The 71,454-nt window shown below is 37.0% G+C and overlaps 1 protein-coding gene across 1 annotated transcript; it reads right to left on the minus strand.

Annotated features, from left to right (window-relative positions):
- Positions 1-3,003: 3,003 nt before the first annotated feature.
- LOC140170891 (ATP-dependent RNA helicase DHX58-like) lies at positions 3,004-50,864 on the minus strand. Its single transcript, XM_072194094.1, is given in 17 exon segments — positions 3,004-6,926; positions 7,452-7,619; positions 8,632-8,842; positions 9,193-9,230; positions 9,546-9,693; positions 10,686-10,840; positions 14,520-14,615; positions 15,789-15,836; positions 15,839-15,950; positions 17,014-17,091; positions 18,877-19,115; positions 20,070-20,303; positions 31,077-31,124; positions 35,540-35,653; positions 36,425-36,775; positions 49,483-49,608; positions 50,729-50,864. Coding segments are annotated over 17 exon segments (2,949 nt in total). The 3' UTR covers positions 3,004-6,279.
- Positions 50,865-71,454: the final 20,590 nt, after the last annotated feature.

The following is a 71,454-nucleotide window of genomic DNA, read 5'->3' on the forward strand; positions in this document are numbered from 1 at the left end:
CGATACGCCACTGAAATAGCTAATAGGCCTACATACGTCTACGTCTGCAAAATTGTTAACTTAAAATGTTACAATAGCATGCCAAGTGTGCACCCTCATCAGCAGTAGAGTCGTGACAATGACAGCAAAGTCCACTGAAGACATTTTATATCCTTTGCATATAAAGTTCGCACAGATGACAATCTCCAAAATGGTCCTCTTATCACCTTTCACACACTTTCTAATGGAAAACAGGCATACGTTGCATGCAGTCCCCCTGTTTCAACTAAAGCTGAATTTATACTCGATCGCTTTTGCAGAAAAGCGATTTTCACGCATGCTCAATCATTACTTACATTTCCAGAGCGTCAAGCCGATCAATCGATTCAAATCGCTGAGGCAAAAACGACATCGCTTTTGCAAGTTGAAGAAATCTCAACTTCCCAGCGATATCGCTTGACACGTGAATGCGTCAACCAATCATATACAACCATCTGGATCTATTATTTTGCTAATTAATTTACGTTTCTCGATTATTAACTTTTTGGGATGAATTAATTCAAAGCAATAATTATTGACAGCAACTGATGTTTTAAAAATGTATTTTGTGGTATTTAGAATATTTTAATTGTCGTCTGCAAGATCGCTATCGCCGTGATTAGTATAAATGCAAAAGCAACGAGCGATACATCGCAAAATCCGGCGATTGCAAATCGCTTTTTCAAAAGCGATTAATCGCATCGCTCGGCGATCGAGTATAAATTCAGCTTTACATCGACAGAATGATGTGCTGTTTCATAAACCAGACTTCAGCAAGCCGACAGAAGAATATATTCCTTTCCTGGAAGAGGTACGACGTATTCTAGATCTCCGTTATTACTGGATAGTAGTACATTAGGCCTAATTGCATAAGATATGCCTGGTTCGCAATTTCCTGTCTTTGAAGGCATAAATATGGACTGTAAGCACATGAAGTAGCCCACAACAACACTGTAATAATCTGTGCCAAAAATCATGTAGGCCTACCCTTTCTTATACCATAACATGAAAAATATCCCTTCATTCACAATATATGACGAAATATGTAAATTCCCAAGCCTAAATTATAAACATTAACCTTTGACATTACAACACTTCCAGGGGGATTTCCAATATGACGTCATCAATTTACATTCTCGGGGATTCCCCATCCATAAATAGTCCTGACTTTGTTTACTTGAAAAAAAGAGGATTCCCAAATTTTAAACAAGGATAAATGATCAAATTAAATAACTCAGGGCACATCACAATACCAAGTATGTCATCCGCACCCTCATCAGCAGTAGATAGCATACCAAGTATTTCATCCACGCTCTCATCAGTAGTAGATAGCATACTAAGTATGTCATCCACACCCTCATCAGCAATAGATAGCATACCAAGTATTTCATCCACACCCTCATCAGCAGTATAGCATACTAAGTATGTCATCCACACCCTCATCAGCAATAGATAGCATACTAAGTATGCCATCCACACCCTCATCAGCAGTAGATAGCATACCAAGTATTTCATCCACACCCTCATCAGCAGTAGATAGCATACTAAGTATGTCATCCATACCCTCATCAGCAATAGATAGCATACCAAGTATTTCATCCACACCCTCATCAGCAGTATAGCATACTAAGTATGTCATCCACACCCTCATCAGCAGTAGACAGCATACTAAGTATGTCATCCACACCCTCATCAGCAGTAGATAGCATACCAAGTACATCATCCACGGCCACACCCTCATCAGCAGTAGATAGCATACCAAGTATGTCATCCACACCCTCATCAGCAGTAGATAGCATACCAAGTATGTCATCCACACCCTCATCAGCAGTAGATAGCATACCAAGTATGTCATCCACACCCTCATCAGCAGTAGATAGCATACCAAGTATGTCATCCACACCCTCATCAGCAGTAGATAGCATACCAAGTATGTCATCCACACCCTCATCAGCAGTAGATAGCATACTAAGTATTTCATCCATCTCCTGGGTATTTTGACATTATAGTGATTTTATGGATAAATATCATGTCAGTAGTTGTAACTTTATGGAGTATTTTTCATTATTCTTTGCCCATCATATGGAAATAGATTCTACTCCTGTTAACAGGACCAACTGTATCAATGCTCACAAGTCCTACGGGAATACATACCATACTGCACTATCAGATCTTCTTGCTCAATTTTGTGACTTTAAAAAAGTGTGTAAAACTATTCATCATAATGTGTGTCATGTAAATATTTAAAATGCCTCTATCTGATGTTTACAAATGGGCAGTTCGTATGAATAATGCTGATCTCAATTGGGATTAAATTATTAATAAACAAGCTTGCCGTCCTGGGACGTACCAATGGCGAAAAACCTAGTTTTTTGTAATAGTAGCTTCAATTTGGGGTGAAATTGAAGTTGGATAGAGAGTGGAAAAAGTTGAGAAATAATTTGCCATGCAAGATCCGCCATAATGCCCCCCCCCCATGGGCTTCTAAAATTTAATCGGTACTGCATTTGGTTCTGATAAATGGCGACATTAAATCTTTAATCTGGTTGAAGCACAATACAAAAAGAGAGAAAGCAATCACTCTGGGTTTTTTTTCAGGGGTACACATTTGAAAAAAAAGGATCATGGTCTGTGTTTTTGAATCGTTTTTTACGTACTTTTTTTTATTGCTAAAAAGCACTTATTATACTTCAATTTGCACTCCAAAATGCCTTTGATTTCTTTCAATACTTTTTTATTATGATAAAGTAAATCCTCCCAGCCCTTGATATTTGAAATACTTGGGTAACAGATTACACATAATACTGTACACAAAAACAATAAGTACCCTTAACAGTGATATTTGAAAAATTGGGAGTAACAGATTACACCTATTAGTGACTACATTTATCATAGTAAGTATATTGCCTCAATTATTAACATATAAAATAGACCCACGCAACAACAACAACACAAATAAAGTGCAATACATTTTACTTTGCATTTTATAATTCTTTTATTATAGATATTCAAAGAGTCTGTTGTAAATAATTACATGGTGGTTTCATGTACAGTATTAATCTTCATCAAAATATACTTTATAATAAGTATTTTGTCGCATAAGGCTGCGATCACATAGAAGTATACGGTATACGGTATTCGCTATACGTCCGTCCCTCTGTCCGCGCGCTATCGCGTTCGCGTCTGCGCGTTTCGCGTTCACGCGGTGCACTATCGCGTACACGCGGTGCGCAATCGCGGCGTATGAACCGTTTATGCGTTCACGTTTCTCGATTTCATTACTTTAGTACCGGTAACGGCCTACCCAGCAAACACAAAACGTTTTCGACATCATTCGCAAAAGGTTATAAAAGGTTCTCAGAAAACGTTTAAATGTCGGGTTATATAAAAGGAATATTATTAAAAGAGTATAAAATGGTTTCATAACCTTAAAAAACATTTTTTGGTAATCTACTGCTCAGCAAACAAAAATGTTTTACAGAAAACGTTTAGGGCCTAAATGTCGGGTTATATAAAGGGTATAAAAACGTTTTGATAACATTCCAAAAACATTCTTGAAAACTTGATACAAAACATTCTAAACAGAATTTTATTTTGGGAAAAATGTTTCCCCAAAATATTTGCAATTACGTTTTAAAAACGTTTTCATGACCTTCATGTAACCCGACATTTAAATAACGTTTTAAAAACGTTTTCATGACCTTCATGTAACCCGACATTTAAATGTTATTAAAATGGTTTTTTCAACAAGAACATTTCTGTGTTTGCTGGGTTCCAATATTTTAACATAATGTTATTTAAGTATTGACAAAATATTTGGCAAAAATGTTTGCAAAAATAGTTTACAATAACATTTTTTGAAAACATTTAAAAATATTGTTGTAGTGTGTTTTCATACAAAACGTTTTAAAATGTTATCATGACCTTTATATAACCTGACATTTTAATGTTATTAAAACGTTTTCACTTAAACCAAAAGCCAAAATATAACTTATTTAAAACAATTTTAAAACGTTTTTGTGTTTGCTGGGTATATCCACGTCCAGATACTAATTTCGGTTTCTCTAAATGTGGTAACAGGGCAGGGCAGATTATGGGTAGGCCTACCGAACTACCGAAGTAAGCATCACACCTATAAAACAAACAGTGTGTTAAGTTGGGTCTCGATCATTGAGAGACGCATTTCATAGTAGTTTAAAAAGTCAGGGCAGGTATATATGGGTAACGGGGTTGGGTAATTAGAAATAGGCCTATCACGAGAAGCGCCCGACCCGAGAACCGCGAAATCTAGTTGTTTATAATTGTGATAATATATGAATATTATATTTTATACCTGTATTGATATTGACCAATATCAATTTAGCAGTAATTTTGATTAATTGGTTGTTAGTCCATTAATGACAAGCATTAAAGCAGCATTGACGGTCGATTCAAAGATCAAACAAATTTGGTTCTGGTGCCTAATGATACTAATTACTGATAGTAGTTTATATCTACTTTCAATATGAGTAAGCCAATCTGTCATCTCTTTAACTAAAATAGGAGCAAATGAACATCTCAAATATATGGACAGAATGAGAAGGACTGACATCCAACAAAATGAGCAGCAGAAGGAGCAACAAAATAAGCAGGATGAGCAGCAATATGAGCAGAAAGAGTAACAAAAGGTCGCTGATCCCTCACTTGGGTTGTATTGGGCTATTCCAGTTAAAATCCACACTACCCCTGTGGAAGATTTTGGAAATACCTTCCACAGGGGGAATATGTTTTTCAAATGTAATTGGTCAGGGTTAATCATTTTGAAACCCACACTCCCCCTGTATTATGGCTTTACCTGTATCTTCCACAGCTGGAGTGAGTATTTCAAATGGAAGTTATCCAACTGTTTATTCAATTCAAAACTCATACTCCCTCTGTGGAAGACTTAAGCTAATTCTTCCACAGGGGGAGTGTGGATTTCAATTGGAATAGCCCACTGCCAGTCTTCCTGATGAAGGTCAAAGTTGTGACCAAACATTTGATGTACATCTTAATTTTGTGCTGAGATCATAAGTTATATACTGCCTTTTTACCAAGTAGGCCAGAACTCTAGCACATTCATCATGTAACACTCTTCTAGCTAAGTTTTGTTTTTATTTATGATACACTAATTACAGACCTGAAACTGACCATTTGTAGAAAAAGCAGAAAATGCTTTAAAAAAAGAAAAAAATAGCGCAAAATCATGCTAAAAAAGCTCAAATTGGGCTGAAAAAACAAACAATGAATGCATAAATTTCAGGAATGAAAAAAGAGGAAATCAGGTAAAAAGTAAAAGTTTCAGGTCTGTAATTCTAACTTTCCTGGATTCATTTAACATTGCATGAAAAAATCAAGCAAATTAATTGCACAGTTTCTTGGTATTGCAAGTCATTTTAAAGTCAAATATATAAAGTTTCTTCTACTTTGTTTACTACGTATACTCCTACAAGTCTGTTATAAACCACACTATACTTCGATCAGCTCGTAATTGGCGGGAATTTACCACTACGCCGAAAAGTAGGCAGCCGTTAAAAGTGATATAGTTTACCTGAATGGTCTATATTTTGTCTGTTAAAGAAAGTAGGCGAAGTATTATGATTTCAATGAGTAACTTGTGATGCTTCTGGCAAGATGCCACAAGACAATCCTCAAAATAAAACATATTTATATTAATCCGCGATGTTATAAGGCCCACCGATTACGAGCTGATCAAAGTATAGTCTATAATAATTCTCTGTTTAATTCATTTATAAATTACATTTTAAATAGAAGTCTGGTGCATATAACACTTTTCAATACAAATCTTACATTTCTGATATATTTGATATCACATTCTGTTCATACATTTTCACACAAAGGCCTAAAAATTGTAGGTCTGTTGGGAGAAAAATGATGATATCTTATCTACAATCGGTATATCTCTCACTGATGACGTCATATGATTGACAGGAAGACGTCATAGGATGTTACGAAGTAGCGCCACAATCCTGGGAAAAAAGGCACACTTGCTCAAAAACGTAAAGGCACATGCAACAGGTGTAGCACAATTTTGAATTATCTTCTATCCCACCCTCCCCTGCCCCTCATCTTTCAATGCTAGAGGATCTCATGAACATGCTGACAACATGGCTTTGTTCAACATTGAATTGGAGGAATGGTGAGGGGGGGAGGCAGATTCATCAAAGAACAGCCAAAGTGTGATAATATGTTTCTAGGATTGTAGGTTGACTTCATTCTTACTTAGAAATCAGGTACATTCATTTTCTTCAGGGTTTGCAGATCTTCTCTTTTCAAGACACTCACATTGAATATCTTCCTTGCATTGCTCCACTTCTCTTCCACATACTTCAATTTCTCCCCATTGTCATTTTCCTTTTCAATAATAAAGGAACTGATCTTGATAATGGGCAATTTTTGTTGACAGATAATAGCAAGAATACCCCAATCATGATTGCATTCTTTGCAATGAACCTTTCCAATTTTACTGAACTCGTGATCAATCTTTTTTGGCTTTGGATGCGGTGTCAATTTGGCTCTTTGGATCAGGAACTGTTCATCAAGAACGACGTGCTGGGTGTCCTTGAAGGCCCCGATATCAAGAGTGGAGCAAGCAAACTTCCGACAACCTCCGCCGAGAAGCTCAAACTCTCCCGCGTATCTTGGTCGAGCATTACCAGCAGATTGCTCCTCAAGCTTGTGTTGGTTGAAGTCTTCCCTTTGTCTTCGTAGCATACGAGCCTTGAGTTCACGGGTAGGTAAGCTTCTTAGACTCGCCACTGCCCTTTCGCTCATGCCTGATCTGGCTTTGTTGGCGTATTCCCAGGCGGCATGGTTACATTCTGATGAAGCAATTAGGTAGCTTTTGCTGTTTTCAGCTCTTCCTCTTCCTGCATGTGAGAAAAAGAAATGATGATCAATCTTAATATTGATTGTACAGTTTTTATGATATTGCAAGTCATTTTCAAATTCAAATATATCAATTTTCTTCTACTTGGTTACTTGTTACTCCTACAGCTCTTGAAAATCTGGTATAAACCACACTATTCTTTGGTTCACCTCATGTTTGGTAGGGATGTCATTGCTTTTTCGCGGTTGCACTGCAAGAGTGGCAACAATCTACCCTTGTACATGTGCGTGTATCCCGGGCGTGTATGTTCTGTGCGATTAACATTATGTGTGCGATCTGATACTGCGACCAACGAAATATGCACCTATGTCACTACCGCACTTGAGCCCACACCAATGTATAGTCTTTGATGATGAACCTTTAAAATTAGATGAGATCACCAGAGTGCATGTAGTGCATTACGACATTACCGTACATGGTCATGCCTTCTTTACATTACTCCAGACTCCAGCACTTCAATTGCATTGTTGTATTTGTATTTGTGGTACGGGTCCTTGTTACTTGCCTTTTAGTTGCGTATGGCCGGTGTCACTAGGAACATAGTTGAGACGCATTACCAGATTACAAGCTGCAACATCAATACCTTCCTCAAGAACATTGGTAGCCACTAGTAGTTTATGCTTGCCTTCTTGAAATCTGTCCAGAATCTCCTTATGTTGAGCTGATGTCATAGCTATGAAAATAAGAAAGAAGAGACTCATTTGCAAGTGAAGTCCATTAGCGCTAAAACTGTGTCTCTTGTGGTAATTTGTGGAAATTTTATGCTGACATAACAATTCGTTGGCTGCATTCCATGGTGGCGTGAAGTGATTGTTGCTCATTTTTTTGAAAATTGGAACACATGTTTTTTATGACATTACGTTTTGTTACCTGGAGAGATTTGATCATGTCTCACCTCCTTTTTCATCCAAATCGAGGGTAATAATCCTTGTAGTGAGGGATGAACATTTAACCACAAATTGCCTCAGGCAAAACTCACTTCCTGGGAACTAAATACCACACAAGGTCATTTTTATGTAACTCATACGACAGATACAAACCTCAGGAGGGAATTCAATTTTTGATCAATTCTCTCCAGGTAGTGAAACGTAATGATGTTCTCTTTCATTTTGCAAAGTCTCAGCAGTCAAAATGAGCTAATTAGTTACTAACTGATAAATTAAATTTGGCGAATCATTACAAAGTGAAATTTTGTGTTTTCCATAGAGGCGTATTGCCCATACACCACTTTTTTTTGTACATATTTTATAATAGTAAACAAACTAAGAAATATGGGCAAAAATTAAAAATATTGCATATCATAGTGGCGTACACCTCGCTATATTCCATAGTGTCGTATCGGACCAATACGCCACTATGGAATGAAGCTAACGAAAAGTAATGCCACTATAAAGTTAAGGGTGCATCACACTATATTGGTGGTTGACTATTACATAAACCACATATAGCTTTCTGTGTGTAATTATTTACACAGGTCAAATTTCATTCATTTTGGACAGTTCCAGTTGTAATCTATACACTCTCTGTGGAAGACATTACCTTAATCTTCCACACAGGGAATGTAAATTTCAAATGGAGTCACTCATTCAGGTAGCCTCATTTGAACTCCCTGTGTGGAAGATTAAGATCATGTCTTCCATAGGGGCATAAAGATTTCAACTGGAATTGCCCATTGAATCACTCACTTTTGCCTCCAACCATTCTATTAGGAATTAAAAACCTCAGGGAGTCTGTCTCTTCTATCCAGGTCTTAAGAGCTTTAGTTGCTTCAACAGTTTGGCAAAACAAAAGAGCTCTGGACTTTGGTGTTTGGTTGAATTCTCTCAGAATGATGTCTTTCAGTGTCTTCAGTAGTGGGTTTCCGTATTTTGGATTCTTGCTAACGCTCCAAACATCCTACGCTTTTCCTGAAACACAAAAAGAATCAAGCAACTTAACTTAATAAATTATAGTACAGGGTAACCTGCAAGCACTGAAAACTTTCAAAATATCAAGTTAAACAATGAACAATAGGTACATATATAGTGGCAACACCAGAAATTCTTTTCCAGGGGGTGGGGCAAAGTGAATTTCAGACAGGTCAAATATCATAAAATTTCTGCAAAAATTGCACAAAATGGTAAATGTGTGATTTGTTTCCTTTTTATTGGGGCAAGATCTCCGACTGGGATGATATTTCCCCCATGCCCCTCCTTCTCCCCTGTAGCACTGCCAGTGCACATACACACCCCCACACAGAGTCAAACCTGCATGTAACCAACAGCAAATGTGGCCTGTGAAACCACTTTGAGCATTTTAGAAATCCAACTGTGGACTCATTATACTTGAATTCCCATCCTGCTTTTAATTTAGTAACACTGTCAGGCTCCATGTCCCAGGGGAAATTGCCCAAAGTTTACATATAATTCTATCAAAATTGTCGTAAGTGACACAAATTTCGCACAAATGTGCTAAATTGTGCTAAACTGTGCAAAGTTGTCATTCAACTTTGTCAAATTTTTTGCAAATTTTTTGCAACTTTCCATATCCCTCAAGTAACTGACAATATCTCGTCTACTCTTAACAAACACGCCAACTGTTTAATTCAAACCTAACTTACTCATAAACTTTTGCAGCAGGCTAAAGTCTGTTTCATTGAATGCCTCCATCTGATCCGGATCACTCATTTCTTTGTACTTCAAGTTCAAGTAATCATAGGCATCTTTAGTTCTTACTTCTGCATTGATTCCCAATGATATATGGTAATCCTATCAAAACAAAGCAGAACATATACAAATAAATAATTCATAATGTGATGTGATCAAGCAAAATCAGTCGGAAGTTAGAGATGTTGATATTGAGATATAGCCAAACAAAGGAAGCATTTTCTTTTGTTTCCTATTGTTTTGGAAACTGTTTAACTGCTCATATCTTTTGAACTAGTTGCAAAATACAATGGGATTTTCTGCAAAATGTAGCTTTCCTGTGCTATCCTGTACGAAACTGAAAATTGTGTATGTCTGCCTTAAGACTCATTATGCTTGATCACCACATATGAGAAAGTTTCTATTTTAAATTATTGTGACATGATCAAGGGGAATGAGTCAAATGTCGGCAATTTTCAATTAGAAGTTTTTTTTACATAATTTTCTTGCAGTTTACGAATACTTCATTTTGATGCAAACCCCATCAGAATCAGACATCTCGTTACTGAGTTACAAGCATTTCATCAATGGCTGAAAACAATATAAAACAAAAGAACTTGAACACTGTTTTGCCAATATCTCAAAAACAATATCAGCAACATCCGACTCATTCCCCTTGATCAAACTTAAATGAAGATTTACAAAAACATTACATAATTATTTTACACAAGTATGGCAGTAATATAATTCTGTGTCATTTTTTGACAGAGCACAGCCTAGCTCCTCTTCTGATGTTCATTGATGTATGTAGAGTGTGACCTTCAACACAAAAAATTCAGAAGGCTTTTTAGCATAACAAAATGTTAGTTCCCGATAGATGCACACAGAATGGTCGACTGCAGATCCGTCGGAAATGAACTTTGCTGCTTGGATGATGTCACGATGAGATTAGCATTTATACCCTTTAAGAGTGTTCCGACGGATCTGCACTCGACCGGCCTCCACAAGTTCTGTTGGACATGGATATGTTACTTGCACAGTAAATAAAATATAAATTCCCTTTCTGGCACATTTGTGTATAAGTGATATGTCATGGAGCTCCTGTTATTACTGACCTGCAGATGCCTGACACATGTTCGTACGATACGCAACATGTCCCCATCTTCTAGTACTTTGCCACTCTCCTTATCCACTCTACTAAGCCACTGCATATAGGACGGACTTTTCTTATCTCTTGGTACGCTTCTAAGATCTCTTAACACAGATTCAGCTATGATACAAAGTAAATGAACAAAGAAACACAAATCTTCAAACAGACATTAAGAACTTGAGTTATAAAACTTGGTATGTACGCTTGGAGTCCTCTAAGATCTGGAGAAAGGCGCTTTATAAATCCAAAATTTATTTTATTATTTTTTTTAAATTTTAAACATGGCAGTATGTTGCCAAGTCAGGCAGCATGGTATCCCATAATGCAATGCTCTATTTCAAATAGAGCATCTTTAAATATACCGTTATTTCTTGGTTTAGAGTTAAGAAGTAGGTAAAATATATAAAATTATCAATGGATGCACAATTAGTAGTATTTTTTCATCAATTTTAGTTAAAATAAAGTTAATTTCCATATTTAAATCAAATTTTTTAAAAACTGTTAGAAATTGTTTTGTTATTTAAATTATTTTCCCCAGTGGAATTTTTTTTCGCCAATTTAGTCCTTAGTCTGTCAAATTCGGAAGGGTTACTAAAGCCTGTGTTGCCTGACTCGGCAACATGCTGCTTGATTCGGCAGTACTTCCTGATCAGGCAGTCGGACCGGACTGATCAAATAATACCCCTGCAGTACATGAATAGTTTGAAGCATTTGCAATATGGCTTTTTCAGATACTTGTGGAGCAGATTCTGAACAACTTTAGAATTGTGGTCATTCCTGCAATTATAATCCTAGTTCTAATCCTAACTCTTCTCTCAATATTTTTAACAGTTTGTAATATTGACAACATCTTGTAATAAAAGTTGGTAAAAATAATCTGCTTTGCATCTGGTTAACCTGACAATCAAACTTCCCACAGCCTGTTAAAGTGTTATTAAATGAAATATAGATGAATTATTGGCTAACATCTCATAACTTGATTCTACATGCAAATAAAATCTTTTTTCTATATGGTAAGTCTTCCTCAAGTTAATTTCTGGTTATGTCCCAGAATTTGATCAAGTTCCTTGTAATGTGGGAGCGGCAATTTGAGCCACAAATGTGACAAATTTAACCTCCACGGCGATTATATAGTGATTAAGGCGTACTACACCCATATATTGGTTTGATTGGTCTAAATAAATATTTTTTCATTTATAGCTAGGCGATATATGCACGGATCATGTGAAATATAAAAAAATATGAAAAAAGAAGAAAAAAAAGTGCTTTTAAACAATTGTAGTAAGTCATTTTAGCCCTATATATATTTTGTTTACTGTATCCTAGTTACTCAGATGCGTGTTTCATAACAAACCATGATTTATTCTATTCAACATGTTCAAGTAGGGTACATGAATAGAATACATTAAATCCTTTGTTATACTCTCTATAGAAAATCTAGTGGTGCATGCAAAATATAAACACTTACACAATGGATACATAGTCATTAGTCAATAATAGTATAATGTGTTGTTAGGAGAAGAAAAGGCTATTAGGTCACCGTATGTCAGGTTATAGGTCAATTGGTTCAGGTCAAATTTAAGCATCAATTTTGAATACACATGTGAGAGTTTGTGATATCATAATGAGGAATAATGTTGATATTCTGTCTTTAACTGGATATATATCGAGAAGTGCAAGGTGGATATACTAATATACCTTGGGATGTAAATGGTGAGTACAATTTAGAATGCCTAGTTGAGATGGATTTCACAAATAAATATAAAATAGTTACCAAAATCACAAAAGTTAAGCTTACGGAAAACTACCCAATATGGTGGTACAGGTGACAAGAAATACAATTTTTTTCAACATTACTGTAGTATGGTTGTGGTAACCTGTTACCTGTGGCTTAATTAAGTTTCAGTGAAATAATGTCGCAAGTTAAAAATACAAAATATAGCTCAACATTGAAAATAGAAGCATTTTAACCAGTTCCTTTTTGATAGTTGTGGAGCACCAAGTTCATGAAGTCATAAAATAAATCAGGAACCACTTATTCCCATTTTACATATCAACTTTATTTCCCTAACGTGTTAGCAACACATATCCAAAATGTTAACGAAATCCGTTGATAGTAAGCTTTCCAAAATGAAGTGAATTTAAATCATCAGTGATGTACCACCTTTTGGCTTCTACTTTTAAAAGCATGTAAGCTACGTTGATACCGATGCCACCAATAAAACGAGATGATTTGGCCCTTCATTTTGCATACCACTTTGTCCAATTTTTTTTGTAATTTCTTCACAAAATGCAAAAAATGCAAAAAAATCAATGGGTGTAGTACCCCTTAACTCGACTCAAAGTGCTAGAAGTTACTTGACCCAACCATGAAATGACTTGAATCGTTACAACTCTGAAGTCAACTATAACACCGTAGACCATGGAATACCGTAGACTGGTGGCCTCCGTCATCAACATTCTGAGTTGATGACTGAGAAAATTACATGTTCATTTTGTGTTGTTCTTGTTGTCCAAGACTCCCAGGTACCAAGTCCCAAGTACCAACAACCAAGTTCAAAAGTAGATGCCTATGGATACTCATTTTATCCACGGACGGTCTGAATCTGGAACAGACTCCCATCAGTTGCAGTCAATGCTCCATCCATCCAGACGTTCCGGTCGGCAGCACTCCCAGTTCTTAGGGAGATGCGCCCACCACCCAGCCTCAGAAGTGTCTAATTAGCAGCACAGCATCCGCACCAGCACGCTTTTCCTGTATTATACACCTGTTTGATGGCACCCGTCTCCTGAGTTTCTTTATTCTGCACCTTGAGTTGACACTGCACCGGCCGAGAGGTCATCTGCAAGTTTCCTCCTAGTTTAGCCTTCAAGGCTGCTATTTTGGAGTACCGACTGAAGACTGAAGACTCTGGGTGAACTGATTCTACACAGATGTGTCCAAGATAAACTTTTGATGTCTGTTTTTGATACAAATTTTTAGGACATTCAGTGCACAATTCTGACATAATGTCATGGTAAGACACAGCATGGATGGACACAGGAGTCTTGAAAGTCGAGCTATTGCAGATGAGGCTACTTGCACTGATGTCCCATTTTGAAGAATGAAGCAGTCAATATGCGTGGGGGTCTTCGAAAAAGTTTTTACGGGGATTTGCCACACAGAATTTTGGATGCAGACTTTCTCTATACCTACTTTTTGTTATATTTGCCACCCATCAGTATAGGCTCTATATCAATCTTTTGCAAAAAGCACAGAATTTGCATTAATTGGACACTTTTAGGGGCACTTTTGCCCAAATACGCCCAATTGGGGGCATTGGTCTCATGGCACATCCAAATATACTTTAACCAGGGTTAACATCCTGAAACTAATAAATGTGTTTGAATCTACATTAATATTGTATGTAGCATCACAATGTGGACCTATGCATCTATATCTTTTTCCACTTATTATACTCTGCATCATAGAGGCACATCAAAAATGGCTCAATCAGGCTCAGTGCGACCCCCTTGAATGAATCACACTATACTTTGATTAGCTCGTAATCGACTGGCCTTAAAACATCACAGATTAATATCTTGTGACATCTCACCAGAAGCATCACAAATTATTAATTTCAAGTCCTATACTTTGTCTACTTTTTTTAACACACAGAATATAGACCAGACATGTCAAGTAATAGCACTGTTAATGTGGATTTACTTTTTGCCGTAGTGGCATTTTCCGCCTATTATGAGCTGATCAAACTTTACACCACTGATTGTACAATTATTTTCATCACACAAGCCCACTTACCTGCATCCTTCATGATATTTTCTATCTCACACATAATCTTGCAGACTTCAGTCTTGAAGGGATCTTCCTCTCTTGGGTCAACACAGATGGGACTTACTAGAGTTTGAAAGGAAATAAATAATTGTATACAAATTGAGCATTGAAAGAAAATGTCCATGCCTTACATTTGTAGTAAATATAAACATAAAATGTGACAAGAACTGTATTTTCCAAAGAGTAAGTATGTAGTTTGCAACTATAGATAGCACTGTGTTGTCTCTGGTAGGTATACACCTATCCGACTCGCCATTACTGCGGTGTCCCCGATGTAAAACTGCGGTGTCCCGAGGGCGGGGGTTCCATCCATTATTTAGTGTGCTATACAGAATTGTACCCGGGAATTGTACACAACAGTGATATTCATTACACAATCATGAGTATTGAATTACGAATTAAATCTCCCGCTCTGGTACATCTGTGTTGCCGTCAATAGAGGACCAAATACAGTAAACGCTTCTCGGATTGGTCTATACCATAGAATTCTGTCTACAGGCATAATGCTTCAACTAAATGAGTGTTTTTGTGACAAATGAGACATAAGGCAGACACCCTCCACATGGTCTTACAACAATACATGTTTGTACAGCCAGTAATAATACTAATTGCTCAAACTCTTAGTATTAATGTTTGTTTGGGTATTTGTTTTTGTTTTTTGAGGTGGATGGCTATCAAAATACAGGCTTCAGGTACAAAAATGGGTACACTTCTGGTTTTCCCTCGCACCTTGTGTTTTCAGTACAATTCTGATTTTCCCTCAGTGCGCACCCTGTTTTTTAGGATTAGGGTTAGGGTTAGGAATTAGGGTTAGGTTTAGGGTTAGGATTATACTTGTGCAGGGTATACCAGAATTATTGCCGCTGAGAATTTGAAAGTGCATCCATCAATATACCAAATTTCAAGAAATTTGGACACATTGATATACCAAGTCAAAATTTTCATCTGAATTTTACCCAAATTGTCTTAGCTTTTACAAATTTTCCCAAAAATTTTGGCTAGATTGAGGCAAATTTTTCTGAAAAAAATGAGAAAATTTGGTAAAAAGGACCCATTCATATACAAAAATTGGCCTAGAAAAGGGGTCATTGATATACCAAAAGGCTGAAAATGCTACCCATGTTTGCAGCACGTCCCTGTATGGTCATTTGTACTGAGTGCTCCCTACCCAAAGCCCCCGGTAACAATCTGAAGAATTTGTTCCAAATAATAAAAGAAATAGCTGTCAAAACCAACCTTCTTCTGACACATTGATTCTTTCCTGCAGTATATTTTGATTACGCCCACTACAGAGATGTACGATGTATCAAGATTACATATCAGTTGGAATACATGCTCTTCGGCAGCAATTTGAGATTTTGCTTTCCCAGTACCCGTTGTGGCTGTCAACCCCACGATCTAATGGTGACAAGAAAATGAAGAAAATACAGCTAGTTGTATAATGAAATGGATATAAATGAGGCTGTGCATTGTACAGTGATTGAATAAATTATGAGTATATTAACTCATCGAAACTAACATAATAAATTGAGAGGGCAAAATTGAAATTTTAGCCAGACTATGACATACATAAAACAATTCCAGGAGTGTGAAAAGTTTTACCAGTTTACCCACAATGAGTTTAAAGAGAGATTCAATGCACAGATTTTAGTAAATTAAAAGTTTTTTAGCGGGATAGTGGGGCCCCAATGTTTGCCCCTCCTCGGAAAAACCCAAAATTATGAAAGTTTCTACATTTTCTGCAATTTGCGTAAAAATTATGATTTTGCCCCCCCCCCTCCGAAATTCACTTTGCTCGCCATTCCCCCGCCCCGGAAAAAATTCCTGGCACCACCTTAACTGAAGACTGCCCCTTGTTAATAGAAAACAAGTAGACCTCACCTATCTGCTAATGTTTTGGAGTAAAATTTATGCTAAAGTAAACGTTTTGGTGTAAAACCACCAGATAGACAAGGTCTGCATGTTTTCTGTTGAAAAGGGCGGTATTCAGTGAACAGCTCTTTTCAGAGCCATCAGTAGGTAATTGGCAGCCTACATGTTTCATTCTTAGATACTTTGTCCTGAAGAAGCCAAAGCTACTCCTGACGAAAGCATGACAGTTCCAAACTTGTCCGAAGATGAACCTGCCAACAGACTTACAACCTGTTATGAACTGAACTCCCATTGTAAAAGCCTATCCGACAATTAGGTTTTAGTCGATTTTATATTATTATTATGAGTTGCCCCACCCCTTAGTACACACACATATGCTCAAACTATAATATTGTTATATGTGGCAATGACATCAACGCCTTGAGGCAGCTATTTTGCACTAACATGTATGCAGTGTCTTTAAGCATATGTGTGCATACGCCAGTACTTTGAGCGTCCACTACCTAATTGAAGCTGCACCTAATGAAATGTGCACTGACGTCACTGCCACATCAGGGTGAAAAATGAAAAATAGTATAGTAACACATACCTGAGGCAGTTTTGTGTCTGGATACTCAAACTTCTCATACCTGTATCGCTTCATAATACCATTGTAAACATGGTCTTTCTGATAAGGGAAAAAGAGAAAACAAAAATAAAATGAAATTTCTCTTTTTACAAGCATTATATGTCATATCATCAGTATTATGTCACAAGTCTGCATGCTACATATGTGCAGAGCAGCCAGAGCTCAAGCCTAAGGCATGATAAAAGGGGCACTTCCCAAATGCTGTATGAAAACTGTACATCATGAAATTCTATTATTTGCATGACAAATATAATTTAAACATATTCATTGTTGGTAGAACAAGCACAAACATTGTACTCAAAGATTACTGACTCAAAATTGAACCAATTCTTGGAATTCACAATACCATGGTGGTTAGAATGATGATATCAACCCTATAGGTTAAATACCACTAATAGGCCTGGACGATACATTGAAATACGATGAGTAACTATTTGTTTTCATGGCATTCGAAAAGACGGCATTAAAATCGCTGAAATTGATCAAGTTATATAGCCAAAAAAATACTTTTTAGAGGTTGATGCTTCAAAATGGTACATTTTCTCTCATTATAAACTGCTCCAAAAAAGAAACTTACCAGGTAAGAAATTTGTCTGTCAAATTCAAACGACAAATTGTGTTACACTAAATGGGATATGAGTGGAAGCAGTGTTAATTTACGCGAATTTTGACACCTCATTTGTTGCAAACGGATGAGTATTTTTGAAGTTATGCTTATTTAACCGAACCTATCCACTGGAATGAAAGTTGCACTCATACCACTTGAGATGGTTGGCAGTATACAGGTGTAATCAGTGCTCTCCTCTTCTTCTTTGCATGACTAACTTTCAAAAGTTTTGATCTGTTTATTGTGTGAATTTATTGGGGCGGACCTGCAACTTTCAAATTTGATAGTAGGCTTGTTCAAATGAGCATAACTTCAAAAGTTTTGATCTGTTTATGCACAAATGAGGTGTCAAACTCACGTAAATGTACACCGCTTCCACTCATATGCTATTCAGTATAATACGATTTGTCGTTTGAACTTGACAGACGAATTTCTTACCTGGTAAGTTACTTTTTGGGACCAGTTTATGACATTTTTGATGTAATAGTACCAAAATTCATACGCACGGCTTCGGTTTTTAGTAAATAGTTGCCCTATCATATTGTAACTTTCAGCTTTGAGGGCGCACTGTCATTTTAAGGTGTTTACGGTTCAGTGCGTTAAAACAAGAAAAGTCTCAGGTCAACCTATGTTGAATTTTTGATCATTTGGCATCTAAATCATATAGTTTCGCCTGATATTGGTGGCATTGGAACTGTGAGAGTTCTGAATATGAGAAAATTCCACCCGAAATTAGGCATTTTCCCATTGAAACCTGTGTATTACATAATTAGTGGTATTTAACCTGAAGGTCAAACTGGTGAACTGACAAGAGCAATGTGAATACCGAGAATTGTGTGCTATGGAAAAGCCGCCTTCTTGGATTGAAGCTCATGGAGGTCAATCAATGTACCGCCAGCATTTGTCAACAAGAGCCCAAAATGGAACAATAATTTGTGTCTTTAAGCTTGAGTGGGTCAAAGTTTTTGCATGTAGTGCTAAGTGCATATACTTGGCATAACGCATTGCACACAGAATGCAAAAAACGGTTCCCATGCGTATAGCGATATAATCCGCAGGTACATTGAGTGGCCTCCACGAGCAACACACAAACATGGCAAAGTAGGTTCTTTTTGATTCTACCTCACTGAATAAGCATAATGACCACCTCAGAATAAAAGTGCACCCCTGGTCTTTGTGAAAAATAAATAATCTCCTACATTATCACTACTTCTTACCATACAATGGTGACATTCATCAAATATAAGCAACGCCAATGATTCCAGCTCCACAAGATGATCCCCATCCCGGAGTGCATTATCCAGTATAGCTGCAGTCAAGACAATTACATTGTGAGATTCAAGCATTGCTTTCAGTGGAATCTTCATTGTGTCTCCTTTCAAGCCTGTGATGCGAAGTTGCGTGATGGACGCAAACACTGTTCCAATCTCTCTTGCTGCTGTTTGACGAGTGGTCCCTAATTTAAATTAAATAGAAACAACATATGTAGGCAAAATAAATTGAATAAACAAGTCAAATGTCAAAAAACACATCATTTGAATTCTTTGAACTAGGCTAGTTTAGTTAGGGGCGGCTTCACAACTTGACTACCGGTTGACTAGTGGTTGAACAGTGTTCCACTATTTAGAACAATAGAAACTGGCTCCAAACAGACAGAACCGGTGGGCAACCAACGGTCGGGTTTTGAAGCTGTCCCTTATTGTTTTAAGGTTACATTTAGGGTGTGCAATGTTTTAAGGTTATATTTAGGGTGTGCAATTTTAAACTTTAGAGGAACTGTTGGTACTCCAAAAGATTAAGATTAGGATTATGTTTTAGGATTAGGATTTGATTTACTCCAACCTCAGGGATGTAAGTGGCCCAGACAAAAGTCTGGAAAATCTGAGAGTGCAGAATTCAGAAGACTTACATGTCAATGATTGACAGTTCACCATCACGTACAGCTACTGTACAGTGCAGTGCTAAGCCTACCTTGCCAACTATTATCTGTTCCAAATCCACTGGCACTACAGCTCTGTTATACTGATTATTCAAAGTAAAATGCTAATACCTATTGCAATGTATCCCATCAAGATCCAGTGAAATTAATGAGGTTTCACTGGAGCTGAATGGATAATGGTTGTTACCTTGTACCAACTAGCTAATTCACTACCTTAGTGCACATTAGTAAGTGTTGGTTACTGGTTCAAGCCTGGGCTCATACACATGTTCTGAATTATGATATGCCATAGGCTTTGTGTTGTGATCATTTCGATCAGTGGTTCGTAACAAAGAAAGCGTGAGCCAGTTGACCTAGCAACGGTCATATCCTAATGTGCACTACACCAGCAAATTGTTACCTTGTACCAATTAGCCTATGCATGAATCTAACCTTAACCAAATAGTTATTTATATATTATGTTTGACAAACTTACAGTGGGGACCATAAAGATGACTTTGCATTTCATTTTGTTATCAGAATCATTGATAACTTTCTCTATGACACTTGCAGCTACCACTGTCTTTCCAGCTCCGGTAGGCATCAAGATCAATGTATTCCTGCCTTCTATTGCAGGAAGCGCTACTTCTAGCTGGTCTTCATACAGTTCTGTAGGTTTCTCATTGGTAGAGGCTGGGGTGTCATTAGTGAGTTGCTTTTCAGAACCTATTAAGATGAAATTGAATATTAATTGTTATATCTCTGTGTAAAAAGTCATCTTTATGCAATTGGTGTTGAAATTGAGTATGGACAAGTGGATCAGAATCAGAATTGGTGTGGATGAAGTAGCTATCTACCACTGATATTGGTGTTGATGAAGTAGCTATTTGCTACTGATACTGGTGTTGATGAAGAAGCTATCTACTTCTGATACTGGTGTTGATGAAGAAGCTATCTACTGTTAATATTGGTGTTGATGGAGTAACTTTTTACTGCCAATATTGCTGTTGATGAAGTAGCGATCTACTACTGATATTGGTGTTGATGAAGTAGCTATCTACTGCTGATACTAGTGATGATGAAGAAGCTATCTACTGTTGATATTGGTGTTGATGAAGTATCTATCAACTTCTGATGCTGGTGTTGATGAAGAAGCTATCTACTGCTGATATTGGTGTTGATGAAGTAGCTAACTACTGCTGATACTGTTGTTGATGATGAAGCCATCTACTTCTGATATTGGTGTTGATGACGTAGCTATCTGATACTGATATTGGTGTTGATGAAGTAGCCATCTACTGCTGATATTGGTGTTGATGAAATAGCCATCTACTACTGAAATTGGTGTTGATGAAGTAGCTATCTACTGCTGATACTGGTGATGATGAAGAAGCTATCTACTGCTGATATTGGTGTTGATGAAGAAGCTATCTACTGCTGATATTGGTGTTGATGAAATAGCCATCTACTACTGAAATTGGTGTTGATGAAGTAGCTATCTACTGCTGATATTGGTGTTGATGAAGTAGCTATCTGCTACTGATACTGGTGTTGATGAAGTAGCCATCTACTTCTGATATTGGTGTTGATGAAGTAGCTATCTGCTACTGATATTGGTGTTGATGAAGTAGCCATCTACTACTGATATTGGTGTTGATGAAGTAGCTATCTACTTCTGATACTGGTGTTGATGAAGAAGCTATCTACCGCTGATATTGGTGTTGATGAAGTAGCCACCTACTACTGATATTGGTGTTGATGAAGTAGCCATCTACTTCTGATATTGGTGTTGATGAAGTAGCTATCTACTTCTGATACTGGTGTTGATGAAGAAGCTATCTACTGCTGATATTGGTGTTGATGAAGTAGCCACCTACTACTGATATTGGTGTTGATGAAGTAGCCATCTACTTCTGATATTGGTGTTGATGAAGTAGCCATCTACTGCTGATATTGGTGTTGATGAAATAGCCATCTACTACTGAAATTGGTGTTGATAAAGTAGCTATCTACTGCTGATACTGGTGATGATGAAGAAGCTATCTACTGCTGATATTGGTGTGGATGAAGTAGCTATCTATTGCAGATATTGGTGTTGATGAAGTAGCTATCTACTTCTGATACTGGTGTTGATGAAGAAGCTATCTACCGCTGATATTGGTGTTGATGAAGTAGCCACCTACTACTGATATTGGTGTTGATGAAGTAGCCATCTACTTCTGATATTGGTGTTGATGAAGTAGCTATCTACTTCTGATTCTGATATGAAGAAGGATGTTGATGAAGAAGCTATCTACTGCTGATATTGGTGTTGATGAAGTAGCCACCTATATTGGTGTTGATGAAGTAGCCATCTACTATGATATTGGTGTTGATGAAGTAGCCATCTACTGCTGATATTGGCAGTAGATAGAAGTAGCCATCTACTGCTGATATTGGTGTTGATGAAGTAGCTATCATCTACTATCTACTGAATGGTGTTGATGAAGTAGCTATCTACTTCATCATACAGGTGATCAGAAGTAGATAGCTATCTCACTGCCAATGAACATGCTTCTTCATCAGTATCAGCAGTAGATAGCTCATCACCAATATCAGCAGTAGATTCATCAACACCAATATCAGCAGTAGATAGCTACTTCATCAACACCAATATCAGCATAAGATATCCACCTCATCAACACCCAATATCAGCAGTAGATAGCTACTTCATCAACACCAATATCAGCAGTAGATAGCTACTTCATCAACACCAATATCAGCAGTAGATAGCTTCTTCATCATCAACCAGTATCAGCAGTAGATAGCTACTTCATCAACACCACTCAGTAGTTAGCTACTTCATCAACACCAATATCAGCAGTAGATAGCTACTTCATCAATTATCAGCAGTAGATAGCTACTTCATCAACACCCATAGTAGTAGATAGCTACTTCATCAACACCAATATCTGCAGCAGATAGCTTCTTCATCAACACCAGTATCAGCAGTAGTTAGCTACTTCATCAACACCAATATCAACAGTAGATAGCTTCTTCATCATCACCAGTATCAGCAGGTGTTGATGAAGAAGCTATCTACTGCTGATATTGGTGTTGATGAAGTAGCTAACTACTGCTGATACTGGTGTTGATGAAGAAGCTATCTACTGCAGATATTGGTGTTGATGAAGTAGCTATCTACTTTTGATACTGGTGTTGATGAGGAAGCTATCTGCTGCTGATATTGGTGTTGATGAAGTAGCTACCTACTACTGATATTGGTGTTGATGAAGTAGCCATCTACTTCTGATATTGGTGTTGATGAAGTAGCTATCTATTGCTGATACTGGTGTTGATGAAGTAGCTATCTACTTCTAATACTAGTGTTGATGAAGAAGCCATCTACTACTGATACTGGTGTTGATGAAGTAGCTATATGATACTGATCCTGGTGTTGATGAAGGATCTATATACTGCTGATGATATGGTGTTGATGAAGAAGCTATCTACTGCGTCTAACTGCGGTACTGGTATTGATGAAGTAGCAATATACTACTGATACTATTTTGATGAAGCAGCTATCTACTGCTGATTCTGGTGTTGATGAAAAAGCTATCTATTGCTGATACTGGGGTTGATGAAGTAGCTATCTGATACTGATCCTGGTGTTGATGAAGAATCTATATACTGCTGATATGGTGTTGATGAAGAAACTATCTACTGCGGTACTGGTATTGATGAAGTAGCTATATACTATTGATATTATGTTGATGACGCAGCTATCTACTGCTGATACTGGTGTTGATGAAGAAACTATCTATAAGTGCTGATATTGGTGTTGATGAAGAAGCTATATTGATACTGTTGTTGATGAAGCTATCTACTGCTGATACTGGATATTGATAAAGTAGCTATGTACTACTGATATTATGTTGATGAAGAAGCTATCTACTGCTGATACTGGAGTTGATGAAGTAGCTATCTACTGCTGATTCTGGTGTTGATGAAAAAGCTATCTATTGCTGATACTGGGGTTGAAGAAGTAGCTATCTGATACTGATCCTGGTGTTGATGAAGAATCTATATACTGCTGATATGGTGTTGATGAAGAAACTATCTACTGCGGTACTGGTATTGATGAAGTAGCTATATACTATTGATATTATGTTGATGACGCGGCTATTACTGCTGATACTGGTGTTGATGAAGAAACTATCTATAAGTGCTGATATTGGTGTTGATGAAGAAGCTATATTGATACTGTTGTTGATGAAGCTATCTACTGCTGATACTGGATATTGATAAAGTAGCTATGTACTACTGATATTATGTTGATGAAGAAGCTATCTACTGCTGATACAGATGTTGATAAAGAAGCTATCTACTGGCCAAAATTATATACTGAGATTGTTTAATACGAATTTGGCTAATTTCTTTCAAACCTGATTTTTGACATATATGTAATGTTTACACATCCCAACTAACACCCAATCATTGTGGTTATAGAACAACAGAGCAATTTTAAAATAATGTCCAAATTAAGACGTTAAATTCCTCATAGAATACCACAGTGGATAGCTACTTCATCAACACCAATATCAGCAGTAGATAGCTTCTTCATCAACACCAGTATCAGAAGTAGATAGCTACTTCATCAACACCAATATCTGCAGTAGATAGCTACTTCATCAACACCAATATCAACAGTAGATAGCTTCTTCATCATCACCAGTATCAGCAGTAGATAGCTACTTCATCAACACCAATTTCAGTAGTAGATGGCTATTTCATCAAAACCAATATCAGCAGTAGATAGCTTCTTCATCAACACCAGTACCAGCAGTAGTTAGCTACTTCATCAACACCAATATCAGCAGTAGATAGCTTCTTCATCAACACCAGTATCAGAAGTAGATAGCTACTTCATCAACACCAATATCTGCAGTAGATAGCTTCTTCATCAACACCAGTATCAGTAGATAGCTACTTCATCAACACCAATATCAACAGTAGATAGCTTCTTCATCATCACCAGTATCAGCAGTAGATAGCTACTTCATCAACACCAATTTCAGTAGTAGATGGCTATTTCATCAACACCAATATCAGCAGTAGATAGCTTCTTCATCAACACCAGTATCAGCAGTAGTTAGCTACTTCATCAACACCAATATCAGCAGTAGATAGCTTCTGCATCAACACCAGTATCAGAAGTAGATAGCTACTTCATCAACACCAATATCTGCTGTAGATAGCTTCTTCATCAACACCAGTATCAGTAGATAGCTACTTCATCAACACCAATATCAACAGTAGATAGCTTCTTCATCATCACCAGTATCAGCAGTAGATAGCTACTTCATCAACACCAATTTCAGTAGTAGATAGCTATTTCATCAAAACCAATATCAGCAGTAGATAGCTACTTCATCAACACCAATATCAGTAGATAGCTACTTCATCAACACCAATATCAACAGTAGATAGCTTCTTCATCATCACCAGTATCAGCAGTAGATAGCTACTTCATCAACACCAATTTCAGTAGTAGATGGCTATTTCATCAAAACCAATATCAGCAGTAGATAGCTTCTTCATCAACACCAGTATCAGCAGTAGTTAGCTACTTCATCAACACCAATATCAGCAGTAGATAGCTTCTTCATCAACACCAGTATCAGAAGTAGATAGCTACTTCATCAACACCAATATCAGCAGTAGATAGCTTCTTCATCAACACCAGTATCAGAAGTAGATAGCTACTTCATCAACACCAATATCTGCAGCAGATAGCTTCTTCATCAACACCAGTATCAGTAGATAGCTACTTCATCAACACCAATATCAACAGTAGATAGCTTCTTCATCATCACCAGTATCAGCAGTAGATAGCTACTTCATCAACATCAATTTCAGTAGTAGATAGCTACTTCATCAACACCAGTATCAGCAGTAGTTAGCTACTTCATCAACACCAATATCAGCAGTAGATAGCTTCTTCATCAACACCAATATCAGCAGTAGATAGCTACTTCATCAACACCAGTATCAGTAGATAGCTACTTCATCAACACCAATATCAACAGTAGATAGCTTCTTCATCATCACCAGTATCAGAAGTAGATAGCTACTTCATCAACACCAATATCAGCAGTAGATAGCTACTTCATCAACACCAGTATCAGTAGATAGCTACTTCATCAACACCAATATCAGCAGTAGATAGCTTCTTCATCAACACCAGTATCAGAAGTAGATAGCTACTTCATCAACACCAATATCTGCAGCAGATAGCTTCTTCATCAACACCAGTATCAGTAGATAGCTACTTCATCAACACCAATATCAACAGTAGATAGCTTCTTCATCATCACCAGTATCAGCAGTAGATAGCTACTTCATCAACACCAATTTCAGTAGTAGATAGCTACTTCATCAACACCAGTATCAGCAGTAGTTAGCTACTTCATCAACACCAATATCAGCAGTAGATAGCTTCTTCATCAACACCAATATCAGCAGTAGATAGCTACTTCATCAACACCAGTATCAGTAGATAGCTTCTTCATCAACACCAATATCAACAGTAGATAGCTACTTCATCAACACCAGTATCAGTAGATAGCTACTTCATCAACACCAATATCAACAGTAGATAGCTTCTTCATCAACACCAGTATCAGCAGTAGATAGCTACTTCATCAACACCAATATCAACAGTAGATAGCTTCTTCATCAACACCAGTATCAGCAGTAGATAGCTACTTCATCAACACCAATATCAACAGTAGATAGCTTCTTCATCAACACCAGTATCAGTAGATAGCTACTTCATCAACACCAATATCAACAGTAGATAGCTTCTTCATCATCACCAGTATCAGCAGTAGATAGCTACTTCATCAACACCAATATCAACAGTAGATAGCTTCTTCATCATCACCAGTATCAGAAGTAGATAGCTACTTCATCAACACCAATATCAGCAGTAGATAGCTACTTCATCAACACCAATATCAGCAGTAGATAGCTTCTTCATCAACACCAGTATCAGCAGTAGATAGCTACTTCATCAACACCAATATCAGCAGTAGATAGCTTCTTCATCAACACCAGTATCAGCAGTAGATAGCTACTTCATCAACACCAATATCAGCAGTAGATAGCTTCTTCATCAACACCAGTATCAGAAGTAGATAGCTACTTCATCAACACCAATATCAGCAGTAGATAGCTTCTTCATCAACACCAGTATCAGCAGTAGATAGCTACTTCATCAACACCAATATCAGCAGTAGATAGCTTCTTCATCAACACCAGTATCAGCAGTAGATAGCTACTTCATCAACACCAGTATCAGCAGTAGATAGCTTCTTCATCAACACCAGTATCAGCAGTAGATAGCTACTTCATCAACACCAATATCAGCAGTAGATAGCTTCTTCATCAACACCAGTATCAGCAGTAGATAGCTTCTTCATCAACACCAGTATCAGCAGTCGATAGCTACTTCATCAACACCAATATCAGCAGTAGATAGCTTCTTCATCAACACCAGTATCAGCAGTAGATAGCTACTTCATCAACACCAATATCAGCAGTAGATAGCTTCTTCATCAACACCAGTATCAGCAGTAGATAGCTACTTCATCAACACCAATATCAACAGTAGATAGCTTCTTCATCAACACCAGTATCAACAGTAGATAGCTTCTTCATCAACACCAATATCAGCAGTAGATAGCTTCTTCATCAACACCAATATCAGCAGTAGATAGCTTCTTCATCAACACCAATATCAGCAGTAGATAGCTTTTTCATCAACACCAATATCAGCAGTAGATAGCTTCTTCATCAGCAGTAGATAGCTTCTTCATCAATACCAATATCAGCAGTAGATAGCTTCTTCATCAACACCAATATCAGCAGTAGATAGCTTCTTCATCAACACCAGTATCAGCAGTAGATAGCTACTTCATCAACACCAATATCAACAGTAGATAGCTTCTTCATCAACACCAGTATCAACAGTAGATAGCTTCTTCATCAATACCAATATCAGCAGTAGATAGCTTCTTCATCAACACCAATATCAGCAGTAGATAGCTTCTTCATCAACACCAATATCAGCAGTAGATAGCTTCTTCATCAACACCAATATCAGCAGTAGATAGCTTCTTCATCAACACCAATATCAGCAGTAGATAGCTTCTTCATCAACACCAATATCAGCAGTAGATAGCTTCTTCATCAACACCAATATCAGCAGTAGATAGCTTCTTCATCAACACCAATATCAGCAGTAGATAGCTTCTTCATCAACACCAATATCAGCAGTAGATAGCTTCTTCATCAACACCAATATCAGCAGTAGATAGCTTCTTCATCAACACCAATATCAGCAGTAGATAGCTTCTTCATCAACACCAATATCAGCAGTAGATAGCTTCTTCATCAACACACGGTTGTTTGATGTATATAGAATCGGCTTCATTATTAACTAAATGCAAACTATAGATGGCGCTATTTATCCTAAATTATATTTCTTTATTTGCAAGGGGTAGGTGATTAATACTGCCATTAAAACACCTAGAATAGGTGAAACAAGCAACAAGGAAATTTTATAAACACATTTTATCAAACAATAAAAGGAATTATTTGTATTAAAAGCTTGAAAGAGTAATTTCCAGTAACTAAATAGCGCCACCAATTTTGTCATTAATAGATACATTTTATCCCGGCATTTTATATCCGAAAAAGCTTTAAAAATGCTATAAAAGTGAATAATTTTGTAAAAGAGGGGAAATTAAAGTTGAGAATGACTCAAAAGCATCTGTATACATTAGCATGATGTCACTTTTAGCTGTTTAAGCCTAAATTTTGGTTGTACATGATGTTTTGTTTGAAAACTAATAAATAATCCCATCAAACAACCGTGAACACCAATATCAGCAGTAGATAGCTTCTTCATCAACACCAATATCAGCAGTAGATAGCTTCTTCATCAACACCAATATCAGCAGTAGATAGCTTCTTCATCAACACCAATATCAGCAGTAGATAGCTTCTTCATCAACACCAATATCAGCAGTAGATAGCTTCTTCATCAACACCAATATCAGCAGTAGATAGCTTCTTCATCAACACCAATATCAGCAGTAGATAGCTTCTTCATCAACACCAATATCAGCAGTAGATAGCTTCTTCATCAACACCAATATCAGCAGTAGATAGCTTCTTCATCAACACCAATATCAGCAGTAGATAGCTTCTTCATCAACACCAATATCAGCAGTAGATAGCTTCTTCATCAACACCAATATCAGCAGTAGATAGCTTCTTCATCAACACCAATATCAGCAGTAGATAGCTTCTTCATCAACACCAATATCAGCAGTAGATAGCTTCTCCATCAACACCAATATCAGCAGTAGATAGCTTCTTCATCAACACCAATATCTGCAGCAGATAGCTTCTTCATCAACACCAATATCTGCAGCAGATAGCTTCTTCATCAACACCAATATCTGCAGCAGATAGCTTCTTCATCAACACCAATATCTGCAGCAGATAGCTTCTTCATCAACACCAATATCTGCAGCAGATAGCTTCTTCATCAACACCAATATCTGCAGCAGATAGCTTCTTCATCAACACCAATATCTGCAGCAGATAGCTTCTTCATCAACACCAATATCTGCACCAGATAGCTTCTTCATCAACACCAATATCAACAGTAGATAGCTTCTTCATCAACACCAATATCAGCAGTAGATAGCTTCTTCATCAACACCAATATCAGCAGTAGATAGCTTCTTCATCAACACCAATATCAGCAGTAGATAGCTTCTTCATCAACACCAATATCAGCAGTAGATAGCTTCTTCATCAACACCAGTATCAGCAGTAGATAGCTTCTTCATCAACACCAATATCAGCAGTAGATAGCTTCTTCATCAACACCAATATCAGCAGTAGATAGCTTCTTCATCAACACCAATATCTGCAGCAGATAGCTTCTTCATCAACACCAATATCTGCAGCAGATAGCTTCTTCATCAACACCAATATCTGCAGCAGATAGCTTCTTCATCAACACCAATATCTGCAGCAGATAGCTTCTTCATCAACACCAATATCTGCAGCAGATAGCTTCTTCATCAACACCAATATCAACAGTAGATAGCTTCTTCATCAACACCAATATCAGCAGTAGATAGCTTCTTCATCAACACCAATATCAGCAGTAGATAGCTTCTTCATCAACACCAATATCAGCAGTAGATAGCTTCTTCATCAACACCAATATCAGCAGTAGATAGCTTCTTCATCAACACCAATATCAGCAGTAGATAGCTTCTTCATCAACACCAATATCAGCAGTAGATAGCTTCTTCATCAACACCAATATCAGCAGTAGATAGCTTCTTCATCAACACCAATATCAGCAGAGATAGCTTCTTCATCAACACCAATATCAGCAGTAGATAGCTTCTTCATCAACACCAATATCAGCAGTAGATAGCTTCTTCATCAACACCAATATCTGCAGCAGATAGCTTCTTCATCAACACCAATATCTGCAGCAGATAGCTTCTTCATCAACACCAATATCTGCAGCAGATAGCTTCTTCATCAACACCAATATCTGCAGCAGATAGCTTCTTCATCAACACCAATATCTGCAGCAGATAGCTTCTTCATCAACACCAATATCTGCAGCAGATAGCTTCTTCATCAACACCAATATCTGCAGCAGATAGCTTCTTCATCAACACCAATATCTGCAGCAGATAGCTTCTTCATCAACACCAATATCTGCAGCAGATAGCTTCTTCATCAACACCAATATCTGCAGCAGATAGCTTCTTCATCAACACCAATATCTGCAGCAGATAGCTTCTTCATCAACACCAATATCTGCAGCAGATAGCTTCTTCATCAACACCAATATCTGCAGCAGATAGCTTCTTCATCAACACCAATATCTGCAGCAGATAGCTTCTTCATCAACACCAATATCTGCAGCAGATAGCTTCTTCATCAACACCAATATCTGCAGCAGATAGCTTCTTCATCAACACCAATATCTGCAGCAGATAGCTTCATCAACTTCTTCATCAACACCAATATCTGCAGCAGATAGCTTCTTCATCAACACCAATATCTGCAGCAGATAGCTTCTTCATCAACACCAATATCTGCAGCAGATAGCTTCTTCATCAACACCAATATCTGCAGCAGATAGGTTCTTCATCAACACCAATATCTGCAGCAGATAGCTTCTTCATCAACACCAATATCTGCAGCAGATAGCTTCTTCATCAACACCAATATCAGCAGCAGATAGCTTCTTCATCAACACCAATATCAGAAGTTGATAGATAGTAAGTGTGTTTGCTTTCATTTTTTTCATTGTAACTAAATATTACTTCATGATTTTTGGCAAAGATAACAAAATTAAAATTTGATCAAAATCATATATTGTGGCTTTAAAAGAGTAACAAGTGTCTTTACCTTCTTCTTCCTGTTTTTCTGCCTCCATCTCCTTCCTTTTTTGTTCACCTGAAAGAGTAAGAATTCAAGATTTGTGAACAAGATGAAATAGAGATGTGATTGAATTTACCCTTAATATGCTTAAGCGATGAAAAAACCTGAGTGAGTAGTGACTAATGCTTCCGTCAATTGCAAGCCCGGCTACCAGGGACCCGGGCACAGCGGGGGCGAAGCGGGGAGATTACCAAAGGCAATTGTAATAATCCCGCTATGCCCCGGTATTGTCCCGGGGCACAAATTGTGGGTGAAACCCCGGTACTGTCCCCCCATGTCAGCCGGGTTTCAAAGTGCTGTATTAATTTTCAATGTTTTTAATCAGCAAATCCAAAATTTAAGTATTTTCATGGCCCCGCTACGGGGCGACTGATTGTACATTCGGTACAGTCCTGGGTACAGTCCGAGGTACCGAGGGCGTACTTTCTGGTAATTTCAGGGTGACAGTCCCGGTATTGTGTCTACAGTGCCCGGGTCCCTGGTAGCCGGGCTTGCAATTGACGGAAGCATAAGGCAAAGTGTAAAAAAATAAAATGCCTTTCAATTAGGCGTAAAAAATTGTAATTGCCCTTAGAACTCCAAAGTCAGATATGCTTGGTTGGTTACTTTTTTTTTGCCTTTTTTTGGCCACATACAAAATCAAGAAATGCAAATTCACCGCAAATACCGTACCATAGTAAATAATGAATTATAAGGTTTCTTCGACTTGTTTTTTTTTATATTTCAGAGTTGTGCAGTATGAATTACAAACACGCAAAACATTTTCACAACATTTTTGTGTATTTTATACCAAATATGAAAATTCAAATATGAAAAAAAAGCCTGACCTGATTTTTTTTTTCAGATTTTAGAGTCGGTCAAAAATGGCAATATAAATCTTTTTTCAGGCCTTATACAGAGGGTTTTTAGTTTGGATGCTATTCAACAAAATTCCATGATCATAGAGATAACATGCAGGGGTGCATATTGTGATTTCTTCCTCAGGAGCAAGGTTTTTAGGCTCAAGATTTCCTCAATCATACCATGCATAAAATAGCTTTATTCTGCATTTCATTAATTCAAAAGATGAGAATGTTAACATAGCGTGTATTCTTAGAGCGACTCTGTGTTAAGTCTTCAAGCTTCTCAAAAAGGCTTTGCGAGGACAAATTGTGCGCGCGCCGACCGCAAAAATTTGGTATTTTACACTAGTTTGGGGTCCATTTTGGTAGGACAGAGGCTCCTTTCTTCTTTTATTTTCCTTTACCCCCATTTCCTCTTTCATATTTTGTCAGAGGAACACAACTTGTTCAGTGCTTTATGGTTCTTCTTTTTAAATTTCCTCAATTTTTTCCCAGGGGGCGGCCAAGATTGACTGAATTTTGGCGTCGTCATTGGTTTTACGTTAACACAAAAATGTCTCAAATAATTCCAAAAGTGTATGCATGTTATCAAGCACTATTTTATCAGTCTAAATCCATCGAGGTTAGCCAGTGAACCTCATTGTAAATACTGTTTATTTGAATTTTTTGTATGAATAACGCACGATAGCCTATGTTACAATATATACTGAAAATTCCCCCACGTGTAAACAATGCGACTACGTGGTGTAATGGTTAAGAGTCTCGCCTCCCACGCAGAGGGTCCCGGGATCGATTCCCACCTCAGGCAATGGTTGAAAATTTTTTCTTCTTCTTTTTTCTTTGAATCTAAAATTATTTATTTTCATGTGAAAATGTATACATTGCACTGGGAAATATATTTTGTGCATTTTTTTTCTGTAATGGGACCAATAGAGCTAAAAACGCATCTTGACTCGGGAAAAAATAATTGCGTCCAACGTGCAGGCAGTGTTGCCGTCATAGTGTCTGTTTTGTTTACGCTTTTGGCTGTTACCACATTGAATAAAATCGTCCACCATCGTCTGTTTTTTCCAGTCCTCTTGTCAGTGGCATTAGTATTGATACACTGAATTCCTTCATGACTTTTGTTCCCATAAAATTGCTGCCTCTCTATACATTTCCTTACATATGATTGTCGCCTCTCTGTAAATTTCCTCAGATATGTGCCCTGTTTCCACCTGCCTTCATCCAACTTCTTTTTTTTCCTGTTAAATTATATTGAATACCTCCTATGGTGATGAATTGTAAATTTCCTTATATTTGCATATTCTATACACCAACACCTTCCTCTTTTTTGCTCTTATTTCTTGAACAATAATGTGAATTCCTCCAAATTTTGCACAACCAATGTCTTTTAAGATTTTCTCTCTTCCATTATAGCTTCAATGCCTCAAAGCCCTCCCCTATTATCTTGTACCTCACTCCTCTTTTTTTCTTTCCTCTTTTCACCCTTCCTCTCCCCTTTTATTTTCTTCTGTTCCCTCCCTTTTCCTCTCTTTCTTTGTTCTTCCGATGGCATTATTTCCTCAATTTTGACTCTCATTTCCTAGGGCGGTGCTCCCAGCTCCCTTACAATTTGCATCCCTGGAGATATGTAGCAGTACCACAGAGATTATACCATCAGAGTATACTACTGACTCAAAATTGAACCCTACAAAAAGCTATCATAATTTCATAAATCTGTCATCTTGGTTTGCTGCTCAAATAATTTTGATTTTGCAAAATTCACGATATAATACAAGTTTATGGCAAATTATTAAAAATTGATATTTTGATATTTAACAATCCTCAAAGTAAAATTTGTAAATCTAATGATATGTACTGTAAATGTATGTTCTGGTTCTGGTTCTGGTTGGATACTGCCTAACGCCCTGAAAGGTCAAACAAGCAGTTGGTGCTAGGCTGCTGTTCTTAGTTGTTGGTTGCTTTTCTTGTGTAATACTGTAGAGCTGTTTCTTTAAACTTTTTCTTGTCCGGTTGATGTTATAGTTGAAGGTAAATTATTCCAGTCGACAGTGGTACGTGGTATAAATGAGTACTTTAGGCAGTTCTTTGATGTTTGAAATTGGATAAATTTGCTGTGTCTGGATGAGCGTCGGACTGGGTGCACGATGTTTTCCAGTGGAATGGCGAGGTGACCTGTTAGCGCTTGGTGGTAGATGGTGACTCTTGTAGCTTTCCTGCGAGTTTCTAACAGGTCCCAGTCTAGGCTTTGTTTCATGGATGTTACGCTACTCAGCCTTCCGTAGTCGCTACATACAAATCTTGCACTTCTGTTCTGCACTGCTTCTATCTTTTGTGTGAGTTCTTTAGTGTGTGTATCCCAGACTGACCCACAATACTCTAGACGTGGTCGTACTAGAAGCTGGAAGGAAAAGCCGTATATCATTTGAAAATTTTGTCATTGCGTATTGAAAGATATACATTTTTCCCCCAATTACCTACAAATGTTAGGTCTTTTGGGGAATATATCTTCAATATGTTAAGGTCAACATTTTCAAATGATGGACAGCTTTTCCTCCCAGCTATTTTATAAAATATAAAATATACTTTAAGTACACATCTTCAGATTTATAAAGTTTACTTTGAAGATTGTTAAATGTCAAAAATATCAATTTTTAATAATTTGCCATAAAATTTGCATTATATCACAAATTTCAAACTAGAATTACGCGGTTCGTAATTAAGGTGCCCACCCCCATAACAAAGGTTTGTAAATAATTATAAAGAATACTATCACAAGACCAAGTTTGATATAAAATTGGATGGATTGAGCGTGATACCTGAATTTATCGGTCGAGCTAGAGTTTTCAAATATCACACGAGGCGAAGTCGAGCGTGATATTGAAAACTCTAGCTTAGATCGATAAATCAGGTATCTTCTAAAAATATCTGTCAATTTTATCATTATTATGTCTTCAGAATCTTTTTTGGGTCAAAAACATGATTTTTAGTAAAACACCTGATTTTTGGTCAAAACCTGATTTTGCTTAAAAATGTGATTTCTTTTCAGAAATGTGTTTGGTCAAATGTGTGAATTTGGGTCAAAAATGTAATTTTGGGTCAAAAAAGTGATTTTTGGTCAAAATTGTGATTTTGATCAAAAATGTGCTTTTTGGTCAAAAAAAAAAAAAAAAAATCACACCTAAATAGACATACATGGTGATTTCTGCATATCAAGTATATGAACTGTGCACTCTATGAAGAGGTTACAGACCGATACACAAAAACCCTGTAGCTCAGGGGACCGATACACAAATTTATCAGACAGCCAGGTTATGTACAAAGTATAGGAGCCAAGATTCTGAAGACATAATAATGAAGTTGATCGGTGATTGCGTTTTGTGGGGGCAAAAAATCCTTATTTGATATCAGAAGGACATTCCTCGTATTCAGAATGCAATTTTGATGTGTCTGATGTACTCTCATGTTCAACAAAAAATACTGTGTAAAACATTGCTATCCGATCCCTTAATACTATTATTATATCTCATATTAGGGACAAAGGACCCATTTAGCTTGATTACATAACAATTTCAAGACACATACCTGTTTGTTGATATGGTGACTTTAAACCGTCTTTCTCTTCCTCATCCAAACTATTCAGATTCCGTGAGATATCAGTGTCATCTTGTGATGGGGACCTCCTTCGGTGACATCTCCCTCATCACCAGAGGATTCATAGGTGTCCTCATGAGTCTGGACATCTTCTGACTCCATCTCTAGTGCCTTCTCTTTACTGATACTTGATGATGCTCCTAATGGGTCTGTTTTGGAAAACAATTATGAGAGGTAGGATGGAATAAGTGATGCATCATAGCACTGCACCTTGTTTGTTTTGTTGGCATTCACATCAAAAATATATATAAAATAGAAGTTTGGAAATATAGAATGCAAGTTTAGCCAAACATGTTTTTAAAAATGTTAAAAACATGTATAAACTTATGTTATGGCAATTTTTTACCTTTTTTTGACCGAAAAAGCATAAAAAACTTTTTTTTTTGCTCGTTACACTCCCAAAGTGGACTTTTTGGCCTTGAACGTCCTCATTTGCTGGATGTCCTGATTGTCCTCGTTATTATGGTATTTTTCAGGTTTGCATCCCTTGTTTGCCGGTCTTAACAAATGCACGCTCACACCCCCTAACCCTATTCACACAAAAACAAACACCTGGGCCCGTACACCCATCCCCCTCAAAATGTACAAAAGTATATATAAGAAAAGTAAAAGAAATCCCAATTTGTAAGTGTAGCGAGCAAAATAAAATCAGGTTTTTTATACTGTTTTGGTTAAATAAAGTAGATATTTTGGGAAGAAGGTCAACTTGTCATAAAATTACCCCTTCCTCAGTGTCCGTACCCCCACCCCAAATAAATCCCGGGTACGGGCCCAAAAACACCTTTGACTACTTCTTAGATTGATAAAGTAGCCTACCTTTTTTGCCTTGAAAAGCTTCAGCCAGTTTATCAGCAAGGTTCCCCTGATTAGAATCTCTCAATGCCTTCAAAAAGTTTGCATGCCAATAATCTCCTGGACATCTGGACAACTCAAGCACCAAATACAGGGCTCCTATTCGGTTGCCTTTCATTTCACAGATGGCCACTATTCTTTCTCTGTCAGCCTCACTGAGTTGGGTATACGGAAGAATATCAAGAGGAGCTATTTCCATCAAATCTGGTGAATATAGCCTTATTACTTCCCGAAAAATTTCTGCATTTTCCTCACTCTCTGATGACACTATAAGACCCTGTATGTCAGCAGCTAGTAATTTACAATTTTCATCATCTGAAATAAAATCGTACAAGGAAAAACATGGGTTATATTATGAAGTCAACTGTTCAACAGGAATATTGCAAAATATGTACAAATTATTTTATCAAGGTTATTCAATAACTTATGGATAGTGATAACAGGTAGTTGGACACTTTCCAATTCAAATGTCTCAGGAAAAAAAGAAAAAAATGTTTCAAAGCCATCGCGCATGTTCTTTTTTCTGGGGTCTCTCCGTCAGTCCGAAACACTGTCACTCCAAACCACCGCTAATACGAATATTTAGGGTTATGGTTAGGGTAAGGGTTAGGTTTAGGATTAGGCCAGGGGATTGGGTTAGGGTTAGGTTTAGGGTTAGGTTTAGAGTTAGGTTTACGGTTAGTGTTAGGTAAGCTTAAAACTCGGACTAGCAGTGGTTCGGACTGACGGGGTTTCGGACTGACAGGGTGTACTCCTTTTTTCTTAAGCGTCTATGTCAGCTGTAACGGCTAAGTTTTTTGCTGTAATATCATGGAATTCTGAGACATATTTGGAAGAAAATACTCGCAATGTTTATGTATAATAAAACAGTTGATATTTGTACTTCAAATGTGTAAATCAACCACAATTTTATGCTCCATATTATTTTGAACACTCAAAAAGGATATCTTAATTCAAAATTACGTTTAAAAAAATCTAAAAACAAAACAAAAAACTTTAAAAAAACAGCATTCCTCATTCGTTTGTGAAACTGCCATGGGCTTCAAGACACAATTTATTTTTTTTAGTCTTAGATATGACCATAATGCCGTATCAAACAAATGCCTACTAAAGAAAACCAAAATGAACAGGACAAGTGAAGAAGTAAAAAGAAGGATATGGAAATGGATTGGTCATGTGTACTATTGGATGAGGCTCCAGATAGCCTTGTTGAATTGAACAGTCCATATTTCACCCCGGCCCCCAACTCAACACAAGCGTTGACAACCATGAGAGTTACCAAATTGCGCGGAAAAGGGGTCATTTTTTACCAGTAGCAAGGACTGCGAAATTGGCAAAATAGGGGGTATTTAATTTGAACTGCTCATGAAATTTGACAGTGAAATCAGCAAAATAGGGGTATTTAATTTGCACTGTCCACAAAATTTGGATAAAAGGGATTCTTGAGAAAATCCAAATATTTTATGTCAATATTTAGTGTCATTGATAAGGGGTGTTTGAAATTCTAATCATTGAAAAGGGGTGTTTGAAATTCTGGCAATTAAAAACTACAAAAAAGGGGTTGTTTTTGACCAAATTTTTTCCTCGATTTTGCATGAAAAAGGGGGTAAATTTGATGAAAAATCATTGCAAAGGGGGTCTTTGAAAGATTTGGTAACTCTCATGGTTGTCAACTTTTATGTTGAGCTGGGGGGGGGGGATTTCACCTCATGAAAATATTCTTACCATTGAACTCATATAAACATTCAATTCTAGTTCAATGTACATTTTATACAGGCTGTATAAAAATGAAATCCAGATTTTTTGTTTTGGCCTTTTTAATAGCATGCTTCTTCCAAACCCAATAGTCACAAACTTTTGCAGATACAATGTCTACATGTGATGTGGAAGTGGGGATCGGTATGTACGTGTGTTCCAGTAACCTTAATAAATCACTACTGGCAATCACAATGGCAAAAACTAATGCAGCGTTACATATGACCTCAACCAGGTTAACAAAAGATTATATGTGACATTGATCAAGGGGAATGAGTCACATGTCGGCAATTTTCAATTCAAAGTGTTTTACATCATTTTCTGGCAGTTTATGAATGCCACATTTTGATGCAAATCCCATCAAAATCGGACATCTGGTTACCAAGTTATGAGCAATTTATCAATGGCTGAAAACAATATAAAACAAAAGAATTTAAACACTTTCTTTGCCAATATCTCAAAATCAATATTAGCGACATCCGACTCATTTCCCTTGATCGTGTCACAAATAACTTTGATATAAATTTGTGGCACAATCATGGAATGTGTCAGACAGTTGTTTGTTTACTGCAAAGGAAGTGTTGCCCCCCCCCCTTGTTGTTTTCACCCACTTTTTTATTGTCTTTGCAACATGAAATTTTAATTTATTTGTCTGAATCCCTACGACCAAATTATTGAAGTGATTTTTGACAACCTACAGTATACAATAATTTTTTTTTTTTTTTTAATTGTGTGCCACAAAAAAAAATTTACGTTTGATCGTTGTGCATTGAGGTGATACAAACAAATATTGTGACCCTTAAAACACAAATAATCCATTATTAAAAAGGTTGGCAACTGATTCAAGCAATTACTCAGTGTATTACTATAGTTTATATCCACAATCAAGTTCATGCTCTGCCTTCTGATACTTCAAAACAGTGGCGTGACATCAGACATCATGGGGCACATAAAAGGTTGTTGCTGACAGCCCCACATCATTCCATAAACCAAAACAACAAGTCAGGGACTTTGAAGCTTCAAGAGCGCACACCCTAAACATTCCACAAACTGACCTTCGCAACCAGGATCAGCTCCCCAAGTTTTATACGGGTCACATGAGACAATAAAGTGCTAGTTCCTTGTCCAGGGAATTTCAAGCTAACTCAATTTTCCCCGAGAGCATACAAAGCCACCGCCAGAGATCGAACCTGGTTGACTGCAGATGCACATGCCCCCAAATCAATATAAAAATTAAGAAAATCACATAGAAAATTGCTGAAAATGGCTTGCACCTTCCCACACGATCAGGCCCAGTGAGTGCCCCCATCATGGTTGATCCCCCCCTCACCTAGTATGACTCACAATATGTCACTGCTTCTAAAAAATAAAATTATATTTCAAACAAATTACCTACAGTGTTTAAAACCTATCATTATTTTCAATTAGATTCATTTGTCACAAAGCAAATATGTGACATGATCTGGTCCATGGGGGCCAAATGCGGCAAATTTGAAACTGAGATAAATTTAGGTAAAAATATGGAGAAAATAGACATCAAAAAACTTCATAACTTTAGAACCAATATATGCTAGGTCTTTGGTGTTTCAGTAAATGATGGCCTTTTGTATGCATAATGTAATAATTACAATAACCCATTTTTCAAAAATACTTCCTTTGGTCCCATGGACCAGATCTTGTCACATTATTTTGAAATCGTCAAAACAAGTTTATGATCAGTAATACAAATCATCAAATGGCAGCACATAGACATACCTGGTTTTGCAATAAAACTTATTTTATTTACAAGTTGGTAACCAACCATGCATGCTCAGCAAATATTCAATTTCTATTCAGATGAAGTCACTTCCTGGTGGCTAACCTTGAACCTGTATAGAAACTATGTGTAGAAGTTCTTTTCAACCGAAATATCGTTTTTTGTGTAGTTAAAAAGGGGTGTGATATATCACATGACTGGCAATCATTTGTATCTACATGCAACTCGCAATATTGACTTTCTCTGAATATTTTGATATTTTGTTTCTCATAAATGCAAATAAGTCTGCGCTTCTTCTTCAAAATGGCTCAGATATCATTATTGAAGTTCATCTTTTTATTTCTGTTGTATCATGCACTGACTTCAGCATGCACTGTAAAGCATAAGCCAATGTTATGTACCAACCCACCAGGAAATATTGTGTGCAAAGTATGGAACTACACAAATCTGGATTGTGCCAACAGGGAGCTAATTTGTATGCCGCCTTTACCATATCATACTTCAGCAATGGTGTTTCTCGACTTATCTCATAATCAGCTTCTTGATATTCCGGATTTCACCCCGTTCAGTAGCCTACTACGATTAGACATGTCCTCAAATATCATATCTGCTGTGAATTATGGAGCTTTCGATGGACTAAGCAACCTACTACATCTGGATTTATCTTCAAATGATATATACCAAATAGAAGATGAGGCGTTTGACGGATTAAGCGAATTACAAACGCTCAAGCTTATTGGTAATCCCATATCTGCTTTGAATGCTACAGCCTTCGTTGGACTTAAACACCTACTGGATTTCACTATTAGCTTTGGCGATTTATTCAGAGTCGCCACTGCCCCATTAGCTCGTCTCACTTCTTTACTTCACCTGGAAGTCAACCTAGCTAACCTTTATGACTGTGATATGGTAGAGAGTCTATTCAATGGACTAACTGATCTACAGCACCTGAAAGTATGGGGTTCAAACCATTCAGAATGTCCAAGTTATGACTTCTGTTACGCTAAGAGCGCTGACAACTTTGGAACTGTACCGTAGCAACACCGATATCAGCGATGAATGTTTCTTGGACATTCCTCTTCAATCGCTTAAGCTATTCTCGCGGTCCTTTCACATACAACCAAAGCCACATACCAGATATTTCATATGAGCTACTTGGGAATCTCACAAGCCTATATACAGATATTTATTCCGATGCAGATAGCGCTGTGCAAGCTTTAAACTATTCAAATTTGCCACTCCAGAATTTGTCACTGACTTTGTCATCTACGTTTAAGCCATTAGCCAAGCAAAATATATCGCTGTATGTACTTGAACTTGAATATATCGAGCATTCATACGATTATAAAATTGACATTTATGATTCACCATTCCAATGGTTTCCAACACTTCAGGTATTATGTTTACGTGGGAATTGGTATAATGATTATTATATTGGAGAAGACTCCTTCAGAGGTCTTTACAATTTGCAAGAGTTGCATATAACATTTTTTGATAATATGCATGGAACTTTAAATGTATCAGAAAGCAATTCATTGAAAGTGATGAACCTTTCTCACAGTTCCCCACGGTCAGATTATTTTAGCAGTGACATATGTTCATTGTACTCTCTTCAAACATTAGACGTAACATCAATAAATGCCCATGATTTATACATGCCAAGTACATGTATGCTGCCAAATTTGAAACAATTACACATGAGCAACTTTGTTGATCCTCATCATATCTATTATGAATGGTATCATAATATCACAACATTGTGTCAGAAGTTCCCTAATCTTACAATGTTGGATGCTAGTATGATCTATGGAGATTACGAAGGCATTGCTTTGGTAACCGCTGAGAATGTTGAATGTCCTCATCTTGTGACACTGAATCTTTCATTCAGTAATACCGATTTTGACACAGGATTTCAGCAATTCCATGCACCTAACTTGGAACATCTGTATCTGAAACGCCTTTATACGCGTTATGGACGGTGACTAGTTTCAACACGCCCCAGCTAAAGATTCTGGATATTAGTTCCAACAACTTGCCACATATCACTGATGACATGATCAAATTCATGAATAGCTTGACTTTTCTGTCATATCTTGATGTAAGTGACAATCAATTATCAGATACATATTTACCTCCATTTTCACAGTTGTTGTGGGGCATATCTCTAAATAATCTGATATTTCTTAACTACAGTAACAATTGCGGATCTATATCCACGGAATGGACCAATTTGACAAAGTTTCCTCGCTTAGAGGTTTTGGATTTCAGTTACGTGCACGCCGGGTATGTTGGAACATTCTCAAAAACGTTTCTGTGGCATCCTAGCTTGCGTATACTAAATCTAACACACACATACAATGTACTATATTGTGATTGTACTAACGAAGCATTTTCCAAATGGATTCATGAAGACCAATTAGTATATCTTCAAAATTATGCTGAAAGTTACCTCTGTGAAGGGTATGACGGGTTAAGCATTACTGATGTACATTTGGACTGCACTAGTACTGGTAATCATTGGATTATAATCACTGTGATGGTTACTTCTTTTACTTTATTTTTCGTCATATTTCTATCTATAATATGTCATCAGTACAAAAAGTATAGAAGACGGGATGAGAATTATCTCATCAACGATGCTGATACTAATGAGAGCAATGAGGAGATCCCTCCCCAATCTGTGCCCCAATATGACGCATATGTAGCCTACCATGAAGAAGACCAAAACTGGATAGATGGTGAGCTTCTCCCCAATATTGCAGAGCGTTATCGGCTTTCCCTTGAGTCAGAGATGTACTTAGCGAAATGCAGAGTTTTCCCACGTCATTCAAAACAGTCGTAAAATTCTTGTGATTCTCTCGCTTCATTTTGTCGCGGATAGATGGTGTCATCACGAATTGAATGCCATAAGCATAGCGACAAAGGTCCGGAGACATTAACAGCAGCTTGATCTTTGTATTCCTGGAGGATATCCCACATGATAAGCGCCCCCCTTTGATACAACAGCTGGTCAGCGATGGACAGTGTATGACGTGGAGTGCTGATGCATATGAACAATATTTGTTTTGGCCTCGTCTTAGAAGGAACTTTAGGAACTAATGTAGTGCTGTCTTAGGTCTAGAAGAAAAAGGGTTGTCTCGCAAACTCACACACATAGCTATGTGAAATTGGTTTTTGTGCGTAGGTCTATGAGACCAGCCAATTGTGGGCTTTTTATTTCAAAACACAATAATAAAACACAATATTATAAGATATCCTCCATTTTACATTGGGTTTTTTTTTACTAAAAAAAACCATAGCACATAGTATTCTTGCCAAAGAGACAAACCTTTTTATTTTTCTTGGCTTTATGTGGACACTACACCAACTTTTCCAAAAGAAAATGGATCAAATATGAAAAAGTGAAATTATGAGTATGTTTTTATGTTATTTAAAATTGGTAAGGATTCTAATCATAAAATCACTATAATTTGGACCATGCAATGTCATTTTAATACAATTAAAATAATTAAAATTAAATAAAATTGTTTTTGCTTACATGTTCTCATAGCTTTATGAAGAGAAAAATATGAAAATTGCACCTTTCTGAGTTGTAGGGTTTAGGGCATAGGATAGAATTAGGGTAGCAATAAAGTTAGGGTTAGTGTTATGGTTAGGGTTGGGCTACGGTTAGGGTCACAGAACTAGGATTAGAGTCAGAGTTATGTTTAGGGCCTGGTTTAGGGTTAAGATTAGGGCTTAGGTTACAGGTTAGGGTGAAGTTTAGGGTTATGGTTTAGGAATATCATGCTGTATTATGAGAGGGAACATTCAACAAAAGTGTACACATATGTTAAGGACAAAAGGGGTTTACTTTGTATTTTAAACTTTTAAAAAGTTACACTCTACAACATTTTTATTTTATCCAATGTTTATCATTGTTGTATTGTATGTTAAATATAGCTTCAATTTGTTTGTCAATTGTAATATAATTATTTGATTTAGTGTGTGTACATATGTATTTTTGCTTGGGCTTGGGTTCCATATTGGGCTATTGGAATTCCAGTTGCCAATGTTACTGGAAAAAGCTTGGAAATCCAATTAAATGCAGGAAAAATCACGGAAATGTTGAAAATGAGCTGTTTAATTGCGGATTTCTGATTTTGAACTATTTTTCTGGCGGATTTTTTTGCCTTTGGGCACTCTAAAAGTCTGGATTTCCAACAGTCATGACTGGACAAAAAGTCCGGATATCCGGACTCCTCTATAGGGGGTGTGCATTTATTTTCTGGAATAGCCCATTATGCTATTACAGTACTTGAAATGTGTAATTTATATTAATGTATTTTAACTATTCTATATTTTGCTGTAATCAGTGACAATGGCAGGAATTTTGTTCTGAAGGAAGTGGGGTGTGAAAAAGTTTTTTTGGCAGGGGCAAAAATCACACAAATTTATATTTATTGTTTTATTGTGACCAGGCAAGTAAGTTACATGACATGTTAAGGACATGAAAAATGCTATTTCAAAAAAGGCAGTTTTAACAGAGTTTTGTGCCACAAAGTATGGTTTCGGTCACATTTTAAAGCCTTAATGTACAATCTTATAATATGGAATTGGCTAATTTTTTTCAAACCTGATTTTTTGGCATATTTTGTAATGTTTACACATGTCCCAACTTGCCCCAAAATAGAACCAGCCAAATTTGTTGTGTTTGTAGGTCAACAAAGCAAACTATGACATAAAGTCACATTATGACTTTCTGTCCTCCCATAGAACTGCATATATTAAATGGCCAATAAATAAATAGTGGGGTCTCTTTTAATACCTTGTTATTTCAGCTTAAAATGGACAGAAACCCTTCCCGACAGTTATTACTAGTATTATTTCAGCATTTTGAGTATAGAATAACAAATTTAAAATTTGAAGGAAATTGTACATATGACTTTGTTATTCTTTACCAAAAAAAAAACCATTTTGTACATGTACACTATTAGTAACAACTGTCAGGGATTAAATGAAATAATGAGGTAAAATGAAAGAAAACCATTTAGCAGCTTAACTGTGGAGATTTATGGGGAATTGGTCAATAAAACCAGGGATATCCGGTTTTATTATAAAACTCTAAATGTTCCTGTAATTAAAACACTTCAGACTTAGTCTTTTACATGGTATTTTAGTACACCATTGTGCAATTGTGCAATTATGCAAAAATGGTATGGTGAAACATGGAGCATAATCAGCATATAAACATCTCAAAAAAAGTAACTGACCCCCCTTAAATAATGACCATTATTTAAAAGCAGGTGATTATTTACAAATCTGTAAAATCGTTGGAAGCAGAATTTATTTCTGCACATTTTGACACCTCATTTGTAGCAATTGACTAAATATTGAGCGTCTGGCGTACATTTAAATCAATATAGCCCAAGATTTGAAAGTTGCAGTAAATTCCATTGATTTTGCATTCAGTGTAATGGAAGGAAATCCGTGTAATGATTTCTGAGTGTTTTTGTATTGTAACTTTAAAATCTGGACCTCACTACGTTAAATTGACCGGTGTTTTATTGTTTTCTAGGCTGTCAGTATCAAATGAGGTGTCAAAATACACAGAAATAAATTCTGCTTCCAACGCATTTTACAGATTTGAAACACAATAACCCCTTTTGAATAATGGCCATTATTTAAGGGGATTAATTACTTTTTTCGAGATGTTATAATCATATCATTCAAGTAATCTTAGATACAAAGTTTTGAAAGAATGAAAATGTTCATGTTTTACCAATATCATGAAAGAAGTCTTTTTGAATCACTGGATCTACTAAAACAGGTTTTCTAAAGAATATTCTAAACTAAAAATATACATCAAATTCTATTCAATTTTGGTTAAGTTTCCAAATAAGATCTACAACATTGGGTACCATTTATTGTGGTTTTAAATGGATTGCTGACCCCAGCAAATTTAAGTAAAAAGGTATATAGAAATGACATTTAGAAATATGTTTCTGTTGTAGAAGATGTGAAATCATGTTAGGCAATAGAAACAAATTAGTTAGATCTTCGATCGACCATCGATGCTTGGTGATCCTTATAATATTTGAAATCAATTAATTTACTATTGTTAATTGTGATAAAATAGTAATTTTTGCCTGTAGGGATATTGACCAATATAAATTAAGTGCTAATTTTAATTAATTAGTTGATATTTCATTAATAACAAACTTCGAAGCAGCATCGACGGTCGATCCAAAGATCGAACATATTTGTTTCTGGTGCCTTACCATTCCATATCATGCACTTCAATTTTGTATATCATTTCTTTGGAGACAGAGAAAATGTTTGGCTTAGTGCCCGTGATCACATATACTTGTAGCAAATTCAGCATGGGTGATTCAGACTGCATGTAGTTCAATTCCATGACAATTAATGGACCCGTTGGACCGAGGAATCCAGGGTTACTTTTGATACTTTTGATATTGAAGTAACAATATAGGTGTTGTGTAGGCCTATATATTGGTGTTGCCAGTGCTGTACGGTGCAACCATTTTAGTTGCATTGACGACTAGATTTTTTCTGATGCAACTAAACATACAATCCCTGGTGCCTATGGCGACCAACTGTTGAAACTTTTAATCGCCAGCAAATATGATAGGTTAGGTCAAAAGTTTTGATTAATAAAGTACCCAAGATGATATGTTAAAGTCATAAAGAACCTTGAACTTGATGAACTTTTTGGGACCAGGGAGAAGGAGGATAAAACAATAAAATCAGTGAATCCAACACCCGATCCAACAGCTGTATGAAAGGTATACTGGAAATGGAAGCAAGGCATTGTGACAGAATGACTTTGAGCAGTTGGCATACGATGAGTTGGCGCCTCAGTTTTTTTTTACTTGGTAGCAAAATTTGGGCACCTAAATTTATCAAGTTAGGAGCCATTGACTCCTCAATCAGTTTTTGCACCGTACAGCACTGGATGTTGCAATATACTCCAGGGAATACATTCACTGTACACAAATGACAAAAAATTACAATGTGTTACAAGGTGTTTTTTTTAGATGCAAGTGACTCATTTAGGGGCTGTGCAATTTTTATGTGCACCCTGGCAAATTCTCTGCCAAAAAATGCTTCCTTCCCCCTTTGCTGTGCCGAAAAAATCTTTACCACCCCCCCTTTTAATGTGCCAAAAAAACCTTTGCCCCCCACCCTTTTGACATGCCAAAAAATGTTTGCATATCTTTTGCATATTTGAACATGTTCCTAATGTTTTCATACACCTTTCAGGGTGTTATATAGAAAAAGTGCCTAAACATCTGTGCCAAAAATTGCTCACCCCCTCTTTTTCCAACCTGACAAAAATCACTCCCCCTTCGACCTGCTAAGAAATGCTTGCCCCCTCCCCTTGGCCTACAAAAAAATCTCTTTTCACCTCTATAATTCACCAGGGGCAACACTCCTCATCAGACCTGGGTCATTATTCCTATTTTGGGTCCTTTTCATATCTCGAAATGCCTAGAAGGTATGAATCCCCCCCCCTCTGAGTGGTGTCAAAAACCAGGGGGTAACACTCCTCATAAGACCTGGATCAATATTCAATTTGTGGGTCCTTTTTATATCTTGAAATGCCAAAATGGTACCCCCCCCCCCCGGGTGATGTCAAATGAAAGAGAAAAAAAGTAAATAATAATAATAACAAAATATTTCCCCAACAGAGCAACACTCCTCAATAAGGCTTGTTAATATTCCTATTTTGGGTCTATATCTCAAATCCCAAGTACATGTATATAACCCCTGAGGGACAGTGGTGTACCGCAATAAACTGCTGCAGCCCCATGGTTTAGCTATGGTGTGGTATCCGCTCTAGTTCACTGATATATTGAATTGGACAATGAAAATCAATTTTTTTTGGCTGCTTTGACGAAGTTTGACCAACAATACCTCATCTACACTTAAATAAACGTCATATGGAGATTTTGCATTTCTGAAAAAAATGCATGTAACCTGAAATTAAAGAAATGAATTTAAAGCCAGATGAGGATCCAGGGGGGACTACCTGGAAACTCTTGGGGTTTTATGTATTTAGAGCACAACATAGTGCCAAAAAGGCATTTACGTTCAATAAAAACACCTTATCCCAGCAAAAAAATAAAAATAAAAAAATAAAATCTGGGTGAAAATATATACTGTTTTTTAAAACTATGGAAATATTGGAAAATCTTAAAAATGTAGGAAATATGGGGCAACTTGAAGCCCTGTATACCCAGGGGGCCACTCAAGTATAATAGTGTACAGTACACATGCGTAACCAATTTTTGAAACACCCCTTAAACAAGTTTTACCCTACCAGCAAATTTAACCTCTTAAAGGTAATTTAAAATAGAATTTACCCCAAATGAGGTTTTGGCTAGTAAAATGTTTGTTTAAGTACCCGTTTTGGACTCATAATTTAACAAAAATTTGAAAAAGTACCCTAAGGGGCCGGTAGAATGCAGATCTGTCGGAACACGCTTTCAATACTGAATAAATGCTAACCCCATCGTGACATCATCCAAACAGCAAAGTTCATTTCCCATTGAAAAAGCGACATCCGACGGATCTGCAGTAGACCATTCTGCTAATTTAGTGCTAAGCAAGTTGATCAGTTTCAGAAAACTACCCTTATTCTTGGAAATCAGTGTTTTTTAGACCCTAAATGCTTCACGCGAGTAACTTACCTTGCCTAAAAACACCCCTTTTTACTTCTTTTTTTTAGTCACACATGCGTACAGACCATTTATGTGAGTGCCCCCCGTCCTGTATATAACCTGTATTATATTTATTGACCTGGTGTTTACTATAAAAAAAATACCTAAAATACTCCTGCAAAGTGCATTTAGTGGAATTTCCAGAATCTAGCACAAATGAGCCTGAAGTGTGCATTAAGTTCCATTTTATGCTAATGAGCCAAAAATTATTTCAGTCAGATCAAATAGCTTCAAATCCTGGACTTCAAATGGAAGATGCACATTGCATAGATGTGGTTAATTTTAATAAACAGGTTTTTAATTTGTCAAAACCAGTGAAGAAACTTACTATTTTCTTGCTGACAGTTTCGTCAGTGAACCACTGACTTTATCGAAGCTTGTTGATGTTGTGATCCAACAGCTGATGACTGGCGGGAAGTTATGTCACTTCCAGTTGTGATGTTAGTCCTACTTGCAGTCTCCAAAAGTGGATCATAAACATGACTCAGATTGTAGACCCCCTCGTCTCTGTTCATCACTCCTCGCCCCCTCCTCCTGATCTGAATTGATTCTTTTATCCATCATGCTTTTCTGTCACTCTCTCTCTAAGATTTTAGACTCCCCCCAATTGATAATATGATTAGCCCTGGCTACATGGTCACTAATAGCTGAGTTCTTAAAATTGTAAGATGGTTAATTTTGTCCAGGTATTTCGAGCCAAAGCCAACAGGGCAAATTTTCCACCATACCCAGCGTGGGTTAAATTGACACTGGGGCATTCAGATTTACCATTATCAACCTTTACTTACCCGAGCCAACCAATGCATCCACAAATCTACGATAAACAAGTTGTTCAGGAGATGCTTCAATCTTCTTTAGAAGAACCTGGATACCAGCTGTTGGTCCAGATGCGGCAAGAATTTCATTAAAATCATCTGAAACATTAATATTAAAATCAATTTTAAACCCCAAATCAATTAAATTCAATATGCAGGTACATCAGGCCTCGAAATAAGCCAGAATTTCTGAGGGCTATTTGGGCCATTGATCTTAAATGTTTGAGGGCTCTCACAAATTTTTTTGGGCCATTGGATTTAACCTATGAACCCCACAAAAAAGTGAGCAAATTGCCACAAATTTTTTGTCTTTTGTGGGCCCTCACTGATTTTCAGGGGTCCGAGGGCCCTCCTTATGTCGAGCCCTGAGGTACATGCACTATACTTATAAGCACAGGCGCACAGCTAGTGTAGTACATAGCATGGGGTAGATGTGCATGATGTACATACAAATCACTGGTGAGCAAATGATTTGGTCATTGATAAAATGACAGAGCAACTTGAGTGATTTAGGGATTCATTCATGTTTCACCGTTGTTCATCATCATTTAACAATGATGCATCCACACTGTGTGGTTTTTAAAATTCATGAGGGCATGCAGCTTTATTAGGACAACGATCATGAAAATACAACATGTAGGCAAAAATAGCACAAAAAAACAATTAGAAGTTGGTATTGTCAAAGCTCATAATTATTTTTTTTTTTTTTTTTTTTTTTTGGGGGGGCATTGAGGGGGCAAAGTGAATTTTGGAGGGCCAAAATCAACCAATTTTGTGCAAAATTGCTGCAAAAGTAATTTTGAGTTTTTACTGGGACAACTGGGGGGGCAAGAGTTCTGACTGGGGAATTTCCCCCCTCAAGTGATTCGTGTGGTTCATGAGTACATGTAGAGTCCTTAATTGCTGGGGGTACTTAATATGTGACACGATCAAGGGGAATGAGTCGGATGTCGCTAATATTGATTTTGAGATATTGGTAAAGAAAGTGTTCAAATTCTTTTGTTGTATATTGTTTTCAGCGACTGATAAATTGATGTAACTTTCCAAAGAAAAGTGGTATCAACATGGGGTTTTCAGTTTCAGAAAGCTCTAAATGTCCTCATTAGAAACATATATATGTAAAACTCATTTTTGACCAGGGTCGACATGTGACTCACAGCCATTCCCCTTGATCATGTCACAATATAAGTCCGACAAATTTGTACAGAAGTAATCTTACCAGCTGTAATTAGTCCATCTTGCAGCATGTTAACAACAGCTTTGTGTGTAGGATTTAGGTGGCTTACAATTTTATCTCGAAACACTTCCGTTATTAATCGCTTTTGACATTCTGCATCCATGTCGTTATAATCCATGGTTGTCTTCTGTATTCATCTATTAAAGTTAAAATTAATGAAGCATAGATTTTAAATACAGGTGTATAACCAATAACAAATGAATAATGAGAGTGAATCATTCCTTGTGAACTTGTGTTTCAGAGTCCCGGCTCCTGCACTCTGTGCATCCAGCTGAGTATTCATGCTCGTCGAAAATTTCACGAAAATAAGGGGTGTTTTTAGATGAAGAAACGCGATTCGCGAAACACAAGAAAAAGGGGTGTTTTTTCAAACCATGTGTTCGCGAAATTGAAAAAAAAAAGGTATTTTTTATCGAAATATCACTTCTCTTGCTTTTACCAAAGAAGCGGTAATATTTTATTATATCTTCTGTGGTTTTACAAAAATATTGCAGTTTCACAATTTTTCGTTTGGCGCATACATTTAGCCTCTGCATTTAGCCATGGGCCTGTGAGAAAACCCTTCGCTGGCCGGGTTCAGAGTTCAGTGGTGTAGGTAGTCTTTGTCAAAGACTACTTGTGATTGAAGGGAGACGACTGTTAAAGCCACAACATCAAGCTGCTTCTCTCTCTATGGGTATACACAGTCTGTAGCACAGACTAGTACATATTAGGTGGTTTTTTTGTGGGGAGTTTGGCAAGAAACCTTTCAACAAGGCTTTGCCTGCATGGCGCTCTGGAGTGGGAGCACCCTCTCTTTATTGTACTGTGCGCTCACTGTCACAGCATCATGCATGGCTCACCCAAGCGAGGTGCGTCTTTGCCAAAAACATGGGGGCAAATCCAGCTGCATGGTTCTCAGTTTAAAGGCCTTATACTAAAAAGTTCTCTGTGAAGGCATTTCAGTTACTAAGTAACAACTCGACCAAATAAGGAACAGCATGCATGCCCAAAATGCAAAAAAAAAGCATAGATGTTATAAATTGCATCAGTTAGTACACGTATGAGAATTATTGATAACCTGTTCTCTTTGTCTTTAATACGGATTGCTGAATTGGTCAATTTGGTGCCCCCCTCAAGGTGCTGCCCAGGACACGTGCCCCCCTTTGCCCCCCCAGATCATGGGTTCGAGTCCCGGCAGGACCGGAAGTGGCTCGAGAAGGTGCAGGATACTTCTTTGAGTGGTTTGTGACAGAAATGGTGGCAGTGGTGGTCCCTGGTGTTTCTTAATACCAGGCGGTTCCACCCATTCAAAACGGTTAGGCATTCATATGTATAATGGCTGGCTGAGTATTCCTTGTACAAGCCTTACAAGCTAGGGGGAGTATAGAGGCCGTCAGCGTGACGTCAGCGTGACGTCATAGACCGCGACTATGCGTGAAAAAAGTACCCTTTCCCGGGGATTTCTGCTCGGTGATGACAACACATAATAATGTATAATTGAGTGCCCCCCCCCCGGTAAATTAGTAGCTAACCTTAAGGGCAAAATAAACCTTAACTGAGGACTGCCAAAAAAAACCCTAAAGGCAAAAAGTGAGGATTGCCATGTTATTGCTATAACTGAGCAAATTTGTCAAAATTACTGCAGAGCCAGCCATGGGGGGAGGCCAGAGACTAATTATTTGTGACAGAGTTTAAGGGTTGTGTAAAGCTATATCAGGTGGGTAGGGGTAAAAATAAGATTATTGCCATTATGACCAAAACACGTACGCATTTATGATTTGCCAAACAGAAACTAACAGAATAACACCTAAAAGTATCATTTTTGATCATTTTGCATAAATCGACTTTCCACGATTTACAAAATGTTTGTACCGGGTGTGCCTGTTGTCAAGTCGATGACAGACACGCATACCAACCTTGAATAATTATACTGAATTGTGATGTAACATTCCGTACAGAGGGTATTCAATACGGCGTGACAGAGCCATTATCATTCAAATAAAAGTCTGGCCTCCATAAGGTAACAATAAAACAGGTAATAGAATACGACTGGTCGTGGAATCGATCTAGAAACCTGTCTCGCTGTCATCTTAAGCTACAGGGTGTCACTTGCATTTATTATGGAGTGCAGAATTAACCCGCCAGTTGTTGCCGAAATGAGTATGTAATTGTGGGCATAGCTTGTTCTTGCTCTGAGCCCTCGTAATATTGAAAACACATGAAAAAGGTCACTTAATCCAATATCAAGAATTATTCAGTGTTTCAAGCTCTACATCTGTGCCAAAGTAGGCCTACGCGATAGTGATAAAGCAGCAATGTATTGTGCTTATGAAGCCTTTGCGCTGTAAGTTACACACATGCAATTTTTACACCTGCAAAACATCCAGTTTTAAGAATATGCAATATCACGCCAAAAGCGAATGAAGGTTTTGCAATGAAATAACACAATAAGTAGGTGACATTTATGCCATTGTATTTCACGTGCCGTACTCAAATTAAATACAATGTTGATTAATGTTTTCAAACACGGTATAGATCATTCTGGAACACCCTGTATCTTAGAACCGTCCTTCAACACAGGTGACAGTGTAATTGTTATATTGTTCCGGTCCATTTATGACATAGCCTTCCTGTTTTAATACGATGATACAATAAAACATGAGATCGGTTTGAATGGTTGTGGAATCAAACTAGAGACCTGTTCCTTTGTCACATTAATAGACCTGATAAATCAAGCGGAACGATTTCATGACAAATCCTTTCACAGAATTGACCGTGTTTCCAGCGCTGCAGTGTTGGTATTAACTTTGGGCTTCTTATGAATTGATTGTCAATACATTATACAGTGTAGGTATATACATTAAAACTCAAACGGGAGAAAGAATCGCGCATACGCACCTTAGAACATTTTAAACACTGTTTTAAAATTGTATATTACAATTTATTTACATTAACATTGTACCCTAAATAACATGGTCATTAGAAACATATATATGTAAAACTCATTTTTGACCAGGGTCGACATGTGACTCACAGCCATTCCCCTTGATCATGTCACAATATAAGTCCGACAAATTTGTACAGAAGTAATCTTACCAGCTGTAATTAGTCCATCTTGCAGCATGTTAACAACAGCTTTGTGTGTAGGATTTAGGTGGCTTACAATTTTATCTCGAAACACTTCCGTTATTAATAAACTTTTGACATTCTGCATCCATGTCGTTATAATCCATGGTTGTCTTCTGTATTCATCTATTAAAGTTAAAATTAATGAAGCATAGATTTTAAATACAGGTGTATAACCAATAACAAATGAATAATGAGAGTGAATCATTCCTTGTGAACTTGTGTTTCAGAGTCCCGGCTCCTGCACTCTGTGCATCCGCGGGTATTCATGCTCGTCGAAAATTTCACGAAAATAAGGGGTGTTTTTAGATGAAGAAACGCGATTCATGAAACACAAGAAAAAGGGTGTTTTTCAAACCATGTGTTGAAATTGAAAAAAAAAAAGGTATTTTTATCGAAATATCACTTCTCTTGCTTTTACCAAAGAAGCGGTAATATTTTATTATATCTTCTGTGGTTTTACACAAATATTGCAGTTTCACAATTTTTCGTTTGGCGCATACATTTAGCCTCTGCATTTAGCCATGGGCCTGTGAGAAAACCCTTCGCTGGCCGGGTTCAGAGTTCAGTGGTGTAGGTAGTCTTTGTCAAAGACTACTTGTGATTGAAGGGAGACGACTGTTAAAGCCACAACATCAAGCTGCTTCTCTCTCTATGGGTATACACAGTCTGTAGCACAGACTAGTACATATTAGGTGGTTTTTTTGTGGGGAGTTTGGCAAGAAACCTTTCAACAAGGCTTTGCCTGCATGGCGCTCTGGAGTGGGAGCACCCTCTCTTTATTGTACTGTGCGCTCACTGTCACAGCATCATGCATGGCTCACCCAAACGAGGTGCGTCTTTGCCAAAAACATGGGGGCAAATCCAGCTGCATGGTTCTCAGTTTAAAGGCCTTATACTAAAAAGTTCTCTGTGAAGGCATTTCAGTTTACTAAGTCACAACTCGACCAAATAAGGAACAGCATGCATGCCCAAAATGCAAAAAAAAGCATAGATGTTATAAATTGCATCAGTTAGTACACGGATGAGAATTATTGATAACCTGTTCTCTTTGTCTTTAATACGGATTGCTGAATTGGTCAATTTGGTGCCCCCCTCAAGGTGCTGCCCAGGACACGTGCCCCCCCTTCCCCCCCCCCAGATCATGGGTTCGAGTCCCGGCAGGACCGGAAGTGGCTCGAGAAGGTGCAGGATACTTCTTTGAGTGGTTTGTGACAGAAATGGTGGCAGTGGTGGTCCCTGGTGTTTCTTAATACCAGGCGGTTCCACCCATTCAAAACGGTTAGGCATTCATATGTATAATGGCTGGCTGAGTATTCCTTGTACAAGCCTTACAAGCTAGGGGGAGTATAGAGGCCGTCAGCGTGACGTCAGCGTGACGTCATAGACCGCGAAAAGGCGTGAAAAAAGTACCCTTTCCCGGGGATTTCTGCTCGGTGATGACAACACATAATAATGTATAATTGAGTGCCCCCCCCCCCCGGGTAAATTAGTAGCTAACCTTAAGGGCAAAATAAACCTTAACTGAGGACTGCCAAAAAAACCCTAAAGGCAAAAAGTGAGGATTGCCATGTTATTGCTATAACTGAGCAAATTTGTCAAAATTACTGCAGAGCCAGCCATGGGGGGGGAGGCCAGAGACTAATTATTTGTGACAGAGTTTAAGGGTTGTGTAAAGCTATATCAGGTGGGTAGGGGTAAAAATAAGATTATTGCCATTATGACCAAAACACGTACGCATTTATGATTTGCCAAACAGAAACTAACAGAATAACACCTAAAAGTATCATTTTTGATCATTTTGCATAAATCGACTTTCCACGATTTACAAAATGTTTGGACCGGGTGTGCCTGTTGTCAAGTCGATGACAGACACGCATACCAACCTTGAATAATTATACTGAATTGTGATGTAACATTCCGTACAGAGGGTATTCAATACGGCGTGACAGAGCCATTATCATTCAAATAAAAGTCTGGCCTCCATAAGGTAACAATAAAACAGGTAATAGGTACGACTGGTCGTGGAATCGATCTAGAAACCTGTCTCGCTGTCATCTTAAGCTACAGGGTGTCACTTGCATTTATTATGGAGTGCAGAATTAACCATCCATTTGTTGCCGAAATGAGTATGTAATTGTGGGCATAGCTTGTTCTTGCTCTGAGCCCTCGTAATATTGAAAACACATGAAAAAGGTCACTTAATCCAATATCAAGAATTATTCAGTGTTTCAAGCTCTACATCTGTGCCAAAGTAGGCCTACGCGATAGTGATAAAGCAGCAATGTATTGTGCTTATGAAGCCTTTGCGCTGTAAGTTACACACATGCAATTTTTACACATGCAAAACATCCAGTTTTAAGAATATGCAATATCACGCCAAAACGAATGAAGGTTTTGCAATGAAAGTAACACAATAAGTAGGTGACATTTATGCCATTGTATTTCACGTGCCGTACTCAAATTAAATACAATGTTGATTAATGTTTTCAAACACGGTATAGATCATTCTGGAACACCCTGTATCTTAGAACCGTCCTTCAACACAGGTGACAGTGTAATTGTTATATTGTTCCGGTCCATTTATGACATAGCCTTCCTGTTTTAATACACGATGATACAATAAAACATGAGATCGGTTTGAATGGTTGTGGAATCAAACTAGAGACCTGTTCCTTTGTCACATTAATAGACCTGATAAATCAAGCGAACGATTTCATGACAAATCCTTTCACAGAATTGACCGTGTTTCCAGCGCTGCAGTGTTGGTATTAACTTTGGGCTTCTTATGAATTGATTGTCAATACATTATACAGTGTAGGTATATACATTAAAACTCAAACGGGAGAAAGAATCGCGCATACGCACCTTAGAACATTTTAAACACTGTTTTAAAATTGTATATTACAATTTATTTACATTAACATTGTACCCTAAATAACATGGACATTTGGGTGATATATTGATGTAATTACGGGCCATATTTAGTGCCGATTTGTCCCAATTTGCTTTTGACTTGCCTGGCAACACTCCATAAAACATGGCTATAATTGAAGACCGAATTAAAAAGACTAGTTTGCGTCTGGCGTCAGGGCAAAGGCGAGACGTGATTGGTTACTGACCTCATGAGTACGGCATTTTTGGTCTGGTTGACAGGGCGTCATATGCAAACTAGTCTTTTCAATTCGGTCTTCAATTATAGTCGTGTGAAGAAGCTTGAAGACAGGGGAAGTTGGAGACCCATAAGGAATTATATTAATTTGTTCTCAAACGGAATCATGAAAATAATCGTAAGTAAAAGTAGTTAAATAACATAGCGCTATTAGCTCGCCTATGAACCTTGGTATTCGTTAGTTAACCGGATAAATAACTTTGGCAAAACTGACAAATTTGTACCAAAATTAGGCGTTAACTTTCGTTACTGTCGAAAATGTACAAAATATGGCTTCCGTGAATCTAAACAAATTGATATTTAAAATTGGTTAATTGTATTACCATAAATCGAACATGGACATGTAGGATGGTATCTCTAGAAGTCTATTTGCCTGAAAAATTGGAATTTTGTTGAATTTAGAGTAACAAAATAACATGCGCCAGACAGTGGTCGACGAGAGTGTAAAATCAGGTAGTAAGTATTTTGTGTATTGACGAGCTTCAAACATGCCTTCGTTGCATTCCGGTGGCAAATATCTATCATAATTCTTATTTCAAGGTCCTGTAAATACCTCAGCAAAAGATAGGGTCATCGTCCAACACGGACTGCTCGAAAAAGTTCACCTATAAAAAACTGCATTGGGCTGTTATGCGTCGTTATATGTACAGGCATATTTGAAGAATTTCCTATCAACTAATAATATTAAGATTGCTAAAATATTAATCTAAAGACTTCATTATTTCATGTGCACCATAAATTTTGCACCTGAGATAGATATTGCTAGGCAAAATTTCACAGCAAACATGGCAGTTTTCTCCCATTTCGGAGATATTTGAGACAATACAGACCGACCCCTTAAGATTTATAAGCTTACCTATCAATTCAGCGTCTACACATAAAACAGTCAGTGACAGTGCAGTACGTGTGGTGATCACTTCATTCACTGCCTGGGATTCATTCGTCCGGTGCAATGGTGAAATACTTCATTAGTATGCCAGAAAATTCTAGATTTTGAGAGGGTGCGACGAATGTTCAGCAATTATTTATTCCCAGTACCAGTTTGTTATTGCATTTTCTGGGGCATCCCCGGCCAAGAGATTTCACTGCACTGTCGGTTGTTTAGTCGGTTGTGCTGATTGGACCATGCGATGTGACAGTGATAATTTTGTCCAATGGAAATAGTCGTTTCAGCGGCGTGTTTATGTGCTGACAAAATGGGGATTTCCCGTGCAGTGGTGAAATTATTCACCTGTAAAATTTCCCCATCGAGGGCAAATTATAAAAAAAAAAAAATCGTATTATGATTTCCATACTTTTGTCATCAATTACTTTGATTTTCTCATTTCAGCGACAAACAGACTAAATAATAAAATATGAAAAGAACAAATTCAAAAGCTTTCAAACAAGTCAATCATGACCCCAAAATATAGGCCTACTTGCTCGTTGGACATTGACCTGCAGTTCTGCAAATTTAATATCTTTGTGCAATCATCACAATGCAAACAGGATTGAGCCAATACAATTGGTTTCCCTGTAGAAGAACCCAACATATTGAACATAAGCTAACATAATTGTATATGTAACTGTGCCTCTGAAAAAATTTAGTGCAAATAAGCTATTGTGCAACCCTAAATGGCCAAAATGATGGGAGACCCCTTGCTTAAATATTTAGGGGCTGTGCAATAATTATTTACCCCCCGGCCCCCCCCCTCTCGGCCCGCCAAAAATTGCTTGCCCCCCCCCCCTTGGCCCGCCAAAAATTCTTTGCCCCCCCCCCTGAACATGCCAAATTTTGGGATCCCAATTTGCAAACCTTAAATGGTCGATGTATGTTGCGAGCGCAGCGAGGACGAAAATTTGCATATTTAAGCATTTCCGTACTGTTTTCCTAAGCCTTTTTAGAGCGTTTTATTAAAAAGGCGCCCCATGAATAGCTATGAATGTGTGCCAAAAATCGCTTGCCCCCCCCTCGACTTGCCAAAAATTGCTTGCCCCCCCCTTTCGGCTCGCCAAAAATTTCTTGCCCCCCCCAATTTTACCCTCCCCCAGGGCTCATAATTATTGCACAGCCCCTTAGTTGTAATTAGGCCTAAAAAAGGAAAAATTAGGGTCAGGTAGGTTGGGATTTTTTTTACTCTTAAAAGTGCATTTGATAAAGGCATTAGAACTTTTGTTCTTTTTTTTTCAATTTATATATTTATTTATTATTTGTATTTATTTATTTTATCTATTTATTTATTTATTTTTAATTATTATTATTTATTTATTTATTTATTTATTTATTTTTATTTTTTGCAAAAGAAAAAAAGTCTAGGGTTGTGCCTACTTTTAGGGTCAGTCGGGGTACACCAATCAAACAATTTTCATTTTTAGGTCTTATGGGGTCCACATGGCATGAATAGCCTTTTATTTGAAGCCTAGCTAATGATGATAAGTAAATTCTGTACATGCAATATGTATGTAGCTATCATTCACAACAAAACCCATCTAGCGATCACTCCTTAATATACTTGGTACGGAAAAATAAAAAACCAAAAGCTCCTTCAAAAACAATTAAGTATCGCTCAATGAAAAAATTTAATGATAATGATTTTGTTAACTCTATTAAGGGTAAAAATTGGGATAAGGTTTTAAATTGTAATAATGTTAATGATGCATTAAGTGTTTGGAAAGAACTATTCAATGATGTTTGTGATGATCATGCACCTATAAAAGAAAAGCTTGTGAAAGGATCACCACTTCCTGAATGGATTACTAGGGACTTCATTCAATTAACTAAAGATAGAGATTACCACTTCAAGAAAGCACACAAAACCAACAATCCTGAAGATTGGAAGACTGCTAAAGTGTTAAGAAATAAGGTTAATAATATGAATAAGTCTTTGAAAAAGACTTACTGCTGTAATGCTATTAATGAAAATGTAAATAATTCTAAAAAGTTGTGGTCTACTATTAAAAAGTTGATTCCTGACAATAAGTCTTCCGTTCATGCTGTCAAATCTAATGAGGGAATCACAGCTAATGATAAAGAAACTGCGGACAAATTCAATGAGTTTTTTGCATCAATTGGAAACAGTCTCGCCACTAAATTTAACAGTAATGATTATGATGACAAAGAATGTGCTCTGGGTAATCGTGTTAATGCTCAATTTTGTTTTGATTATATTACACCTGAATTTGTCTTTGATGAAATTTGTAAGATGAATAACAGCAGATCACCTGGTATTAGTAATTTCGATGTAAGGCTTTTAAAATTGGCTGCTCCAGTTATTTGTAAATCTCTGGCTTATATTTGTAATCTTTCGCTTTATACATCTTGTTTTCCAAATGACTGGAAGCAAGCCAAAATTACTCCTATTCATAAGGAAGGTGATAAGTATGATAGCTTATGATGTAAATAATTATAGACCAATTTCTGTGCTTCCTGTCCTTTCTAAGATTATTGAGCGAGCTATTCACGATCAACTTTACAATTTCTTCACTGAAAATAGCATTTTAAACCCTTGTCAGTCTGGCTTCAGACGTAATCACTCTACTGCTACTACTCTTATTGATGTTTCCGATTACATTTTAAATAACATGAATCAGGGTGTTGTCACAGGAGCATTGTTCCTGGACCTCAAAAAGCTTTTGATACTGTAAATCACAAAATTCTTCTTCAAAAGCTTCATAGCTATGGTGTCACTGGTAATACTTTAAATTGGTTTAGGTCGTACTTCAGTGGTAGAATAAAATCAGTCAATGTTAACTCTACAGTCTCTGATTTTAAGAATGTAAACATCGGCATTCCACAGGGTTCGATCTTAGGTCCACTGTTGTTTATAATTTGTGACCCGGCAGCACAAACGAGCCGTAAATTCCCTAAATTGTATTCTGTGTTACGGTGTAAAATGTGTACGAAGGTCGTATTCATCGATAACTTAAGCTGGCCCGACTTCCGTCTTATTTTGATAGTCAAAACTAATCAATAATCCTATTGTTGAAGTGGATAATAAGCTTCTACCTTAGATGGCCGGCTATAGAACTTTTAATAGCTCTGGTCTTTGTTTGCTTTTGCTAAATCCTGTTCAAGTGGTGGGTTACCAGGCATTGTACTTTGTACAGGTATGCATAACCAACAATTAACAATGAGAGAACTTTCTTAAACCTCGTTGACTTGGGGATGATTTGAAATGACCGCCAATTATGACTGTTTGATATATATTGCCAGCAATGTGGAAAAAGAGACACAAGTAAAAATGTAAAAGCTATAATTTTGTTGAAGGAGCAAAGTTTAACAAACCATAACCTCGCTTCTGGATATCGTTTGAAGTCAAATGATATACCATTTTAAGTTTATGATGTTTATTTTTAAACATGAAATAAAACAAAATTGACCGGGGGAGGAATTTACGGCTCATTCGCCGTGGACGGTCACATTTATGTTAATTCTCTTCCTGAATGTATTGATTGTAAATGTGTTATGTATGCTGATGATACAACTTTGCTTTTCAAATCGTCAGACCCATATGCTCTTCAGTCTCAGATGAATGATAGCTTGTTAAAAATTGCTCGGTGGTTCAAATCAACAAGCTTACTCTTAACATTAAGAAAACTAAGTACATGCTTTTTGGAACAAATCATACTTTGAAAAATGTTGATGACATTTCACTTATCTATGGTAATGAGTCTATCGAAAAGGTTGATAAATTTAAGTATTTGGGGGTCATATTTGATCCAATCTTAACTTGGAATGAACATATCAATTATATTTCTTCAGTTATTTCTAAACGTATTGGTGTCATTCGCAGAGTTAAGTTCTATCTTCCTCCAGCCACATTAAATTTACTTGCCAATGCATTGGTCTTCCCACATTTTGATTATTGCAGTCCTGTTTGGTCAAACTGCATTTCTGAACATTGTAATTCTCTCCAAATTCTTCAAAACAAACTTGCTCGTGTTCTTTTGTCTGCTGACATTAGAACACCCATTTCTGATATGATGCACACTCTTTCCTGGGACAGATTAAATGAAAGATGGGATAAACAGCTCCTTGTAACTGTTTTTAAATGTCTTCATCATGATGCTCCTTCTTACCTCTCATGGCAATTTATTTTACTTCTTCAATTCATTCAAAATGTACCAGAAGTCAATCTTGTAATACACTTGTCTTGCCATCTTGGAATAATAATTCAGGAAACAAACTTTTTCTTACAGAGGTGCCTCAGTGTGGAACAAACTGTCTTCTGATGTTCGAATTAATCTTACATCAATGAATGTGAATATGTTAAAATCACAGATAAGCATATAATTCACACCTTTTCACCTCTGTTAGTACTAAATTTCACTTCCTGTTTGTTAAAATTCATGTCTTATAAAATGCATTTTATCATCTTGATTTGTAAATATTACCTACGTGTACATATATGTACACATTTCTCAATTTTGCTTTTCTTTTGTATTATGTAATTTATCTCTTGATATGTAAATTGTTAAAATCTTATATTATTTAATTATTATCAGGGTCTCATGGGAGACCAGTTTTTGTAAACTGAATGAAATACCCTGAATAAAGATTGTTATCTATCTATCTATCTAGCCCAACTCAAAAGATTCCCGTGAAAGGATTCTCTCAAAACCCAAAATTTGTGTATCAATGAACTTGATTGTTTAATACAAATTGATCAATTATTCATTATTTCTTACTGTTGATTTTTTTTCCTGGTGATACCGATCCACACTGTAACTACTTGGCCTAAAAAAGGGGGTCATTGATATACCACTGCAGAAAATGCTATAACCATGTTTGCAGCACCAGTCCCTCTATGGTCTGTTTTTCTACACCCACCACCATCCCCCTCCCATCCCGGGATACTGATATCACTGGATCTGATCAATTTAATACAAGAAAAGTCATAAACACAAAGTGCATGATATCATATGTTGGGTTACATACTGTTTTTGCCTCTGGATTTCAAAACAAGAGATAAATTAACTCTGGTCTTATTCAGATTCACAGTGGCTATTTTTCATGCTCAGTGGCTGCACTAGGGGGGGGGGGGGGGTATTGATGTCATTCCTCCAACTTGTGACCAAGGGTGAAATTAAGCGGGAGACGGGAGCCATTTGGCCCCCAAACTCTGCAATGGCCCCTGGTTCCATCTCATTTGTAGTTGACCAGGGGACACTTCTCTCACAAAACTGGCCCCCTGGATAGTGAACCAAAAAGTATCAAATTCAAAGCAACTATAGTGCTTATTAACCCATCCAGCATATTGGCCCCTTGGTAAATGGAAGTGGCTCTTGGTTTCTTCAAATCTTGGTGAACCAGGGGCCACTTTGTTTGCCGAAATGGCCCCTGGTTCAAGCTCTCTTATTTTCACCCTTGCTTGTGACCCTCCCCACTGCCTCCCAATCAGAACAATGATCACGAAACATCCCACTATTTTGGGCAATGAATACAAAATTTAAATTTCCATCAAACCCCCACCCCCTTTTTCACTCGCCACCTCCAGCCTGAAAACAATTTGGTGCCGCCACTCTTCAGGATGAGAAATGTTTTGATTCAGAAGTGTAACCAGAGGGGGCAGGGTAGAAGGGCTTGATCTTCCTTAGTCAAAATGCAAGATCCCCAAAGCCTCCAATGAGCTGACAGGTTTTATATAAAGAGAGGATTCACATATTGTCACTCCGATACTACTAAAGTACCGGTATTTCCACCTGTAGCTCCCTCACTAAAGGTCTAGTTACACTACTGCTACTTTTATTTGTGTATTTGTTTGTTTACCAATTTATAAAACCTGCTATAATACATTCCAGCTATGGTGACACCTCGTGAAGTCATGCTGGACATATTCTATTCACAAAAACAGAGGAAGTTTGTGAGCGTAAATGCAACGGAGCAAATAAACATGTAATCAATACAGCATTAATTTGCTAAGAATTGAACAGGGCACCTGTCTCATCAAATCACCCTAATAACTCTTTGAAAGTGACAGAACATCGAAGTGGAATTGGTAGTTTTGAAATGTCCTGGCTGCTGCGTTGGTGTTCTTTGTTTCACACGCACCTGTTCAAGCAAATAGTATATCTGTATGTCCTTTGTGATTGGCATAATTGGCTATTCATGAAGGACATACTACTGGCATGTACTGTGCCTGGCAAACAAAGAACATCAACTCAGTCAGCCATGATGTTTCAAACTACCAACTTGCAACTTTATGCTCATTTTGTGGTAGCAGGTCAAATTTATAGATTTTTTGTCATTAACCTATAAATAATGTAGGCAATATATAAGACAAATGCTATATAATTATTACTGACTCATGAATCAGTAGTTTATTTGTACTGCATTGACAATTTTCTGTCAAATTATACATAATTATATTACACAAATGTACATGAAATTTTTGTTCAAACAAAAAACACTGAGTATATAACATTTGGCAACAAATCCAAGTTTACAATACATGTTTGTTCCATTATAAATCATAAATCCCCCCCCAAATCATTTGAAGAGTAAATTGTAGTATACAATGTATAAATATTTTAAAACAATTTATACATTTTAGACGATTTCTTCAACACTTTCATCAAAGATTTTTCTGAATAGGCTTTCTGTAATGTTTTATTTCAAGCTTTTGACTGTAAACGCTATACATGTACAGGGTTTATCAAAATGATTGGTACGGTGGTACCCATCAATTTTAATGTTTATTGAAAAGCCTGCCTCTTCCTAATATAGCATTGGATACCCTTGAAATGTCCAGAATGTATTGTTTATGAATTGTTTTACAATTAATCTACAGATTATTTGGATGTTATGTTGAATTTTGATGTATCAGGCTCATCCATTATCAATGAAAACGGATGAAGTACCAATCATTTTGATACAGCTTGTACATGTATCAGACATTAGACATTACAGTACACCATGTGGAAGGCTTGGCAGGTTGCACTGCATATCACCAAGGTTGGCCTACACTGAATTATGAAAATGAAAACTATGATAGTTTGTATGCTTGGATATTGAAAGCCACACCACATCTGATGTAGATCTATAATATACATTTACAATGTACAACGAATCCTATCAATAAAACTAACTTAAAACAGGAAGCTGACAAACATTGTACAAACGGCATCAAATTAATTGGAACCGATCAATGACATTATTTTTGCAGAATTTTTTCACTCTATCATGTATTAGACTGAAAAAATTTGTAATAACTTCTCTCACAATTTTAGGACATGATGATGTTGATTGAGAGCATCATCTATGCAATAAATACAACACGCTACATAATTAAGTTACCAGTTATGTTCACCCTGTATATCCTAAACAAGACAAATATGTCAAAACTAAAACTCTGATTAAAGACCTCATGAAATTGGTTGAAAAAGAAACAAAGGAAAAAAAATCAAAAGTTGCACTTTTATGTTCTAATAAAGCATGATATTAATTTTAATGTGCTAATCAATGGAAAGCATGGCGCTAGTTCTCTTAGTTGAGAACGCTTTGTGTACAAATCAATAGGGCATGCAGTTGAGCAAACTGCAACTTTTGAATTAATGCATCTTGCATTTTTGGATCACCCTGTCTTTATTTCTCCAACAATTTCAACGAGTGACGTCTTAAATCAGAGCTAAAAGATGCAGCTATTGGCTGCTGGTTCCAATTATGACATATCAGTCTTTGGTTAGGGTATACAGGGGTCAACATAACTGGTACCTTAATTCTTTCGGGCACTGTATGCTGAGCAGTGAAGCTGTTCAACTTGTGTTGTGTGAGTTAAACTATGCATATGTCAATCTTCATTTGAATTACAATATTTAGCTCCCAATTTTTAATTTGTAGCATTTTTTTTTGGTTAGGCTAAAAAAAATAAATTGTTTGGTTGCCCTAGCTTCCAAGACAAAAATTAGGAGGGTCGGTAGGTCGATCTTTTTTTCCCATCCCTCAGACAGAATTTAAATGGAAATCCTTCTTATTTTTAATCAAATATGCATTTAATAAGTGAAATGAGTGAATAACAAATATAGAATGTCCTTGATAATGTACAAATTTAACGTTTTTTCTAAAAAAAAAAAAAAAAAAAATGACCCAAGATTTGTTTTTTTGGGGTCGGTCTCTGAAGGCAACCAAACACTTTTTTTTTTTTTTTTTGATTATTTTTTCACATACCCTGGTTCCATTCATTTGATACTGTTTGTATTACATGAATGTATAAAGTGATCGAAAAGTACACAGGTGCATATTCAATCAAACAAGATTATATTTAAATAAGCAATCAAACAAACTTTGAACATATAGGGTGATTACAAAATGTGAATCACTAATTATGTAGATTAGCACCATTTTCCAAAGACTGCAATGCAACATATACATGTATGCATTTAAGCATATTCAAATTTATACATTTGCATTAAAAATGAAAAGAAATGTGCAAACTTTTATTGTCATCGCATAAACATGATGAGGGAATCCTTAAATTGTCATTATCATCTACCCCTACAACTGGTGAAATCATCATCAGGGCATGTCTGACATATTGAGAGTTTTTAAAAATAAACACATCAAAAGAAATAAGTCCCCCTCTGAACATGTCGTCATAACATTGTAAGGTTTTGTTTTGTACCAATAAAACTAACTTTAAAATAATTATATGACTGTTTACTAAGTGCAGTGTGAAAATGAGAGATTTCCATGACTTCAGGGCTGAATGAGCCTAAATTGAAGGCAAAAACTGCCCTTTACAAAAGTCACAAAATAGGCCTATGCTTGACACTAAAGTTGATTCATGGCTTGTTACTTATGGAAAACCCCTATGTGTTTGAGTGCAGTTTAAAATCCTCACCAAGTGAACATTTACTGTAATGTGCATCGATTCTTGATCATTCAGCCATGCAAATCCCCTTGGTGCAGAGTTCAGTACAGTGAGTTGTAATGGCCAGTTCCATTCCTTGTCCCAATACGCCTTGCACTTAACAAGCATAGGCCTACTTTGTGACTTTTGGAAAGGGCAGTTTTTGTCTTCAATTTGGGTTCATTCAGCCATGAAGTCATGGACATCTTTCATTTTCACAAAACACTTAAGTAAACAATTATATAATTATTTCTAAGTAAGTTTTATTGGTACAAAGTTTTACTTTATGATGTTATGACGAAATTTTCAGAGGGGGACTTATTTCTTTTGATGTGTTTATTTGATTATTTCCATCTCAATTGTCAGATAATTGAAAATAATACCAGTTTTGGCCAAAATGAAAAAATGATGCAGGGGAGGGGGGGGGGGGTGATGGGAAATTTGGAATCAACTTTCTTCAGCCTAATAGAAACAAAGGAAATTGAAAGGTGTGAATACTTATTTTGGCTACTCAGTGCCAGAAGTGATTAAGTGCAATTGCTGCCCTGTGAACATTTGGTAATTTACACACAGTATACTGTACTCATCTACACATGGCAACTATTGCACTTAATCACTTCTGACACTGAGCAGTCGATTTGTACCTCATTTCTATGCCAGGTTTTCTTAACACCTGTTTCATTGTATTTGATCATTTCACACAAAATGTACCAATATGTACCATATTTTTCCCAGCATATAGACAGCAGATTCAAAGGCTTTCAAACCCCCTGAAGTGATTGTGCTACTTGTACAGCTTATCTGAGTACAAAAATATAAATTCCTGATATAAGGTACATATATTTATATTCAATGAATTCTTTCAAGTTAATTCTATCCAGTTATCAAGCCGAGTAAGTTTCCTATTTTCAGGCATGTTTTCCCCTCAATCAACTTTTTTTACTACAAAATCTTTCATTGCATTTCATTTTTTAGTTTTTCTGTACATACCTTTCTTAAGTTCTGAATACATGCAAGCCAATATCGTTATAAATATACAAACATTCTCAATGAGTCCATTGACACCTTAAAATATGCATTGAAATGTTTTGCCAAATCCTTTTTACAAAATAAGCATACTAACTGCCCAGAGCATTCCGAGGGAAAACGAATACCCCCAATTTTTGCTCCATGCCTATGATGGTCGAGTCCCGGTTCTCCTTCTCTAATTCTGTGGCCTGTATGATTTCTTGGTGAAATGGTACTTTCTTAAACCTTATCATCAATATTAGAAAAGGTGACAAAATAAAGCTACCGATAGCAGCCAGTGGTGCCCATCTATAGTTACAACGTTATGTGGTCTTTGATGAAATACTGCCAGGGCAAGTTCTAAGTTTTTCAAGCTTTTTGCTGCTACCCAGATATACCATGCATATATTGGCCAAATGTTGGTTTTCGAATGCCAATCTTGGCATCGGCATTATTTTGCTGCCCATATTGGGCCAATCTTGGCTTACCATCGGTTATTTTTATATTGGCATCACAATCGCAGCCTAAATTGGTCCAATATATGCCCAATATTTGGCCCAAGCCCAATCTTGGGCCCATGAGCAAATGATATTGGGCCATTATTGAACATATATCGGGCCACTATCGGACCAATATCGCCATGTTATCTGGGTAGTACAAGTAAAATGCATGTATGCATCATACTACATGGGCTATTCCAGTTGAAATCCATACACCCCCTATAGAAGAAATGACCTTAATCTCCCACACAGGAAGTGTGAATGAATGAATTTGAAATCTACATTTCCTATGTGAGGGATTAATGCCATTTCGTCCATAGAGGTGTATGGATATCAACTGAATGGTCCATTAATCGATCTACAGAATGTGATCTATAATACTGGTGCTTTATAGAATTTGTGACTCATTATTCAACCTACAATTAGTGCACAAGGAAAACAGATTTCTGGTATGTCAACGTCATTATTATTCACTGATTTTAAAGTAATGATGTTCCCTTTTTCATGCAAATATCTGTTGAAATTCAGGATAAGATAAATAAAAAGATCTGCAGCATCATCTACATGAATGCCACACAAACAGATACATTTTCTACTTGCAAGGGATTCCAATAAGGACTGGAGCTCTAATTTAAGGGTCAGACTTTTGCACGATTGCATAATTTGCACCGCAAATTGTGTTGTTTCTTGCATTTTTGGTGTCCATTAATTGCATTTTTGGTGTCCATTAATTGCATTTTTGGTGTCCATTAATTGCATTTTTTTTAAATCCGCGACTGACAAGATTGAAATCAGCCCGAAAATGGCACAAAATACGCCTCACTACATTATAATTGTTATTTATAGAACACTGTAAATTAAATTTTTGTACCAAAGTGTACACAGATGCAATTTTGTGTAATGGGCACAGCCATTTTGAATTTCATCCCGGGAATTGACAGGAAATCAGTCAAACTTCGTAAATGAACTGGATTGAGATGAATATCATGTTTTTGGCCTTTTTCAAAACTGATCATAGTTTTAGAAAAACATGGATGCATTTTTTGCTGCAATAAATAGCACAGAAGTCTGACCCTTACTAGAATTAGATTGAATATGGTACTTGAAGCTTCTTGCACCAGACCTAGTTTACTGTTCATTGCTTGATTGAAATCGCACAGTATTCTATGATAGACCTTTTATATGATGTAGCCTACTTGAAAATACTGAGTATTAGGCTAGATATAACACTGCACACTTTTTACAGTCTATGGCTAAAACTTGTGGTGACATTGAATTTTTAAGACAGATGTTTACACATTGAAACAGATTTCCTTGACAAAGATGTAATGTTCGTTGAAAGCTTTCACTTTACAAGCGGATTATGGTGTGGTCAGTTATCACTTAATAAACAGATTATGGTGTGGTACGTTATATACAGTTATTGGGCTATTCCACTTAAATTACACACTCCCCCTGTGGAAGATTTTGGTAATATCTTCCACAGGAGGAGTATGAATTCCAAATGGAATTAACACATTAGCAGCTACATTTGAAACTCACTCTCCCTCAGGGGAAAATTCAGGGTGAATCTTTCTCAGGTGTATTGAAACTCAAATGGAGCAGCTTAATGTGCTAATTCCATCTGAAATTCATACTCCCCTGTGGCCACAGAATCAGAGAAGGAAAACCGGGACTCCCTGTACCGCCACATACAATCGTGCCGTCAGCTATGGGGAGTAAATTGGGGGTATTTGGGTCCTTGCCGACGGTGAGCGGAGACGAACGAAAACAATTCTGCATCTCGTCTGAAGCGTCCTGGTAATCGCATACAGGTCGCATCAAGTACGTCTCTCAAATGCGCCCATCATCCATGTCGCGCTTGCATGACAACGAATGCCTCAAGCGCATTCCGAGGGAAACCGAATACCCCCAATTTTTGCTCCATGCCTGTATCAAGATGGCGGTCGAGTCCTGGTTCTCTGGTTTTAATTCTGTGCCTGTGGCAGATATTTCCAAAATCTTCCACAGGGGTAGTGTGTATTTTAAATGGAATAGCCAATTATGAGTTTCATTCTATAATCAAATTGACCACAAACTATTATTTTGCACTTAAAACATGTTCTCATATATATACAAAAATAATAAAAAAATATGCAACCACAAAACGTAAGAATCTGTACATATACAAATCTCCATAACAGGAACAATTTCAATGTATAGAAGAGCAAAAATGCTTTTGCAGCGGGACAATGTTGCAACTTTTTTCAAATGTTGTGTGTGTGCTTTGGGGACTTTCCATGAAAAACAACCAGTAAATGAAGAGCTTATTTCCAAACCGTGTTAAGTCCACCCACCTTCAAAATTGAGATTTTGATGAAAATGGGTAGTGAGTAACTAGGGCTATCCAGCAATGTTTGTGTTTTTTACAAAATTAGTCAAGTTCGAAATATTGACACACAAAGTATCGACTTTTTTCCAAAACGTGTTAAGTCCAATCCAGTTTGTTAGCAAACTGTGTTAAGTCCACGAACAATGCCCTTGTGGGCAGCTTGTAGGCAGGTAGCACGGCATAGGGCTTCCAATAGTTAATCACCCAAGTTCTGCATGATTGACAACACTGCATTGCTTTGCGTCTTCATTCTTGTTTGGTCCTGAGACTAGTATACCTGAATTTGGTCTGATTAAAAAGTTGTTGTTGTTGTTGTTTTTGTTTTTTTGTTTTTATATTAGTAGGCCTAGTTTGTATGGGAATTCTTAAATATTTGATAGATACCTCCAGAAAAACATGAACAGGTTGGGAATGGGGAGAGGGAGAGGTTGTGATGGTAGAATTAATGTTAAAGGATGGGGGTAGAGTTAGTTTTTGATATTATTATTTTGTATGATTATCAAAATTCAAGGTATTATTTAAAAGTTAAAGGTTATATAAAAAAACTTAGGACTTAAAGACTTAAAAACTTACGACTGTCAATATGAGATTAGGGTGGCAGCATGGGGGAGGGGGGAATGATATTTCAGGTCATCACTTATTGTCAGTGAAAATGACGTTAATTCAATTCGGAGAAATGCAATACAACTAAGTTTTGAATTTTGAACTATTTTAAACGTCGA

This window comes from Amphiura filiformis, chromosome 15, assembly GCF_039555335.1.
Source record: "Amphiura filiformis chromosome 15, Afil_fr2py, whole genome shotgun sequence".
Lineage (NCBI taxonomy): Eukaryota > Metazoa > Echinodermata > Ophiuroidea > Amphilepidida > Amphiuridae > Amphiura > Amphiura filiformis.